Here is a 72,089-nt window from a genome sequence, read left to right on the forward strand (position 1 = left end):
AGTGTCTACTCCTTTACATGCTTCAGGGCACTGTTATGGATCCAGGATGGCCCTCTCCTTTCCTTGTCTGCTATAGCTATTAGGCCTCTAATTTTGCTCTAAAAGGTCTTCAATTGTAGGGCCGTATTAGCTCTTCAATTCGCTCTCTGTCTTCTTCCTGATCTTCCAAGCTACTGAGAGGAACGGCCCAGCTGAGTCACCAGTTGAAAGCCAGTGCCTGGCAGTCACAGTACTGACCATCATGGGAACTGTGCAACAGGGCCAGCAGGGTTATGGCGTATATGCTCCCTCCAGAAGCAGCAGCCAGTGGGACCCAGGAATGGGCGAATTCAACTGCGTCCGATCTGTTGGAGGCTCGCCCCGCTGCCTGCCCCCGCTTGTCGGGCCACATGAGCTTCCTGTGAGGCTTGGTGATGCTCAATGAGCACTTGGCTGCAATCCACCCTTGCTCTGGAAATTATTGATTGCCCCCAGTCACGTAAATGGCAGCTATAAATGCTCCATTTATGTAATGGGCATTTCTGCAAAAATGCACAATTTGCGGAACCTCCATTGTGGCACACAATGGCTCTGGATAAGGGTGGACAGCTGCCAAGTGTGACTGGATCAGGGGGTGGTGGACACGGGGGTCTGTTGGCCTCCCGGAATTAGTCGGGCACTCACAATATCCCTACTCTAGACCACACCTAGGAGAAGGATCCCTCCTCCCAACTAGGTCTCTGCAATGGGATGCGCCTGGTGAATATTTGAATTTGAATAATGTTATGTCTCCTCTCAGTCTTGTTTTCTCCAGGTTAGACGTACCTTTCCTCACAAGATTTGTTTTCCATACCTCTGAACCTGTTCTAATTTGTCTACAATTTTATTAAAGTGTGGTGCCTAGAACTGGACACAGTACTCCAGATGAGGTCTGACTGATGAAGTGACAGAATGAGGGAAAACACCCAACAAGGAGGGGTAAAGAAAGGAATGGCTGGGGGGTGGGGATGAAAACCAGGTGGGAACAGGCAGAGGGAGGAAGAGACAAATAGGGTTAAAAAGTCTAGATGGAACCATCTCATTATCTAGATAGATAATTTCCTAGTTCACACTGAGAAGTTATTTTAAAATGGCGCTAGGGAGAGAAGGGACAGTTTCCTAATAGACATCAATAGAGAAATCAAAGTTTTTAATGTAGGTGGGATTTGGTACAAGTGTGTCCAATCAAATTAAGCAAGGTGAAAATGCAAGGTGAAAAAGAGGACGGGGCTCCTTCACATTTAATAGATATGTAGAACAGAGAATGTCAGCATTTGTCACTTGTCAAGGACGAGCTATGTCTTCTTTTTTACCTGTCCACCCTAATCCCACATCATACAGTCCCATTTCTTCTTTTACAGACCCCCTTTAAACTCAAGTTATGCAGAATATCCTTTTATTATTATTTATTCATTTAAAAGATCTGCATAACACCCTTTATTTCCAAATTGCAAGGTGGTGTGCAAAATTCATTAAAACAACCTTTAAAATGAAATGCAAAGATACTTTTAAAAACCTAATAAGCTAAGAATTTAAATCAGCAAATGCCTGGGTAAACAGATGAGTTTTTAAAAGGCACAGGAACTCTCCAACAAGGTTGGTGCCTGTTGCACTGTTTGGGGGAGAGAACTGCAAAGTGAGGTGCCGTAACTGAAAAGGCCATCCCCCCCGGGAGGCGCGCGGGAGGTGGATGGCGACGTGAATGGGACCTGTGAAAATCCGTGAGTGCCTAGTAACAAGTGTGCTATGAAACACTTGGCTGATGACACTCTGAATTTCATTTTGCTGTGTTTCTGCAAGCATTGTTTACTTAGTATACTCCACTAGATGGTAGACTGATAAAGCCCAATCCATTAAATAGCATATCGGGTGTCTGGAGAGTACCTTGAGTTTCTGTTTACTTTGAATCAGGCTTAAAACCTGGAACACATATAGCAAAAAAGTAGGCATAGCTGAACTTCCAGCTGAGAAGCACTTTAACAGAATTAAGAACTATAGGTGTGCTTCTTTCAGCTCCTATGATCAGGTCCTGCTCTGAAGTACCCTTATATAGATCTAGTCCTGGAGAACTGCATAGAAAGAATTGTTCTTACTACGTGTCACTTTTCTGATCAATGGTGCCCTGCGACGGAAAAAGTTGCATCTTATGAAATTGTCCCTGCTAAGCAACTTTTAAAGGTACAAGAGACATCTTCCAGCATGGCGCTGGTGACTCTACTCAGCACCACTGTCCTGACAAAAGTCTCTTCCACATTTCAAGCTAATCCTCCATTGGCAGCAATGATTCTTCCCTTGAAATGCAAAGAGCAGGTGTGGAGATACTAGTTTTGTCCGGAGTGTGGCAAGGATAGAAGGTGGTGCGCTCCCCAACCACAAGGCCCTGATGGATGTTGCTTTCATAAAAAAGGAAGAGGCACATTAATGGCATTCACACAATTGCCATGGCGAGCGTTTTATTGCACACTTGTCCCTCCCCACTTATGGATGTTCGCGGGTCCTTTTGATGACGATGTCTGCCTCCCATGCTTCTCCTGCTCCCTCTTGCCTTCTTCCCATCACAAAATAGACCCCTTTAAATCCGATTTTTAAAAAACGGAATGTGGTACCAAAGTGGTGCGCTAAAAACGGCCCCTGAAGTACTGTGGGACAGTAGTGGGGGAAAAGTGATGGTAAGGAAATGCGACCCTATATGGCTCGGGTCCAGGTTATTTGAAAAAACGTATTCTCCCTTATGAGCCTGCCCGTGCTTTGAGGTCTAATGGAGAAGCCCTTCTTTCAGTCCCACCATCTTCATAGGCGCGCTTGGTGGGAACATGGGGGAGGGCCTTCTCGGTGGCTGCTCCAGTGCTCTGGAACTCTCTTCCCGGGGAAGCTAGGCTGGCTCCTTCCTTGATGGGCTTTCAGAAGCAGGCTAAAACTTTTTTGTTCCAGCAGGCCTTTGGAGAATAATCTGGCCCTCCATCTATGTTAATGACTTATAATTTTGTCGTGTATTTTAAACGTTTATGGTTTTGTTCCCCCCCCCCCGCCAATGTATGTTTTAAACTTTGTAAGGCTGCCTTGAGGCCCAGCATTGGGGAAAAGGCGGGATAATAATAATAATAATAATAATAATAATAATAATAATAATAATAATAATAATTATTTTCTGATGAAGCTCAGCGTCTAGTTTGGCCCCAAGTCTTACGTTGTGTGAACATTCATTTTCAGAGTTTTTATAACAGAAGGTAGGTAATTTAAAATAAACAAAGTTTAGCTAATGAAATCAGTCAGAATTGATTGAAAGCCCCCAAGTGATGGTGTTTTCTCAGAACATTTCATTTAATATTTAATCACATTTATTAGCAAAAGTAATGAAATCAATGTGGACAAGTAATTAAAATCTGTTTAGTCTGAAATGTGTGGGTCTCTAATTGCGGAAAAAAAGAGTATTGAAGGCTGCGGTAAAGATTAATCAGAATCTGAATCACAGATTAATAGAGAGATGTCATCCTGGCTTGTTGCAAGAAATCCAGATCTCACTGAGGAGGGAGCTAACAGAGCTCTCAAACCCACAAGAGATGGCAAATTAGCCTCTGCTTGAAGACCTCTGGTGAGGAAGAGCCAACCAACCCCTCTCTGGGTAATTACGTCCATTGTTGAACTGCTCTTACTGAGCTCCATGACACCTACTTCTTTTTTCCTGGTACACACCTGCAATTTTGACCTCCGTTTCATTAGCGGGGCAAGAACTGGTCCCTTTCACGATCATTGCTATACCGGGAGACTCTCTTTTCACTTGTTTGCTCTCCCACTATTACGCCCACCCTACCCCGCCCTTTCTCCTTCCCCCTCCAGTTCATTGGTTCTTGTCGGGTGATGGACGTGGGTACCTCCACTTGGGACCTGATCTATTTATTTATACAAAGTATTCCCAACATCAGAGTGATCACAATGGTTAAAGTTTTGGGGTGGTGGTCACAGGCAGGATTTCCTTATGTCGCAGAAGTCCACAAAGTGTTTGGGAAGTGCTGGGTGGGGAGCGAGGAGGACTTTAAGCCAGGCACAGAGTCCTCCTGACAGCACAAGGGTGACTTTCCTCACTATCTCTTTGCTTAATGTCAAGTCAGCTTCCCAACTTCCACACACACTTTCCCACAAGCCTTGTTGGAAAAGCATCGCCAAGGCTGCCTTTGCCCCTTCTTTGGCGTTTAAAGATCTCAGCATATCCCCCGTTTTCATGCTCCACACCCCAGTTATTTTATCCCCCCTCTCCCAATCAGTAACACTGAACAACATAGGATCACAACACTTGTTCTTCCCAGCCAAAGTCCTAATGAAACAATCAACAGCTTTGTAGGTAACCAGAAAATCCCAGACCCATCAGCCAATGTGATGGATGCAACCAAAATGCTTACAGCTCCCTCATTTTTAAAGATAAAGAGATGAAACTTGGCACAATGATAGCTCTTAAGGGCTTTAGGACTGCAAAGTTTGAATGAGATCCCTTCATTGGATGATTTTTAAATGATTTTAGAAAAAATTCTCCTCAAACCATTCAACCGCATAAATACACACATACACCCCTCTCTGATTCTTCATTAACTCACCCCTGCACATTTATGGAGGGAGCTTTTATCCTCCATAAATGTGCAGGATGGATTAATGAAGAATCAGAGGGGTGTGTGTGTGTGCGTGTTTATGTGGGTGAATGGTTTTGGGAGGGAATTTTAAAAAATGTAAAAAATCAGTCAATGTAGGGATCTTGTTCAAATTTGGCAGCCTAAAGCCCTACTTAAGAGCTATGACGCTGCCAAGTTTCATCTCTTTATCTTTAAAAATGAGAGACCTGTAAGCATTTTGGTTAATTTCCAATGACTGTAATTTCGTGGTGGAGAAGACTCACTCTGCACACCCCTATGTCTAGTTTTACAACGTTTCATCAGCTGGGTGCCATTTCTGTGTGTAATGAGGGTGGGGTTGGAGCAGTGAAAGCCCTTTCAACCGACTCAACACAAGCCAACGTGCTGGAGAAGGAGATCTGCCCCCCTTTCATCAGCAAGACCTCCCTTCAAAGCACTCCCCCAACAAAGGACATGGTGTGACAACGGCAATACACAGGGGCAGAAGAGTGTTTTAATCCCGCATGGAGGAAATAAACTGGACTTTCCCCGTTCTAGGAAAACATGAAAAATGGAGGGGTAGAGGTAGGGCGACTGCAGGACAGGCACAACGTCATGTGAGTACCGCACTGCAAAACAGCAAAACAGGCAGGACGAGAGTGCAATAAAATGCTGGTGTGTTGGAGCCCACTGTTAAAAAACATTTTTCCTAATGTTCAACCAAAATCTACCCTCCTAGACTGAAGCCCATTATATCTTGTCCTGCCCTCTGGGGTGGCTACAGAGAGCACGTCTTTGCCCTCTTCTGTCTGTCTGACATCCTTTCAGGGATTTGAAGCATGGCATCACATGTCCCCTCCCCTCAGTCTTCTCTTCCAGCTCCTTCAATGTATCCACCAGCAACTTCTTCCTTTTCTCATCGAACTTGCTTTCCATCCCACTTTCTATCATTGCCCCCTGCTGAACCCATTCCAGTCTGAATACTGCTTAAATTGCACTATCCACTGGAACCACACTGCCAACCTTATCTTCTATCTACCTATAGATTTTACTAAGCTTGTGCGTTGTGTTCTGCTTAGATCAAAATCATGAGGCATGAGTGGGTATGTTTTTCCTGTCAATGAATCAAGCAACAGAAGCACTGTGAGTTTAGAACCAATGTGCCTTCTGCAATCTGGTATGCCCCAGTGGGGAGGGTAAGGTTGCAAGCCTACGCATGTTAGACAGGAAAAGTCTAATATAAAATAAAGAGACTCCATTATGTTCTAATATAAAATAAAGAGACTTCATTTTTCTATAAAGAAGTATTATTTACGGACTCTAATCATATTAATTAATTTCAGCATCGCGATCATATCCCAAACCCTCATACACCAATCATCAGTTGCTGGAGAATGAAGTCACTTCCACCCATGGCTTGCTGCCATACAGGCAGCCATGAGTAAGTGAATAGTCATTTCCACATCATCAAGTGGAACTATATCTTTAACATATCAAAATAAGAAATATTAATGGGTCCAAAAGGTAAGTCAACACCTGCATTTTTCATAATTTCATCCTTAGCCATCCTGCAATTTTTTTACTATACTGGGGCAGGAACAAAAATATTTGCTCCACGGCAACCACATCTCCAACACTTATCCTCTGTCTGCCTATAAATTTTACTAAGCCTGCTCATTGTGTTGTGCTTAGATCAAAATCATGAGGCATGAGTGGGTATGTTTTTCCTCTTGATGAATCAAGCGACAGAAGCACTGTGTGTTTTGAACCAATATGCCTTCTGCAATCTGGCATGCCCCAGAGGGAGAGTAAGGTCACGATCTTATGCATGCATAGACAGAAAAACATCCTACAACTCCCAGCATTCCCCAGCCAGCCATGCTAAGTTCCTAATAGCATGTATATTTCTTTAGTGGGATACTGGAGCTATCTTTGACCCTGTTCAAACAACACGCTAAGCCACAGTGTTTAAGCATTTTGTGCTAAGCATTTTGGCATAGTGTGTTGTGTGAACCATTCCTAACCATGGTGGCTACATAACCACGGTTTAAACGTGCCCACTAGCCATTTGCTGCAAAAGGGTTAGTGGGCTAACCATGGTTTAGTGTGTTGTCTGAACAGGTCCTTTACTGCAGTCAAACATGTAAAATAAAACCGGAAAATGTAATTTTAGTTCCCTTCCAATAAACCCGGAAGAGCCTGTTGTGATTTTGACTTCCTTCATTAGAGGTGAGTGACTAGGGACCTGGTAAGAGAACTTTAATATTCCTTCCTGCCTGGGGTTTGCTGTCCAAATGAGCAATTTACCTGCAGCAGGAATGTGGTCTTTGGGGTAGGTTGAGAAGAGCCCACTTGGAGTTTAAGTGGACAGAGATGCAGGGAGGCAGAGGGTGCCTAGCTGGGTTAAGAGAATTCTTTTAATGGACAGATATTCTGCAAAGTGGGGTTTCTGTCCATGTCTTCTCTTACACAAAAAATTGTGTCATGTTTTTCCCAGATGAAATGGGCATTGGTTATGAAGCCCATCTATATTTTCCAACCCAGCATGCATATGCAATGCGTTATACGTGGGGCTGCCTTTGAAAACGGTCTGGAAACTTCTGCTGGTACAAAACAGGGCAGCCCGTTTACTAACAGGGACTTGCTGGTGAGATCACATCATGCCAGTCCTCTTCCAGCTTCATTGGCTGCCAGTCCAGGTCCAGGCAGGATTCAAAGTGCTGGTATTAACATTCAAAGCCCTAAACGCTTGGGACAAGGTTATTTGAAGGAACGCCTCCTTCCATATGTACCTGCCCAGACATTAAGATCATCCACAGGAGCCCTTCTCTGTGAGCCCCTGCCAAAGGAAGTGAGGCAGGTGGCTACTAGCAGGAGGGCTTTCTCCGCTGTGGCACCACGGCTGTGGAATGAGCTCCCCAGAGAGGTCCGCCTGGCGCCTACACTGTACTCCTTTCATCGCCAGCTGAAGACCTTTTTATTTTTTCAGTATTTTAACACCGAAATTTAAACTTTGCTGTTTTAATTCTGGATTTTAATCCTTTTATGAACTGGCTATTGGGCGGTATAGAAATGTAATAAATAAAAATAAATAAATATATCAATTTCTGCTGTGTGGTTTTATCCTGGTTGTGCTTTTTATATTGTGTTTTGTATTTGGGTTTTTAGATTGTTGGATGTTTTATTATGTTCTTAATGGTTTTAATTTTTGTGAACTGCCCAGAGAGCTCTGGCTATTGGGCAGTATAAAAAAGTAATAAATAAATAAATCCAGGTAAGCCAATATTGGTTTTGTTCCTTGATCATAGCAGATTGTTTCAACTTGGAAATGTGTTTAAAAAATAAAAATAAAAATGGAAACTATCTAGAGTTAAAGATAATAGATAATATGTGCCAGGCTAGAAAATAGGGGAAATTGCTTGGGAAAATAAAACAATTATTCCTTCACACAAATTATTAATATTGGATACCCAGGGAGCTTCGGCTGTTGGGTGGTATAAAAATGCAATAAATAATAATAATAATAATAATAATAATAATAATAATAATAATACCATGAAGATGGCAAGACAGTAAAGGTTTCCAAATGATCTGTAACCTCCTCCCTGTATTTGTATTGCAATTTGTTCTGCACATATCCATCCCCTGGCATGAATGCTGGCAGCCCATAATGTCAGCAATACAAACTCTTGTTCTCATCTCTAAGCACCAAGCAGCTACGCAGAAATGCTGTAGCGAAGAGGGACTATTTAGTTGCCGCCCACCACCACCAAATGGTGACGGAGGGAAGGATAGGTTCACACAGTGCAAGCATTGCCTTATTGCACTTGGCTGGCATCGACCCAGAAGAGTATTTTATTGATTTAAATCATTTATCCAATTGATGACTCACCCTACAGCTGAAGATCTCAGGGTGACGCGCAGAATAAAAACAAATACAATAAAAGAATGACGAAACACATTAAAAGAATGTTTTTCTTACTATTTGTGAAATTCAATACAAATATAGGGGGTCCTTTCAGGCAAAACATCTGAGGTATTTCAAAGGGGAGCTCAAAGCCCCAAAGGATTTTGACAAAACTGATGAGGTTCCTCAGATTTTGCCTAAAGCAAACTTCAAAGTGAATCAATGAGCTACCTTATGCCAAGACAGACAGCTGATCCATCTAGATCAATCAATATTGTTTACACTGACTGACACGGCTAAAGTTTCAACGGCATGTTGTGACAAAACAGTTATTTTATTATTTAGCTGCATCTGTGAATGTTTATTTGCATGCCTGATGTACCTTAACATATCATTTCTCCTAAAGGCAATGGTAAGTAGGCGAGAGGGGGGGCGTTAGAATGTTTAGTTCTTGAATGGTGTCTCCTGGTTGGCTGGTTGATTTTTCAGTTGGGAGGGAGAGAAGAAATAACAGCATCTTTGAGCGTCATCAGACGAGCATTTATAGCACTCACGGATTTTCACGGGTCCTATTCACAACGCTGTCTGCCTCCGGCGCGTCTCCCACTCCTTCTGATCATTTTCTGTCTCAAAAAAGACTCGCGAAAATCTGTTCCCCCACCTCCGTCGTGAAATGTGTTGCCATTTCCTGTTGTGTGCAGGAAAAGCAGCACAAAAACCAAAGCAAAACGCCCACTGAATGGACCATGTGGCCTTTGTTTACTTCCTCTTTCTTCAGTGTCTGAAGAAAGAGGAAACTGCTTGTCCCTATTGTGGGACAGAAGCACGATTCAAAGCGACAGGAGGGAAACGTGATTTCCCCCCATAGAATCATAGAATAGCAGAGTTGGAAGGGGCCTACAAGGCCATCGAGTCCAACCCCCTGCTCAATGCAGGAATCCACCCTAAAGCATCCCTGACAGATGGTTGTCCAGTTGCCTCTTGAAGGCCTCTAGTGTGGGAGAGCCCACAACCTCCCTAGGTTACTGATTCCATTGTCATACTGCTCTACAGTCAGGAAGTTTTTCCTGATGTCCAGCTGGAATCTGGCTTCCTCTCAGGCACACAGCCCGTGCGTGTGACATCTAGCCCTTCACTCATGCAGGAATCAAGCTCAGGAGAAGCAAGTGTGCAGGTGGAGTCACACCCAGGCAATCTTTCCAAGGAGCTCTTTTTTCAATGGTCATGCAAGAATCAGGCAGGGCTACAGACACACAACTAATGTATGGTATGCAGAAGTGGGAAGTGGATGTTCTATACTAGGTCCACCTATTAGAAAATAGCCTGGGAGAACATAATGTTGGGACATTCTGGCTTGGTTTTAGGATTTGTGAAAGATGTGATTGGTATGGAATATGGTGACCAAAATAGAACCTCCCCTGACTCAATTGCACTTTTGGTGCATAAATCGGAATGTGGCAACCATCCAGAGCATCTATGCAATGGGGCAGGAAGATGAGGATGGCATTACAGTTTCTTTCTATGCCCCCCCCCAAACAGGGTCTCAATCAGGTCACACGTATGCACCCCATAGCCCTGTGGAGATATGCTTTCCAACTCTCCAGATCATCCTCTTTCCCAAAGAACTGCACCCCTCAAACGACTGCACCAAATAAGGAGCCCTACCTTTCTGGGCTCTCCCAGGAAAACTTTTTCTGAGTAGGACTAGTTCAATGGCCAGGCATACCTCCACAACTATGCTACCTCCAGAAGACTCGAAGTGGTTTGTGACCTCACGGTAGGTCTTAAGATTGGATAGCCACCAAAACACTTTGGAGACTCACTTATGTGGCAGGAGCGGCTCTCTCATGATCGTCCTCTGTCTCACAAGGTGTGGTTTCAACTGCTCTGCAAGTACAAATAGGGTTGCCCTGGGCATGCGAAGTTATGCTGCCTCCTCTTATCATCCCAAACACCGAGGATGAAGTCATCATACCACTGTTCTGACTTTGAGTAAATCCACCATCTACGTAGATGTATTTTCCTTCCACAGAGAGCAATCAAAGCAGCAACCTGTGCCCGTCATACTGCTTGTTGCCTGTGGAGTCTTCGTGTGCAATCGCAGGCAAGCCCACGGACACATTCCTAGCAACACCCACACCACTTCCCCCTTCTTGACTGTCTCCTCTTCAGCTCCCTTCTTCCTCCCAATGCTACTGATACCAGTGGCAGAGGTTGATTATGTTCTGCACAACCACCCCTAGCAACAGCAAGTGCATCCTGAGCAGAAGAATTATTTCTGGACATCCGTGATGGTATGCCTTGGATAAAGATGGGCAGAATTGTGGAAGGACCCTCCACAGAGTGGAAGGGCAGAGATCCAGATGGGTGGAACACCATTGGAATATGGATGGCCTGTGTTTGGCTTGGGAGGAGCAAGTGTTCTCCGTGGCTCTACCCCTACCTCACCTGTGTCCCTCTACCATGTCACCACTGGGAACAACCCAAACATCTTTCCTAAGTAATTCTTTGAGAATAGAGAGAAAGGCAGGACCTAGGAAAAAGAAAACAAATGCACAGTTACAAGATGGGGGATTCTTGGCTCAGCAATACTATAAACGAAAAGGATCTTTTAAACTGTTGTAGATCACAAGTTGAATATGAGCAAATAGTGTGATGTGCATTAATAGAAGTATAGCTTCTAAATTGCATGAGGTACAGGTTTCCCTGTATTTAGCACTGGTTAGGCCTCATCTTGGTATTGCATCCAGTTCTGGGCGCCACACTTCAAGAAGGATGCAGACAAGCTGGAGGGAATTCAGAGGAGAGCAACGAAGATGATCAAGGGTCTGGAAACAAAGCTCTATGAGGAGAGACTGAAAGAACTGGGCATGTTTCACCTGGAGAAGAGAAGGCTGAGGGAATACATGATAGCACTCTTCAAATACTTGAAAGGTTGTCACACAGAGGAGGGCCAGGATCTCTTCTCGATCATCCCAGAATGCAGGACACAGAATAATGGGCTCAAGTTACAGGAAACCAGGTTCCGGCTGAGCATCAGGAAAAACTTCCTGACTGTTAGAGCAGTACCACAATGGAACCAATGACCTAGGGAGATAAGTAGGCTCTCCCACACTAGAGGCCTTCAAGAGGCAGCTGGACAGCGATCTGTCAGGGATGCTTTAATGTGGATTCCTGCATTAATCAGGGAGCTAGATTTGATGACTTATAGGCCCCTTCCAACTCTATTATTATTATTATTATTATTATTATTATTATTATTATTTGTATTTTTATACCGCCCAATAGCCGAAGCTCCCTGGGTGGTTCACAAAAACTAAAACAATTCAAAGTATAAAACAAACAGTATAAAAACATGATATAAAATACACATTAAAACGAATTAAAACATATCATACATGATTAAAACATCCTGAAAACATCCTGAAAACATTCTAAAATTTCACTGGATGGGCCTGCTGGAATAGATCAGTCTTTATTGCTTTTTTATTACTATTCTATGACTTTCTCAGGAAAGAATGTACCACTACATCCTGTACCTTTGAGGGAATGCAGAAGTACTAGGCAAGGCAGCACTTTCTATATAGGGCTGCACTTTTTCGGTTCACATAAAATAAGACCCAGTCCAGGCAACACCTTGGTGCAAATTTATGAGAGCAAGGACGGGCAGAAATTGTTTGGGAAAACAAGACTAGAACGCAGTACCAAGTGTATCGTACTGTAATGACTGCTGGCCCTTAAGAGAGAGCATCTTTTTTTGAAGGATCAAATTCAAGGAAGGAGTCATGAAAGCAAGAGAGGAGAAAAGGAGGATTCTTTAGCGATTTACACGCATGTTCATTGCCTCTACCCATCTTTCTCTATTGGAAACCCCCTGGATGTAGTAACTTAACTTTATGAAATATACTAACCTGTCCACAGGAAGAAGTGGTGCTGAACTTTATTTAACATAATAACAGAAATACAGTGGGGAAAAGTGCTTGATTTGTCAACAAAGGAACACAGGAATAAACTCACAACCAAAAACCCGTGCTGCTTCACTTAATGAAACGTAATAACCAAGCAACAGACAACAGTACTGCTGAACTTAATTGAACGTAATAACCAAACAACAGAAAACAGTGCTTCTTAACTTAATTTAGCATTGTAAACTAACGACAGAAGACGTGGGAAGGGGATATGGTGGCAGAGCCATGCCCAGCCTAATGGTGGGGCTGCAGTGCATGTGAGGACGGACGACGCGGGCACTGCGCTGAACCCCCCCCCCCAATTAAGGCAGGGTTGAGTCCCTTCCTTTACAATGAAGTTTCCTCCTTTGAGTGCAGGAGCATTGCAGGTGTAGCCTTCAATGGAGATGCGGGGGTGGGTGGGCAGAGGGCAGAGATGCTGCTGGTGCTCCCCCCACCCCAGGGCTCTCTATTAATGTCTCGGAGTCTGAACTGTCGACACTTCAGGTTCTTCTGAAGGCAGAATTTCCTCGCTGAACCCTGAGGGTGACACAGAGAGAAGACACTGAGCATTATGTGTGGTATTAGTTTGAAAATCCTCCTGCCCAGTGGACAGCCGCCGGCCCGTGAAAATGCTCTTCCGCACAACCTCCCCTCCCCTCCCCGGCCGCATGCTGTGCAGTGTAGCCTGGTCCACAGAATGGGCAAGAGAGGCTGCGCTCATCTCCCACTCAAGTCAAGCGACAAATTTGCACGGCACTTTGAAGATAAAGTCGCTCAGTTTCGTCATGAATTGGACACCACGCTTAATGCAGCTTCACTAGTAGAGGCGTTCAGAGCGCCGTCCGGTTCAGTTTTATTGGATGAGTTTCAGTTATTGAGGCCCGAGGATGTGGACAAGGTGCTTGGCCAAGTCCGGTCGACCACCTGTGTGCTTGCCCCTTGCCCCTCGTGGCTCATTACATCAAATAAGGAGGGGATCGCCGGCTGGGTCCAGGAGGTTGTAAATGCCTCCTTGAGAGAGGGAGTGGTGCTGGCCTCTTTAAAAGAGGCGGTAATTAGACCACTCCTGAAGAAGCCTAACCTGGACCCGGAAGATGTTAACAACTACAGGCTGGTGGCTAATATCCCTTTCCTGGGTAAGGTGCTTGAGCGGGTGGTTGCAGGACAATTCCAGGCACTCTTGAATGAAATGGATTATCTAGATCCATTTCAATCGGGTTTCAGGCCTGGTTTTGGAACGGAAACTGCCTTGGTTGCCCTGTGGGATGACCTCTGTTGGGAGAGAGACAGGGGGAGTGCGACCCTGTTGGTTCTCCTGGACCTCTCAGCGGCTTTCGATACCATTGACCATGGTATCCTTCTGGATAGGTTGTCTGAGCTGGGAGTGGGAGGTACTGCATTGCAGTGTTCCGCTCCTACTTGGATGGCTGATTCCAGAAGGTGGTGCTGGGGGATTATTGCTCTGTGCTGTGGCATCTAAGCCATGGGGTTCCACAGGGCTCTATTTTATCCCCTATGCTGTTTAACATATACATGAAGCCGCTGGGGGAGGTTATCCGGAGATGTGGACTGAGGTGTCATCAATATGCGGATGATACCAAGCTCTACCTCTCCTTTTCATCAAACCCAGGTGAGGCAGTGGCTGTTCTGAACCAGTGCCTGGGCACGGTAATGGACTGGATGAGGGCTAACAAACTGAGACTCAATCCAGACAAGATGGAGGTACTGTTAGCAGGTGGTTCATCTGTCCGGCAAGGTGATGTTTGCCCCGTCCTGGACGGGGTTGCACTCTTCCTAAAGGTTCGGATCCGTAGTCTGGGGGTGCTCTTGGATCCAGAACTGTCACTTGAGGCACAGGTGAACTCAGTGGCAAAGAGCATCTTTTATCAGCTTAGGCTGATATACCAACTGCACCCTTATCTGGACAGAGATAGCCTAGCTACAGTTATCCATGCTCTAATAACCTCTCGTTTGGATTACTGCAATGCGTTATATGTGGGGCTGCCTTTGAAAATGGTCCGGAAACTTCAACTGGTACAAAACAGGGCAGCCCGTTTACTAACAGGGACTGGCCGACGAGACCACATCACGCCAGTCCTTTTCCAGCTTCATTGGCTGCCAGTCCAGGTCCGGGCCCGATTCAAAGTTCTGGTTTTAACATTTAAAGCCCTAAACAGCTTGGGGCCAGGCTATCTGAAGGAACGCCTCCTCCCGTATGTACCTGCCCGGACCCTAAGGTCATCCTCAGGGGTCCTTCTCCGTGAGCCCCTGCCAATGGAAGTGAGGCAGGTGGCTACCAGGAGGAGGGCCTTCTCTGCTGTGGCACCCCGGCTGTGGAACGAGCTCCCTAAGGAGGTTCACTTGGGACCTACGTTATATACCTTTAGACGCCAGGTGAAGACCTTTTTATTCTCCCAGCATTTTAACAGTCTATACATAAATTTTAACTTGGTGTTTTAAATTTGTAATTTTGCATTGCTGCTGTTTTTATCTGGTTGAGCTTTTATGTTGTATTTTATATTATGGTTTTATACTGTTGTTTTATACTTTGAATGTTTTTAATTTTTGTGAACCGCCCAGAGAGCTCTGGCTATTGGGCGGTATAGAAATGTAATTAATTAATAAATAAAATAAATAAAATATAAATAAGTGCACGAGCACCGCTCCAGCATTGTCCCACCTGCAATGCGGATCCAAGCAACAGGGGTGTGTGTGTGGGAGGAAGGGGAGAAAGCACAAAAACCCGCCCGTCTGAAGAGTCTCATTCCCTCAAGGAGGAGGTTAATGGAGACAGAATTTGTACCTGGTTGTATATAAATATTAAAGTGGAGTGGTGATGATAAAATAATCACTTGAGGGGAATACATCCTATGTGTCTTCTATGGTGGGTAGCAAAGTATAGTGCAAATGTATTTGTCCACAGGCAAAGAGGATTCCAACTGCTCAATAAATATTATGACCACCTGAGCAATGACCCACAACATTACATCTGACCTCTGTGTCATGGTTCAGCACTCAAAAACATGGATGATTGCACAGCTTTTTTCAGAGATTCTATTTTTATACATTAATCATGGCTTATAACTACGGCCTTTAGACCAGAGTCTCTCTCTGCTTTGCTTGATGTTAGTTTCCAATTAATGTTTCTCTTGTCTCATCGCAAGCTATTTTTATGACCAAACAAGCTTTGGCATAACAAACAAATGTTGTATTTCTCTCTGTTGAAGACCACAAGAGATCTAGTACAACAGAAGCAATTTGTCTGAAATAGTGAAGAAACGCAAAATATAATAATGCTAGATGTGACCTTCAGATAATTTATTAATTTACTTTATATTTGCTGAAATCTAATAAAATACCGTAGCTTCAGTGCTGTCTCCTCTTAATATATCTTCCTTGGGAAAAGTGCTCAGTGTACATTCATTTACCTCAGCTTTCCACAACCTGAAGTCCTCCAGATGTGGTGGGCTACAACTCCCACCAAAGTAACAGCCTATCCCTATCGGGCCCCAGCATCTGGTACATGTGGGCAAGGCACCTCTGGCTGTGGAGGCTGAGTTGCCGCAGATAGCCATGGTTCTCCATAATTTAGTTTAAGCCCCTCCTAAAGTAAATACTGTGAGCTTCATCACACAGGGGGAAATCGTGTTTGCTTACCGTTGCTTCTCCACCTGTGTGTTTGTCCCTCATTACTTCCTCTTTTGAAAGAGGAAGTAAACTACGTGCACGTGGCCCATTCAGTGGGCCGTTTTGATCCCGCTGCTTCTCCTGCACACAGCAGGAGATAGCGGCTACTTACGTCTTTAAAAATAAGTCAGACTTACTGGGGTGTTTTTTTTGTCCTGCAAAGAAGGGGTGAAGGCGCGTGAGAGGCAATTGTTGTTGTGAGAGGGACCCGCGAAAATCCGTGAGTGCCCAGTAACAAGCGTGCAATAAAACGCTCCTCTGATGGAGGTCCGCATCTTGTGGCACTGAATTCCATAAGGTTGAAAAAAGGTTTATTCTTCCACAATAGTTTGTTTACATTTGGGGGGCATATTCACAATTTTCTAATTGTGAGGAGGAGCAGTCTGGTGAGGAGTTTAGTGGGTTTTGGCCCCTCTGCTGGGCTGGAAGTTACTGGCAGTTATTTTTCTTGGAACTTCCATCGACGGCCGCAGTTCCGAGAAACGTTGCTATTATTATTATTATTATTATTATTATTATTATTATTATTATTATTATTATTACATTTATTTGTATCCCGCCTTTTGCCCAATGCTGGGCCTCAAGGCGGCCTTACAAAGTTTAAAACATACATGTTGGGGGATGACGACGACAAGATGGGTAGATGCCACCAGAGGGCAAAACCCAGAAGTGGCTTGGAGGAGCCCTCTGGCCTTCTGTCTTGGAACTTCCCTAGATGGCAGTTATTTTTCTTGGAACTTCCCTAGAAGGCCCTGTGAGCTCAGAATTTTTAAACATGCAAATAGGAGAGAATGCAGAGACAGTGGATTGGCCTATAAGTGCAAATAGGAGAGAACATGCAAATAGGAGAGAAGGCAGAGGCAGTGGATTGGCCTACTGGTTGGTGATGCCAATCCACTGCCGCTGCCTTCTCTCCTATTTGCATAAGTGGCTTGGAGGAGTCCTCTGGGCTTTTATATATATATAGATAATAAGTTTATTGTACTAGCCAAATGACAAATTCATAAAAAAAATACAAGACTACAGACATTTCAAACATTACAAGATAATACTGATAAACTATAAATGATCATAGGTAAACACAGCTTCAACTTAACTCTCTGAATCTCCAAGGGAGAATCTACACTTGTGCTACTATTTCTAAAAATATAGTCCTGAGATTGTTAGGAATCTTGACTGCATTTTGACATGCTGGGGCACACACTTTGCCCGTTCTTTCCTTTCATTTATGTCGTTTACTCCATTCACACGGGTTTGTCCTACCGCCACAGTGGGGTGGTTCTTACCACAGCAAAAGGGTGGCCTTTCAACTGTTCGGTCCTCTCAATCATTCTTTCCTGCCGAAACAGTCCTTGCCTTTCTCCACCCACCTTTTTCTTTTTTTGAGACCAGATGCACATATCTGCATATGTGTGGACGTTCGAATCCGGAGGGCGGTTTCCAGGGTCATCTGTCCTCTCTGAACATCTGTTCCTGCATTGTTCAGCCATTTATCAATCATGGAAATTCAGCGAAGTAGTCACACTCTAGTGGATTACATGTGATTAAAAGCTCTGATGATCAGTGTTTTCACCACAGCTGTTTGGTCATTGACTCATTGACTGTTCTCTCTCTTCTCTATGCTGCTGGTCATGTCCATGAGGGCTCTCATCTCCTTCCTTCTGATTCTGCTGGTATGTCAGAATGGTAGAAGAGGGCCTGAAAGTTAAGAGAAGCAGGTGCCCCTTGTTAACTAATAACGGTGTAATGAAGGGAGCAGAGGGACTGGAGGGCATTCTGGGAGGTCTCTGTGAGAACTCGGGTGCCTGTAGACAATGCACTGAGGACCCCATCATGTATGTCTGACTAGAGTTGGGCTGGCTTGCTGCTGTCAGCACTGCCCGCAGACACAACCACTTTGCTCAGGCTGTCAGGACAAAAGGGCACAAACTGGATCTACACCACTGCTTTATAAGGGTTTTCACAACAGTTGGGGGCCATGACAAGCTCCATATACAGTTTTCAAATGGTTTTCAAAATGGTCTATCCTACTTGATGTAGATCTGGCCCAGTAGAGGTTGTTCTGTGATTCCCCCCCCCCATTAGGAGGGTCATCAGACGGGGTGGGGGGGAGGGATTGCATTTCCCTACCGTCGCTTTGCCTCCTGCTTCTGTCCCACAATAGGGATGAGCAGTCTCCTCTTTCTAGACACAGGGAAGAAAGAGGAAGCAGCGATAACCACGCAGCCCATTCAGTGGGTATTTTTATCATGCTGCTTTTCCTGCACACAGCAGGAAATGGCAGCAAGTTTCACTAGAGCCCCCCACATCAAATTTTCTCTGTCTTATTTTGTGACGGAAAAAAGACCAGAAGGAGAGGGAGACATGCGGGAGGCTGATGTTGTAGTCAAAAGGACCCGCAAGAAAAGTGAGTGGCTGGTGATGCGCATGCGCTAAGACACTTGTCTGATGATGGTCTAGGTTTACGGAACTCAAGTCAGTGGGATTCTGAAAAAAAAGAGTTGGCAGCAATGGAGCAGTGCCAATGTTGATGTTGTGCCCTCCATATGTGAGCGATGGCAATGTCGATGTCCCCCCTCCCCTTTAAATGGCCCCACCATTTTGTCAGGAAATAAGCTGCTGTTCCTCTGATAGCTGAAATACTTTTCAGCGGGGGCAGAGCGAAGCGGCCCGATCCGCAAATCGCGGATCTGGAAGAGATGCGGAGCGGGGGGTCCGTGCACACTCCTATTGTTTACTTCCTCTTTCGAAAGAGGAAGTAATGAGGGACAAACGTGTGGGCGGAGAAGCGATGGTAAGCAAACGCGACTTCCCCCTGTGTGATTTTGCTCTAAGTCATTTGAGCCTTTCATTCCCCAATCAATGCTCCTTTCCAGCTATCTGCCAATTTCCCCAGCCAGGGCCTTTCTCCTCCTCCAGCTCCTGTTCCTGTTCCTCCACCTCATTCAGGCTGGTTCCCTATCACACGAGTGGGCAGGGACAGCCAACAAATCAACTGCAGATTCCTGAGGCAAAACCCTGTATGTGTGTGAATACCGGAAGATTGAGAAGAAGGAGAGGAAGCTACTGAAAGGGACTCGTCCATCACCTGGAGAGCTATGCAACAGGATCAAACACCCCTGCTGCTAGTTGCACCCAGCTCTCGCTCCTCTGAGGCTTTAACAGGCACTGGAAAGAAGTAGCCAAACATCTTCTACTGGCTCCCTGAGCAGGCTGCTAGCAGAGCACTTGGCAGGCGCTAGCTGTATCGCAGAGCCTTGTACTCCTCAGATGCAGCTTTGCCTCCAGCAGGGAGAGGGGAGGGGAGCGCCGTGGACAGCGCAGGCTTTGATCTTTCCCTTCTGAGCAGTTCGCTTAATGCTTTGAGTGTTGGGAACAACGCACCAGCCAGCAGGAATTGAAGGGGAATTTCTATTTGGAGAAGAGTATTGTGTGTTTTCGAAGAAATCAGTGGGAAAGGCAATGAAGCAGGCAAACGCGGCAGAAGAGCCAGAAGGCAGATGGTAAGGCGATGGAGTAAACCAGGAACTTTTGGCTAGAGAAACAGTTGCATCTCAAGCTTCCCTGGAAAAAGTCTGGGAGCCGTCAAAGAGTGGAGCAGGCAGGGCGTGCGCTGAAAGGACGTTGGCTGTTGTTCATGAGAGAAGATTGCAGAAGGGGAATCGCTCCAGATCCGCTTGCTCCAGCCAGTAGAGAAGGCGTGCCTTCCAGGTGCACTCTCTAGCTGAGATTCTTCACAGCCATGAGCAGGCATCTGTGGTTGCCTTCCCAATACATCTCCAAGCCCTTCCACTGGGCAGTGGGACACAATGGCACCTACTCCTTGCCTGGCCCCTATGCCTTCCACAACCGGTCCTCCTTCTTTGACGAGGATTTGGATGTGGACAACATGGGCGATTTCGGCACACGTTACGAAGGGGAGTCCCAGAGCCGGACGGTGAAGGCGCTGCTCATTGTGGCTTACTCGGTCATCATCTGCATCTCCCTCTTTGGGAACGTGGTGGTGTGCCACGTGGTCATCAAGAACAAGAGGATGCACTCAGCCACCAGCCTCTTCATTGTCAACCTGGCCGTGGCTGATATCATGATCACCATCCTGAATACGCCATTCACACTGGTAAGCAATTATGGAAGTCATTCCCATAATTGATTCCTTAACTTGCACACTCTCCCAAAGCATTGGAAGACCTACCTTTGCGGGCTGGTATTTGGGGCTCGGGGTTAAGTTGAGAGAAGATGGGGGAAATGGCCATGGGTCTCTTGTAATATTTCTTTCTTTCTTCTAAATAAAAATAAATTAGTAACAGCTGCATCACCAGGGTGTAAAGCCTGAACCGAGGTACATCAGCTCTCAAATATGTTTGGTATGTGCCAGGGCTCAACCCTAGAACAGGAGAAGCAATAAGAGGCAAGAATTTCTCTGGCAATATGCAAAGTGTTGTTATCAAGTGGCTGCTTTGAATTGCATAGTGAATTTCCATGTCAAAAAAATCCACGAAATATGAGGCATCTAAGTTCAAAGCCATATCTATCTCTATCTATCTATCTATCTATCTATCTATCTATCTATCTATCTAATCTTCTATCGATCTTTCTCCAATTTATATCCCATAAATAACATCCATGTATTTATTTACTACAAATAAATACATCAAAAAGTCTTGTGGAATCTTAAAGACCAACCATTTGATTATGGCATAAGCTTTCATGGACTAGAGTACACTTTATCAGAAAGCTTATGCCAGAATGAATTTGTCTTTAAGGCACCACAATTGCTGTTGTTGATTCTGCTGAAGCAAACTAACACAGCATATAACCCTAAATAGGCAGGAATAAATTTCTGTTGGGGCTCACTGACATCTGTCTGAAAGCCATGACCCAGTTTCTTAGGCTAGAGAGGAACTGGCTGTGGTCAGAGCCCATCTCCAGGGACTTATGTGAAGCTATGGGTACAGCTCACATTTTCTTGTTTTGTGTACAGATATTGGTACGTACTGGATTTGTACTTAATATTGACTGTCACAATTTCTGTCTGCTCAGCGACTGAATCTTACCCAATTTCTGGTGTGTAGTGACATTTTATACATCCCTACTTGGGGAGGAAGATGTACAGTCATGTGCTTTCAAGGAACAGGGAAGGGGGATATATATTTTGAAATAAATATTTCCAGTATTTGGTGGTTTGCACCCAAGTTAAGCCAGCTTGCTCTACTGTACCACCAGCTCCTTCCCCATAATGTAAAAAAGTTAAAATGTGAGTCTAGTTGTCTCTTTGAAATGTTGGAGGAAAAGAGGACCTGCGTCAGACTCCCTGAAACTGGTACCCTGCAGATGTTTTGGACTATAACTATCATCATCTCCATTCAGAATAGCCATTAGTTGTTTCCCAGTACATCTGGATACTACCAGGTTGGGGAAGGCTCAACACCCTACACTTTGTGGCATGCCCCCTCTAACTGGTTCTTAGAAAATGTTCATTTTATAAACCTTATGAGGAACATTCCTTGGTACAAAAACGTTCTCTTCCAATTTTACGTTAGAGGAGAGAGATAAAGAGAGAGAGAGAGAGAGAGAGAGAAGCTCAAGATTACTCATAGCTGAGTGGGATTTGAACTCAGGTCTCTCAAGCCTTAGACCAACACTCTAACCAACACTACACAAACTGGTTCTCTGTATAAGCATCCTGTTAGGCAAATAATAATAATAATAATAATAATAATAATAATAATAATAATAATAATATTTCTTACCCGCCTCTCCATTTTGATCGAGGCGAGGAACAACAGTATCAAATACATAAAATACTAATTAAAAACATAGTATACATTGTTAAAACTTTATCATTTATTGTAGTTCCCCACCTCGATCAGAATGGAGAGGCGGGTAAGAAATATTTATGATGATAATGATGATGATGATGATGATAATGAAAAAACATCCTAAAAGCATACTAAAAGCATCCTAAAATTCCACTGGATAGGCCTGCCAGAAGAGATCAGTCTTTGTAGGCAAGGGTGCATAACCTATGGTGCATGGGCCATGTGAGCCCCCAGTCCTTAACTGTGGCCCGTGTGGGTGCCCTGACCACCAATGATGAATCCCGCCAATGATGAATTCCTTCCTGCCAAAATTATGGAATTGGGCTGCTACACACACACACACACACACACACACACACACACATCCCAGCAGTCCTGATACAGTCCACGCTTTCCTTGCTGTTAGCAGCAGCAGCAGGGATAGCGCAACCTCTATAAGGATTGTTGTGGGAGGGAGCGGAGCCGAACCTCTTGACTTATGCTGTTTTGACATAAAAACCTTCATTGCCAGCTATTTACTACTCTACATTCTGTAAAGATTTGTGAACCGCCCAGAGAGCTTTGGCTATTGGGCGGTATAAAATGTAATAAATAAATAAATAAATAAATAAATAAACAAGATGTTTCCAAGAATGTTAAGCATCACAACCAGGTTCCTATGGGACTGTATTGGAGAGATGTTTATTTTGGCCTAAGGGGCTCAGCTGTGAGGGGAGTTAGCTGCAGGGGCAAAATCATGAAATCTTAATGTAGAATAACCTTTGATGCATTTGATCAAGGAATCTCCTAGGCAGCAGTCCTATGCATGCTCAGGCACGGCTGGGGATGCTGGGGATTGTAGGGCTTTTTTCTGTCTAAACATGCGTCGGATTGTGCCCCTAACTGCTTAGCTAGGGCAAACTGAGCAGTATGAAGCCCAATATTTGCCACAGGATGGATGAATGTTTTCTGCCGTGCTACATAAACCATTCAAAGAGGAGTTCAGTTGTGCATTCGTACCCTAATATGGAGGTTAACATTTCCACCCAAATTTTTCGTGTGTAGAAGCGGGCGTAGGTGCACATGGACCATGCCAGGTCATTGCAAAGCCGTTGGGAGACTTGGACCAAGCATTATCTCCTCCTAGTCTATTTTACAAAGTTGTTGTAAGGATAAAATGGAAGGGAACCATAAAAAAAACAAAAACAGGGAAGGGAACCATATCACTGCCTTGCTCTTCTTGGAGAAAAGTGGGATAGAAATGCAATAAAGAGATAGATGCATGAATTTAATCCTCATTTGGCATGACTTCATGCACTGTCCAATATTCCTTTCCAGGTGCGGTTCGTCAGTAGTACCTGGATTTTTGGAAAGCTGATGTGCCACATAAGTCGCTTTGTCCAGTATTGTTCTGTCCACGTGTCTGTGTTGACCCTGGCTGCTATTGCTCTAGACCGCCATCAGGTAAGGACATTCCCAGGCTCGTGCTCTGTGGCATTCATGTAAAGAAACCTTGGAGAACACAAATTCTGCACCAGGTGAATGCAAATTCTGCCATCAGAATTATTTATGCTGGTTCAAAGCTTAGTGAAACAGGAAGGCTGTCATGTCTAGCCCTGCTCCCCTTAGGTTGGGGGAAGGAGTTTCAGGCGAAGCAGAAGAGACGGCTCCAGAAACAGCCTATACCAGTGGGGGAGACGGCTCTCATGGGCTCTTCGCCAGCTGGGAATGAAGCTTCTCCAGAGCTTATATCCTTCCCCCAAAAGTGTAAACAACACCCACTCAGTGGGAAATCAGTATTCCAAGGGGGAGGGCACTGAGGGGCTAGCCAATCCTAGAGTACGCTGCAGACTAAAATGGGCGGAGCTAAACGAAGGTCAGAGACAGGTGGCCCGGCTAGCATCTCGTCGGAAGCTGCATCAGGACCGGTATCCCTGAAGTCAACGCATTCTAGAAAAAGGCTTTCCGTTCTTCTTGAAAGGACAATTGTCTCGCTTAGTTTGCATAGTTTTGCCTAGAGGAAAGTTCCTAGAGATTAGACTTTCTTCAGGTGGGAAGAGATGTTTATTACTTGAATAAAGCTTTGTGGATTACTTGGGAGACCTCTTTATTGTCTCCCAATAAGGCGGGGTTTCTTGGGAAACGCAACAAAGGCTTATAATGTCAGGTGTGGGTAAACATGGAGAGGCAGTGGGGAGAGGCTGTTCCCCAAGGCTGGAGTGACAGCTGAGAAGGACCTGCCCTAATAAGAGTACAAAAGCCATTGTCATGTGTCACTGTCAAATTACTGTTCAATCTGGAATTCGAAGGCAGCAGTGTCTGGAATGGACATCTGGTTTTAAAGTGGCCCTCAGATTTGGCCATGAGACATTATACAAACAAAGGCAATTCAAAGTGAGGGCAAGGACGTTCTGCCCACATTCTGAATAGCAAGCATTTGTGTTGTTTGCAGGCACCTCCCCCCTCAACTTGGTTTTCAGGTCAGCCCTGCTTATTATACGTGAGTGAGTCCCTCTGATGTGAACACGCCTTCATTTCCGGTATATGTGGGTCAGGATCTATGTGAAGACTTAATTCTGCGACTTCTTTAGGTCATCATGCACCCTCTGAAGCCCCGAATGTCCATTGCGAAAGGAGGGATTTGCATCATTATCATATGGGTGATGGCGAGCTGTTTCTCTCTACCCCACGCAATCTACCAGAAGCTTATATGGTATCCTTATCGGTAAGTGGAGTAAAGAACCACATTATTAAGGAGGACACTCTTTGTACTACTTGTTGCTGGGAACATTACAAGCAGTGCGTCAGGAGATGGGAAGGTGGCAGAAAGGCATTTTATTCGAACTGTTCAGCTGCTGCGGTGGTGGCTGATGGCAGCTGCTCGAGGGTCCTGTGCAATGCTTGGTGTTCCTCAGAATTGCTTCTCTCTGTACAACCACTCCCGGAATACATTGGTTCCTACTATCAGAGTAATTAATTTTTTAAAAAAATACAGTGTGTGTGTGTGTTTGTGTGTGTGTGTGTGTGTGTGTAAATGCTCTATGTGGAAAGGGAGAGAAATAAAAAGGCAAATGCCAGTGTTGGAATTAAAGTCAATCAGAACTCCATGAAACAAATGCAGCAAGTAAACTTAAAACTAAGGCTTAAAACTAAGACCAGCGGGGAAGGGGAACTGCATAAGGGGATTGCCCTAGCTGGCTGGCTGCAATGTCCCCCTGGCGTCCCAAGCCTGAGCCTGAGCCTGAGCCATCTGAGTTGATAGTGCTATTTCTTGCCAGTGAAATACCGATGGCACGGACTTTCACTTTTCAGTCAGCAACCCAGCCTTGTGAGTGCTCATCTTCTGGGTACCTTCCTACGTTCCTGATTCTAGGCACTTTCACTACTTTAGAGGAGCCTATGCCACATCCACCCTGGCCCACCTGTCAGAGTTGTCACAAATACAAGAATTAAAACATAAGCCAGAGGTGGGCTTGTTGGATTTACTTTATTTTTACTAGAAATCTCACCGTGGGGGAGCAGGGAGACCGATCTTGCTACCCCTCACTAGTGGATCCAGCCCAACTAGAGGGGTGGAAGGGCGTCGCTTTCCAACCCTGCCTCATTGCCATACGTTGCAGCCAATTCATGACTCTGTCGGTTGTCTTCCAGCCAGGTATTGATGCCTTTGGCCTGCTCTGGGCTTGCACAAGGCACCGTATGGCCTTATTCATCTTCCATCTGGCCACCTTGACTGTCCGGGTCTTTGACCACCTTCAAACGTGTCTCTCAGGAGCTCAATCCGAGACCCATCCATTCCTGAAAGCCTTTATCCTAGCTAGTGCATGATGCCGTGCCCAGAAACCCATGCGGAGAGGTATTTCTTGCTGTGCAGCTATAGACAGATGAAATTAGTGATGAGCGGCCCTTTGTAGTTGGTGGGTGATTTAATGGTGGATGATTTCCCACAGCCAATTAATTTTTAACCTGGTGCCTTTTCTCACTTTAAAGTATCGTGTGAAATACACAATATTGAGGTTGAAGAAATGCATCAGTTATCTAAGTGAACGCTTATACTGGTGTTTGAGTGTTTATTTTGTTTTTTGCATCCACAGGCATTGCTGACATTATTTTACATAAGTAGCAGTGCAATCCTCACCCCGCCCCAAATCTTAGCCACTAATCTCCGTGCCTTGAAATCTCATAGGCACCCAGAAGGGCAGCTGTGTCACCTGATGCAAACATTCTCATGGCTCCTGCTACGCCAGCAGAGGAAATGTTCCAGGCCTCCCCCATTGGGCGTTCCAGGCCTCCCCAATGGCATTCTGGTGTTATAGGAGAGGGAGAAAGTGCCTCCCGGTCAACTTTCTCCACGCCACGCATGTCATGTCTCCCCCACTCGTCTTTTTTCAGACCTAAAAGCCCAAAAGAGTTGAAACCTTTCCTCATCAGGGAGTTACTGCTTCAGCCTCTTGATCTTTGTAGTTGCTCTTTTCTGAGCTTTTCCTAACTCCGCCATATCTGTTTTTGTCTGTTTGTTGGACTGGTTGGGTTTTTATGTGGTTACCAGAATTGCACATCGTATTCTGTGTGGTCACACCACAGACTTGCATAAGAGCAGTTTAAGCTTTTCAGTTTTTTGTTGCTGCTGCTGCTTTTAATTCCTTATCTAAACTGCCTAATGTTTAGATGCCTACATATTATGCGTGTCTGTGGGGGGGATGATTCGATCCTGGGTCCTGCTACATGCAACGCAGATGCTAAACCCTGTTGTCATTATTCTTATGCACACCCCTCTCCCAGAATGTTTGGTGCTTGGGGTCAGTCTAAATTACCTCCTGCGGTCTCTTAGTGTTTCTGAGGACAGGTGATTGAAGATATCCCTCCAACTCTGGGAGGCCGGGGTGGGTGGGGGTTGGAGGATGTGAAGCTGGGGGAAGGGTGAATCTAAGCCGCCAGAAACTCACTAGGCCGCTGATGGGAAGCAGGGATTGATTTGACTGGCGATGCTATGGGCCCTCATCTACAGCCAGTGTAAATAAACCTTTTTTAAGGAACTAGCTGATATACCCCGGCGTTGCTCGAATCCCCTGAGATCTCTGAGATGCCTACACCTCCCAACTTGCCTTGGCCAGAGTGGCCATCTAACCTTCGAAAACGATCAGGAGACACAGCAATGTTTCTAGCAGCTAAAAAAGATGCAAACCTAAAAATACGTTTTCAAAATATACCCGGCCCCTGTCTATACGACAACGGGATTGCTCCTCATTAAATATAAACTCGAATTTTTGTTGATTCAAATCTAGGTAAAGCGCGTCACACTGCAGCAGTAACAGTGATTTATCTCCTGAATTTTTTATAGTGCAGTTATTAATGCACATATGCACACATACGTACATTCACACATACGAGGCTATGGATTATAGATGAGGCAAGCTATAAATTTTATCTGCAGAGCTCTGCAGATTCATAGAAGAGGAAAAGCGAGTGGGGAAATGAACGGTGCAGAAGACGAGGATGCGAGTGAGGGACTGAACATGTCTCCTGTCTCTCGCTGCCCGTTCACCCCCCCCCTTTGTTTTCATTTCAAAAGCTCCATCTTAATTCAACTTGAAAACGGTGGGAAGGAACTAGGCAGCCAGAGGGCGCGATAGGTAGGAAGGCAGGAAATCAGCCAATCACTTAGTCCTGCCCTCAAAGTTATGCCCACATGTCAAAATGTGATTTAACTCCCCCAAGGACACATAACTATGATGCGGTGCAAACTCCAACGTTGAGCAAAAGTCGCGGTAAATTGCAAATGCGAATATGTGCATGATCGCATTAAAAACCCGGCGCTGCGGCGAATGGATGGCTGCGTCATCTGTCCTAAAATGCGAATCTGCACATTTACGTTGGGGTACAGAAGCCGTATAGTACAGAAGTCCCCAGTGTTGCCCAGTAGGGAAGCGGATCTCAGTGGATGCAGGGAACTGTTGTACGCATTTGCTCTCACATCCCTAGCATTATGATTATGATTATTAAAAAGGGAGTTAAAGAGGAGGCCAGGGTGGTACAGTCCCCTCCCTTCCCTTCCCTGCATGCTATGTAACAGACCAGGCGCTTGCGTGCCTGGCAACACCAAACCTTGCAGGGGGAGGGAGGGGACCCCCCGTCCCTCAGCTCCCATGCCATGAAACCTCACCAGGCAGCTTTGCACCCCGCTTCTTCCGCTCTCCACCCCGCCTTCTTCCGCCGAGCTCTCCGACCCGGCCGGCGAGGAGGTAGGTGGGTGGCGGCGGCGGTGGCAAGGACGCCTCTTCCTCGTCTCTTCAAAAGGCAAGCTACACGATCGCTGGAAAGGAGATGCTGCCACTGCTGCAGCTGTGCAACTGCTTATCACCAGCCTTTCCCCCTTTGCTGCCAGCTGGCGCACCTCTGCCATTCACTGCTCCCTGTTAAGAGAGAAACTCGGCTTTTTAAAAGAAACAGTTGGAGACCAGAAGCAAAGGAGAACTGTCCTCCTTCAATATTGTTAGACACAGGAATTTCAGCAGGCACATTTTTTCACAGTACTGCACGGCAAGTTGCCTTGACTAAATTTCATCAGATGTGCAAGTATTAATAGCCCAGGAACACTTTCATCCTCCCTTATATCTGGTTGCCCTAGAGACTAAAGCAGGGAGATGACCAGAAAAGGTTGAAAAACGTTAAGGTGCTATCCTATGCATGTTTAGACAGGAAACATCCTACAACTCCCAGAATTCCCCAGTCATCATGGCTGGCTGGTACATGCTGGGAGTTGTAGGACGTTTTCTGTCTAAATATGCATGGGACTGTGATAGGGTAGTTAAAGCAGGATCTGAGACCTGACGGTTTTTAAGATGTCCGTCCAATTCTCTTTATCCTGATATCATAGAATCATAGAATAGTAGAGTTGGAAGGGGCCTATAAGGCCATCGAGTCCAACCCCCTGCTCAATGCAGGAATCCACCCTAAAGCATCCCTGACAGATAGTTGTCCAGATGCCTCTTGAAGGCCTCTAGTGTGGGAGAGCCCACAACATCCCTAGGTACTGCTTTAACAGTCAGGAAGTTTTTCCTGATGTCCAGCCGGAATCTGGCTTCCTGTAACTTGAGCCCATTATTCCGTGTCCTGCACTCTGGGAGGATCGAGAAGAGATCCTGGCCCTCCTCTGTGTGACAACCTTTGAAGAGTGCTATCATGTTTCCCCTTAGTCTTCACTTCTCCAGGCAAAACGTGCCCAATTGTTTCAGTCTCTCCTTATAGGGCTGGTCTCATGTCTGTCTATGGGAATAACTCTTCTTTTATGTTCCAGAAACAGGACAAATCGCATGGCGTGTCTCCCGAGCTTCCCTCCTCCGAAAGATCTTTTTTGGAAGTACCTGGATTTGACTACCTTTGTCCTTCTCTATGTTCTGCCTTTGTTGGTGATCTCCATCACATACACAGTAGTTGCCAAGAAGCTCTGGATGAGGAATGCGATTGGTGATGTGACCATGGAGCAGTACTTTGCCCATCGACGGAAGAAGAAGATGACCCTCAAGATGCTGATGGTGGTCGTGGTGGTCTTTGCTGTCTGCTGGTTCCCATTAAATTGCTACTTGGTTCTCATGTCCAGCAAGGCTATCCACAGCAACAACGCCCTGTACTTTGCTTTCCACTGGTTTGCCATGAGCAGCACCTGTTACAACCCCTTTATTTACTGCTGGCTCAACGAGAGCTTTCGCTCAGAGCTCAAGTCCCTGCTGGGCGTGTGCTGGAGGAAGGACGTCTCCAGGAATCATGCCCTGCAGTCCATATCACTCCCTTTCAGGCATGCCTGGGATGAGAATTACCCCTGCAAACCAGACCTCGGCTCTCAGCAGACGAAGGACACATCCCACAGGAACTCTGCCCGGACAGACATCTCTGTTGTCCAGCCAGTCGTAACGGGTAGCTAATCTGCTGGATGAACCCACAGAGTGAGTGAGCGTGACTTTGGGATGGCTGCAATTCCATATTCGGATGCACAGATGACCCAGGCATGTGAGAAATGAGGACGTGGTGAGGCCTTTCAACCAAAACACATCAAAGCAGTCTTGCACAAGTCAGCCATGGCTTTAGGTTGCTGCTTTTTCTAGGAAGCACGCAGTGTCTTGAACGCACAGGATCAAAGCCCCAAAGATAGTTTGGGCTCTACTAGTGGGACTCAGATCTTCATTGGGCTCCCCGTCCCCACTTTGCCTCCACATTTTTTACCTCCGATGTATAAGCGCGTCAAGCTTACGGTGCCTTCCACCTGAATACGCTGCTCTTTCGCTTGTTCGCTCTTCCACTCCACCCCGCCCCTTCTCTTTGTCCCTGCAGTTCATTGGTTGCTCCTCCCCCTTTAACAAGGCATATACAAGCGGGTCCTGTCAGATGAGTACTTCAACCAGACCACCTTTCTGTCCAGCAAAAATGGAACAACCCTTTAGTCTGGCTCTTTGGGGGCATCAAGGGAGTATAATCCTGTCTCTGCAGAGATTAGGGCATTGTACGATTTTTTAAAAAAATGCTTTTGAGCCTGGGATGCAAGGTTTGGGATTTCTATTGAGGCTTGGAGCCAGCTGCTGGGAGAGATCGCTTTTCGCTTCCAAGACCTGATGCAATACATTCAAGCCAACAGCAAGACTCCCGTCACAGCACATGCCCCCAACAAAGGAAAATGCGAGAGTACAGCACTACACGGAGGCTTAAGGGTGCATTAAACATACTTAGGAGAAATAATCAAGACTTCAGGCATTCTAGGAAAAGACGGAAAGGGCTGGGGAAGAAGCGGGGTGTCAGCAGGACAGCCACGGTGTCATGTGAGTACCGTGCTGCAAATCCACACACCAGGCATGGCGAGAGTGCACTAAATTGCTGGTGAAAAGCAGCCCAGGACGTTACTGCCACAAAGAGATAGCGTTTCTCCCCCCATCTACCCACACTTGTTCTGAAAAGGAATCCACTGGTTTGGATACAGTCTACAACTGGCAAGCAGGAGGGGGAGACTCTTTCAACATTGAAAAAGTGTGTGTGTGTGTGTGTGTGTAGGGGTTCCCCCTCCCCCTCCAGACAACTCAGTTCTGCATTGTAAATCTTTGACCTGGGTTTAAATGGTGAGCATCTATTTAAATAGGCCCAAGAGGGTGAACAGATTGACGTGTTGGTCAAGACAATAGAAATTATGTGAATGTTTCTATAGATCAGAATACACCTGTGCATGTTCAGGAGCCTGAACACTGCATGGCTCCATCTTCACAAAGCTATAGCAGAGATCGGCTGTGGAATGGGGTACTGGGGCGTGTGTGTGGGGGGGCTAAATGTGCCAGCAGGTTCTTTCCCATTAACAAACGTTAAGCACAATTAGTAGTTCTGAAAGAGACCTCGATAACTTGGTAGCTGAATTGTTTAGGTGGGGTGTGAGAAACCGCGCACCCTACCCCTATCACCCAGGGTTCTTCAGCCAGCCAGAGATCCATGCGTATGCACACCCTGCCCATGCTTTGGGGACCCGAGGGATCCCTTTCTGAACCCAAACGCTTTCCTCACATGACAAGATTCATTTGGAGAATTTGCTCTGCGTCACGCAGTAGTAACTTTTGCTAACTGACATTCTTTCCTAAATAAGATTATTTCTTTCCTAAATAAGATTAAAGTAATTTCAGATTAAGAAATAATAATAACTGTTGTTGTTTTTATTTCATCAGTCCAGCTGAAAGAGCTATTGCTTGACGTTCAACATCACTTTCTGTCATCAATGTTACATTCAGTACAGGAAACTCAGCAGTGCTACCACACTGACAGCTTTTGTGATCTGAAGGACTTGACAGAAAAATCCTTTATAACTTAAATTAGGAACTAAAAATTGAATTAGTTATGATTCGTAAAATTTCATGCCTGGCTTGAAAATATATAGATTATTTTAGTTACATAAATACATTTTCAAATATAGTAAAAGATATAAAAGTGTTCAACCAAAACATGATTCATTCACAATAATAAGGCAGAAATTCGTAGCTGAGAGATTAGGATGTCCATTGGTACTTGTTCTTCTTGCTCCAATAGAACACAAAAATGATTCCAGTTTAATAGAAAGTAATGTAATTTGGAGCCTGCTTCATGGTGCTACTTTGTCAATTATTCCCCTGAAATTGTTGCTGTAGAGTGTGGGCAGAAAATCCCGTCAGGAGGGAGTACAGGGTTTTCTGATGGTCATCCGGGTACTTGAGCCCACCCCCTGGCTTCTGGTGACCAATCAGCAGTCACCATCCACCCTGGAATGCCCATGGTTTGATGCCAAAGTGAAGTCACAGGGCGGAAAGGCCGTGGTGACCTCGCTTCAAAGGAAAAAGTCAGGGTAAGTCCAAAAAGGAGGACAACATGCCCGCCCCCAAGTGGGTGTGCCCACCAACAGGTCCAGCCCCCAAGGGGGCGTGCCCATTGCAACATGGCCTTGGTTACAAGTCTGATTTCACAGCACACAAGGCAAACCTGTTCTGCATAACATCTTAATGTTAAAATCACTGAAATAAAGAACAAGTGAGACATTAAATGTATCTGAAATTAACTTCACTCTCTCCTAGTTCTGTAGCTTTTGCTGTACCTTGAAGCTTTTGCTATACTCTGTGTGATACAGTCTCCCCTTTCCTCAAATAACTTTTCTGGCTTCAAATCCTTCATTGGTCTCACCTTTCCTAACATTTAACGCTCACCTTTCCTAACATTTAACGCTCTTTCCCCAGCATCTTTCTGATATCCATACTCACAGATCCAGCATACCACTGAACAAATGAAGGAGTTGACAAGTGCAGAAAAATTTAGTACAACAAATGAGCAACCTAGCATTCAGAAAGAATATAAAATATGATTGCTCTGCAAACATTAGCCATGGAAGAAAATGGACTAAAGGCTTGTTGCAGTCACTTCTCACCAGCACCTCTTAGCTTGTATCAATGGGAAACTAATCTAAAAAAATGTCATTATACCTCTGGTTCATTAGCCGTGTAAACAAGATCATGGTCAGTAGCAATACAAAGAAAGGCCAAAACAGATGCCCATTATCACGATGCTAGACAAGGTTCTTTCCCTCCTTTTATCCAAATATCTCCTGAATTTATACTGCTTCAGTGTGCAGAGAACAGAAATCCCAATCAGAGGCTCAAAGAAAACTGTCCAAAGAAACCTCAGAAATAAGTCTTGTTGATTTCAATAAAGCTGTCTCCCAGATAAATGAATATAGGATTGTAGCCCCTTCACATCGGTTCACCTTACTCCAGCAAGTGCAAGCCCCTCCTCTCAAGGACAACTATGCACTCACCAGAACTTGCCCTTTGGGATAATGCAACCAGCAGGTGCTTTCCATGAAGATGCTTTCAGAGCCTAGGAGATCCAGATACACTCAGACAAGTCAAGACAAGCCACAATATGAACTTATATATTGGGCTCCATCACACCAGTGATTTATCGCACACTCCCCATGCCTGGTATGCAATTTTGCAGCCTGGTACCCACATGACATCATCCACGTCCTGCACTCATTTTGCCTCTTATCCTCCATGTTTCATTTCTTTTTGGTGCACAGAAAGTCTGGGTTATTTTCCCTTTCCGTGAAATAAATGCTCTTCTTCCTCCTATGTATTTCTGTGGTTGCATTCTATCGACCATCCCGTTCTTTGTTGGGGACGTGTGTGTCTAAGGGAGGTCTCGCTAACAAAAGAGGAGGTCAGTGCAATTCTCCACTCAACTGTGAAGGCGGAGGGAGAGAGGTCCCATTTAACTCTGTTCTTACTCCTGAGTAGGCATGACCAGAGGTACATTTTCACCTTAAAAGAAATGTGGAAAATGACCCTCCTTGCCCACAGCTCCCTCATTTTTAAAGATAAAGACATCAAAATTGGCACAGTGATAGCTCTTAAGTAGAGTTTTCAGCATGCAAAGTTTGAATGAGATTGCTCTACCCCTTGATTTTTTAGGATTTTTAAAAATCCCCTCTTAAATTCTTTTCACTTTTCCTTTCCTTAGAAAGCCTGTCTCTGTTCAATGGGGTTTGATCAAAGGTAAACATGCATTGGATTTTAGTATGAATTGGATGTAAATGCAGTTGAAATCAATGGGATTTACACAATGCTGCAACCCTCGCCAGTTCACGCTCCAAAGCCTCCAGGCAGGGTGAGGGGAATGGGCATAGCCTAGGCAACAGGGAATAACCACAGAGAGACAGAGTTTTCCCAAAGTGAGTTCAGTAACAAGAGAAGCTACTTCCTAGGAATCATAGAATCATAGAATAGCAGAGTTGGAAGGGGCCTACAAGGCCATCTAGTCCAACCCCCTGCACAATGCAGGAATCCACCCTAAAGCATCCCTGACAGATGGTTGTGAAAGACCAGGACTGCTCCATGTCAATTACTAGGGAGGGTGAAGTGTCCAGCTACCACCAACCAATGAACTGTTGGGGGCAGGTACAAAGGAGATCTGAGAGTGCATCTCAATGGAACAACAGTGATACACTGGTGCGCAGGAGAGGTGTAAAGATGAATGAAACGTAAAAGTGCAAAGGTGTAAGTGCTCAGGCTTTCATACGCTATGGAAACGAAGGCGGCTAATTCGAGGGCAAACCAGGGCAAATATGTAGGTGTGATGGAGTTCCTAGAAATTGGTTGCTGTAATGCTAAAGGCCTTATTCCAAACAATCATGGACTGGATCTCCAAAGTCTTTGGCATCACCAGGAGGGTATCAGAAACCAAAGAGGCAGGTAAGGGGGTTAGGCAATCTCTTAAGTGTCTTTGGACATCATCGGACTGGGGGGAAATCGCATTTCCCTGCCGTCGCTTTGCCGCCTGCTCCTGTCCCACAGTAGGGATGAGCAGCTTCCTCTTTCTTCACACGGGAAAGAAAGAGGAAGCAAGCAACAGCCACGTGGCCCATTTAGTGGGTGTTGCTTTTTTAAAAAAATCATGCTGCTTCTCCAGCAGGAAATGGCAGCAAGTTTCGTTACAGCCAAAAGAATAGGATTTTCTGGGTCTTTTTTTGTTGGAAAAATGACCAGAAGGTGCGGGAGGCGCATGGAAGGCAGATGGCACCATGAAAAGGACTCTCGAAAATCCGTGAACGGCCAGTAACGAGTGTGTGATAAAACACTCATTTGATGATGCTCCTGCTCCTGAGTGGTTTAGGAATTTTATTGAGGTACCAATGCATGAACCACAGTGGTTCAGCTATCCCTATCCAGGAATGGTTGTAGATGTCTAACCTACAGGGCTGGTAAAATGCCCTGCTAGCCGTCAAAGACACATCTGCCTCCAGTGATGACGCTGGATCAAGGAGCACCCCTAGATCACACACCTGCCCCTCCTGGGAGTGTGCAGCCCTGTCCAGAACAGGCAAACGCCCACACATTGAGCCCTTGCAGGCCCAGAATGGCATTGTGGGGGTCAATGTCAGCCACGGCGATTGGCAAGCAGCATGAAGCCTTTGGATATTTATCTATTTCAATGTATATTCTGCCTTTCAAGATACAAATCCTTCCAAGGTGGCTTACAGTTAACGTCTTTAATAAAAGCACAATAAACTATTATTATTTTTACAAAAAACCAAGGTGCTCAGGATCCTTCTCACAGGGCAGGTGCTGATAGGTGGCTCTGTGGGGAAAGGGGAGCAGGCCCTGAGGGAGTATTCAGTTCCCTGCCTCCCTCCAACATCTGGGGTCCTACCCATAGAGCAGTTGGTGGCAGGTGGTCTTTTGAGGCAGGGATCAGTGCAACTGGAGCAGGTGCCTGAGGTAATCTCCACCTGCCTCCCCCCCCCCCACAACTGGTGCAGATAGTAAGGGCTTGGCTTTCTGCTGCCTAAGATTGGTCAACAAGGCCACACTCTGCTGGTTTTTCTTCAGCTTCTCAACTCCAGCTGTAGCCAGAGACCTCTGGTCTTATAGCACCTTCAAGGGACTCCTGCACTGTGAGCCAACGAGGACTGAAGGGCTGAGGCTTAGTGTCATGGCCATTGGGAAAAATTCATTTTGAAGCTGGTTGTTCCTACTATGCTTTGGTTAATTATGATGGGTCATAATTATGGAGCAGGAAACAATTCACTAGCTATCAGAGCAGAGATATGCCTTAAAATAGCTGTTTAGCTGGGCTCATCTCCATCCAGAAGGCTGGGTACTGTGATTGAACAGACAACAGTAGCTGTGCTTTTTCCTGGAAGATGACTCATCTGCTCTTGTGAAAACCAACGGGCGACCTAAAATGTAAAGATATCAACGAAGGGTTTCCAAAGGTGACCAAAGAAGGGTTTCTTCTCCTTCCCAGATGCCATAGTGCACTTTTTCAGGAGGGGCATGATACCAATGCACTACATTCATTCACTTATTTCTATACTGCCCAATAACCAAAGCTAGTAGAAAACTTGCAATAGGCCTGGGTTTAGTAGTTACCATAATTGATTGGGGAAATCTGCCCCCCCCTTTTTTTTGACCCGACGGATTTCTGTGACGCGCCCAGTGTGGCTTGTATTTGTGAGTCAACTCAGAGGTTTGCTCCCAAAGTCCAGGAACATTTCCCCCCCATAAACGTGGTGTTCCGCAAATTACAGCTGTAATTTGCGCGCATTGCAGCCATAATTTGAGCACGTTTGCAAAGCAAGGTTCCCGCTGTGGCTGCTGCCTCACAATCTTCCCACCCTGTCTGCTGCTCTCCCTGCTTGGTGTTGGCATCAACAAGGCAGAAAATGGCCAGCTGGCTCAACTCGCCACGGACTGAGTCAGGCCAGCTGGTGGATGTCGAACTAGAGTCTGGCAGGCCGAGCCGATGAAAGCTCACTGAGCTCCGCCCCCCAAATGGACTCCTCCGACATCCGTAGCCACAGGCCAGGAGCCACCACCCAAGGAAGCTCCCCAATGATGGCTTGCGGCCACCATCTCGTTCAGCTTTTTGCACCTTCTCCAGCCTTGCTCCCATGGCTACACAACCTCAGCAGAGCTCCTCCTGCTCCCAGCCCCTGGAATGCTGTGCACGGCCCAGAGTAAGAGGGCTCCAGCACTTACCTGTGGTGGCTCCTCCTTCTCACGTAGGCAAAGGAGGAAGGGCAGGCAGGGACCAAGGCTGGAGGAAAAGGCAGAAAAAGAAAGAAAGTGAGGGCAAAAGGGGCTGGTCAAAAGTGAAGGAACACGAGCAGCTTATGGTCTGCAGAACACGTTACCCCGGGGGAGGAGAGGAGAGTGGGAGTGTTAGTCCAAGGACAAAGTAGCTGCCATTAGTAGTCGCTTGTTCTACAGGAGATGTGTTGGATTGTGTTTTGCCAAATGCAAAAAGAGTTCTTTTATACTTTCAGAGGCAATAGCAATACAAGCGGTAGAAGTTTACAGATTTATTGTTGAACAGGTCAAAGATTCTGGCTACAATATAGCTAAGCAATGCTGTACGATATATCTTACATCCACGTTGCCGTCAGAAGTCCTAGAAAAGCACCAGCAGAGCGTCTCCGGGCAGTCGATTTCTCTACAGTCAAAGCAGCAGCTCCAACCTCTCTCAGCCCCTGGCTGCCTTTCACTGTAGCTAGGAGTCTTGGGAAGGGTTTTTATACATAACTTCCCCTGGACTACGTGCAGCCTTGTACAACGCCTTAATTGATGGCACCTGTGGCCTCAGTCTCATGATGGTCACCTTTTCCCATTAGCCAGTTCAACGTAGCAGTGTCTTAATGGATCCTACCTGTGGTGTGACGATCTTACCTCGCTCAGACCGAATGGCTAGCTGCCAAGCTGATGCAATAGGAGACCCTCCTGTATTCCAAGGCCATCTCATCCCAAGTACAGGTATAGCCTTGAGACATCAATTATTCAGCATATTGAAGGCTTTTAACCCTTGTGAGACCTGATTCTGAAAGCCAGAGAGCAAAGAGGCACTAGAGGCACAGAAGAAGCAGTGATATTACGTCATTATCTCCTCGAGATACAATAGTCATCCGCATTTCCAATACAGACTACATAACTTCTCATCCTCAGCCAGCGTGGCCATGATGGTTGGGATTATTGCAATCCAGTCCATCTGGAGGGCCCCGGGTTGGAGAAGGCTGTTATTTTTATTTATTTATATAGCACCATCAATGTACATGGTACTGTACATAGTAAAAGAATAAAAACAGCAACATCCTGCCGCATAGGCTTACTTTCTAATAAAATCGTAAGAAAACAATAGGAAAGGGAAGAGAATGCACCGAATAGGCACAGGGGACAATAAAACTAACAGTGTGAAAGTAAGAACAAAGTCAAGTTCTAAAAGCTGTAGAAAAAAGAAAAGTTTTCGATTGAGCTTTAAAAACAGTAATTGAACTTGTGATCCTCAAATACTCTGGAAGAGAATTCCAGGCATAAGAGGGAGCAAGAGAAAATGGACGAAGCCGAGCAAGAGAAGTAGAGACTCTTGGGCGGGTGAGGAACATGGCATTCGACGAGCGAAGAGCACGAGCGGGGCAATAATGTGAGATGGGAGAAGAAAGATAGGAAGGAACTGGACTGTGGCAAGCTCTGAAAGTCAACAGGAGAAGCTTTTATTGGATTCTGAGGCGAACTGGAAGCCGATGGAGGTATTTCAGGAGTGGAGTAACATGATCAGAGCGAAGAGCCAAGAAGATGATCTTAGCAGCAGGGTGGTGAATAGAAACCAACGAACTGATGTGAGAAGAAGGAAGGCCAGTCAGGAGAAGGCTACAATAGTCCAGCTGAGAAATAACCAAAGTGGGAACGAGAGTCTTGGCAGAAGAATCAGACAAAAACAATCTCATTCTAAAACTGAACAGGGGAAACTTGCCAGCAATGGCTTCCATTTCCAGTGTTGCCTCAGGTGTGGGATGCTCTCCCCAGAGAAGCTCACTGGGGCCCCAGGCTGGAGCATTCTCAGCACCAAGTGAGGACCTTTTCTATTTTCCTGGGCTTTGTAGTCCCCCCTCCCCTCACATGCGTCAGAGCATTATAGATCACCATGGCTGTCCTCTGTTGTTGGTTTTACTCAGGTTTTAATTCTGTGGCAGTTTTAAATCAGGAATATGTTTTATTCTTATATTTTATAGTTTTAACCTCTGCTTTGTAAACCATCCAGACAGCTTCAGGTTATTGAGTGGTGTGGAAAGTGTGTAAGCAAGCAAGTACTGGACAGGTGCTCAGTAGAAGAGGCCCTGCTTTGGTGCAGGAGGCCCCAGGTTCAATCCCTGCACGTCTGGGGGCATCAAGGGAACATATTTGTGATGTTCTGCTCGCGAGATCCTCCCCTTTGTCCACACGTGTGCGCAACATCCCGGGAGGAAGGAGGGATGTGGCACCTGCCATTTTTTAAAACAGAAGATGAGCGCACTTACCCTCCAACAAAAGTGTGAGTACAAAAAAACCCAACCAGCTCCCGCTCCCAGCCCCAATGGGCATGGAGCACCTGAAGGGCTCCGTGCCCCATGCCCGTTTCCTGCCTCCTCGTGTTTACTTGTGAGGAGGTGGGACGAAGCTGGGGCGGGCGCCCACACGGCTCCAGTGGTCTTGGGATGATCCCAAGACTATGGGAAGGATAGAGTTTTCCCAGGGATTATTTATCCCTGGGAAAACCCATGCTCGTCCCCCCCTTGCCCCCGGGAACCCCTGTGTGTCATTTGGACATGCCGTGACCAGCCCGCATTTTCGGGCTGGTGCAGAAACAGCCTCAGTATATGGCAGGTGGTGATGGTCACTGCAAGATTGTGAGCTGGCTACCCTAAGGGGCCCACAAAGGAACCAGGAAAAACAGTGTGTGGGGCAGGTGGGGGGGGAGCGCGTTTAAACCCGCAAAAACTTGGGAGGATGAAGTGCAGGTAAGGCTGTGGAATTTTTCCGTAATGTAGTGAAGCCCACTGAATGGGTGGCCAGTGGGCACGTGGGTGGAAGGGGACCATGCTCTCCCATGTGGATCTGCAATCCCCTCATGTATGCATTTTGGGTCTGGGAGGGTTTGTTTGAACTCCCCTAATCTCTTTGCTGGAACGTTCCTAAATGGCGTGAGAATCCGAACGCGAGATGGGAATGTCCGCACTGCCTGTTTCTTTGTTTCTCTTTTCTCTCCTGCCTTTTCTGTCTTGCGCAATTCCGAGACCTTCGTCTCCGCTGCGTCGAGTCTCCGTGTATCTGGGGAGAGTGTTTGATTGGTTTGGTTTTCACGATGACTCGTGGCAGCGCCGGGCTGGATTCTGCAGAAACACGCTGGACCCTGATGGGAAAGGGAAATGCATTTTAGTTTAGACATGACTTAGCTTAACTTCCTACAGTAAGATGTGGTTGAATTATTCATAAATAAACTGTTTTACTCTGTACAGCACCATGTACATTGATGGTGCTATATAAATAAATAATAATAATAATAATAAACTATAAATGCGGGCCCATTTCTTCAGCAATTTTGCAAGTGGATCACTGGTGAATATTCACTTGCAAAGGCTCTTTAAAAATTCATCCACCATAGCAATCAAATTGACAGCTGTTTTGCAAAAGGAGAGAGGCGGGGACATATCACATAGCAGAAGGATGCGAGGGCGGATGACATCAAGAGACGTTTTACTGCTAAGCCAGTGTCCAAAACGTTTCCAACATGAGCAGTTTTCTTCTGGGGGAAATTGGCATGCACAAGCAAAACTATGATCTGATTCACTGGTAAGAACAGCCTATCCTGTATGGGATTGCGGTTCCATAGCATGGGATTGTCAGAGAAGCTAGAACAACAATCGGCAACCTGGTGCCCTCCAGATGTTTTAGATTACAACAGTGGAGGTTGGTGGCTCTGATGTCAGTGGGGCAGAGAATCCGCTCCAGGTTTCAGTCCAAAGCAGTCTATAGCTCCTTTAGAGTTCTGCCTGCTTCAAGCTGAAACTCGGAGCGGATTTATCACCTCACTGATTCAGCCACCAGCCTCCACTGGATTGCAACTCCCATCAACCCCAGGCAACATGGCCAATGGTCTGGGACTATGGAAGTTGCAGCTCAAGTTGCAGCATCTTCTGAATGAGAATGTTGCTCACAGAGAAGCGAGAGCGAGGGAGGGTCACCTCCTCCAGCCAAAGACCTGAATGCCATTTTGAAGGTTGTCCCGGGAGTCACACTCCAGTGGTTTGTGGGCCAAAGGCCGAAATACCCCAAATACCAGTACATGTTGGCTTAGAACTCTTGGTGGGAGGCCGTGCAGGGGTGGACATTTGTCTGGCCTCGCCACCCGACCTGAAAGCATGGGCGGCATTCCCCTAGGAGGTGGGCGCTGGCTGTCACGGGCAGCGTATGGGATGGAGTGGAATGGAATATTTGGAGCAGGGCATGGCAGCCTGACAGGGACAGTGAACAGAAGCACTCCACGCTGCAATGCTTTGTTGTAGAAGCCACTTCTCATCCTCTCCGACATTGTGCAGAGAAGAGCACCAGCAGTTTCTGTACAGGATGCATTTTTATTTTTAATGGTAATGTTTAGATGGCTTCTTCTTTCTTCCTTTTCTTTTTTTAAAGAAAGAAACCTGCGTCATTTTTTTTTGCAGGACTGAAACAACAGTTTCGTCAAGAGCTTTTAGATGGCCTCTCAAAAAGGAACGTTAGAAATGGCTTCCTTTCAATGCAATGGTTTAGAGTGCCTAGGGAAAATACAAAAGGAGCATGATCGAATGCACCTGACCAGTGGGGCGGGGGATCACATGAGAAAAGAAACACAATAGTGTGAGCCCATTAACTAGTTGGCCTTCTTACTGATAGGAGACCCTTAAGGGTGAATTTCTCTTCTGATTGGAGGCAGACTGAACTGCCTTCTGTCCTCCCAGCGAGACAGAGCCCCCGTTTTGAAGGTGGTGGTCTTGTGCCACGAGGCCCCTTGCTCCTGCACTTGCGTTCCTTCCTGGCATCTGCCCGGGAAGGAACGCAAGTGCGAACTTTCCGGCTCTGGAAAAACAAAAACAAAATAGGGGGGATGAGGAGAGGCACGGGGCCATTCCTCTCTCCATTTTTATTTTATTGCCTGTAATAATAATAATAAAAAAAACAGGGGGGGGGAGGAACGAGGCAGCCAGAGGAGGACGTGAGGAGAGGGACTGGGCCAACCACATCTCCTCCCTCCGGCTGCCCATTCCTCCCCATCCCACCCATTTCTTTTTATTTTTATTATCTGTATCCACGCAGCTGACAATATTTTTTTGAAAAGAATGGGGGGAGGAACTGCCTTATTCCTCTCCTCTCCCCCGTTTTTTTTTTTTTTTTTTTACTTTTGCAGAGGCCAGGGCCACCCATGGCGACCAATCAGGGGGCACCATGGACTCCACTGCCCAAAAGTGCCTGACCTTCTTGGAGCGGAGTTTCCAGGCTTTGCCCCCGGATGGCTTCGCAACGGCGGCTGCGTCATGTAGATGATGTGCCGCTACTGCGAAGCCACCCCGGGGCAAACCCTTCGTGTAGACATGCCCGGACTTATATCAGCTTTTGGAGATCTAAGAATCCTTTCCTTCAGCTAGCTGCCATGGACTAGCTAGCAGGGCTTTGAAACACATGGTGTGTGCGTCCCCCAGATGGGGCATCCCAAACTGATAGGCTTTTCCATAGCCTCCATAATTACATTTCCTCCCTTAAACCCTTTTCCTGGTACGCAAAGGATCTTAGGAGCGCTGCCGCCCGGGGTGTGATTTAGCTAACAACAACGACAGCTTTACGCTTCAGGGGATAATTCGAGGGAAACAGGTATGTGGGATGAAGTCTTGAATCGCCAGGCTGACTGTCCCCTGGAAGCCCCAATGCTTTCTCTGTAGAGAGATTAACTGCTGCCACCCTGCAGCAGAGAAAGGGTGAGGTTTCTTTAAACGTGGCAGTGAGCCACTGCCATAGAGGCCACACTAGCGTCACAGCCATAAATGGGCGCTGGGATCATGGAGCTGGAATGGGTTACGTGCTGCTAGTATCATGTAGGCTTTTGATTACATCTAGGACTGTTGAGACAAATAAACATGCAATGGCTGATTTCCCCAATTTCGGAAATGTAAAATCCAGTTGTTACTCTGATTTGACACCAACGTTACCACAACACACAGATTCCTTAGTAGGCAGAGAACATACCTGGACAGGCTCCTATAGCCTTTTCCTTTTCCTTTTTTCTTTTTGGTAATATACCCTCTGCAGCGCCCCAATGTAACTTCCAACTGTGCTAATACGAAAACAGCGATGTTTCACTTAATCTATGAGCAGCTTGCCTGGGGCTTGGAACTTTATTAAATGTGTATGTCAAATTTATGTCAGCAGGCCACTGGGAACAGACGTGCAACAAACTCACAGCTAGAGGAAGCGTTTCTTTCTTGTAATGCGGTCTCTTCCTGCATCACTGTGTTTACTCAGGGTTCTTGTGGTATTACAGGGGAGCAGATATTGAAACAGATCCTTCTGTGGTAACAGCATGAAGGTGGGGGTGGGAGGTGGGTTTTCCTGCTCCACAAGACAGGCCATTTTTAACAGCCAAGTTAACTCACACCCTGCATAGCAAAGCCCCATTCAGAAGTCTCTCTGCCCCCCCCGCCCCCCAGAGACAATTAGAATTGCATGAGCCTGTTGGTCTCTCCCTCCCCATTGCATTCTTGTTGCCATCTATGCAACCCTCCGCACATCAGGGCTGAGCAAGGCTGTATACTTGTGCTATGCCTACTTTCGGTATCCAGAACGTTTTCACCCCATCCTGCCAGAAAGAATTCACAGCTCTAACAGACAGTTGCCTGTACTTCAGGCTCTGCCTCCTCATTCACTAGCAGAGAGCCAAAGAACACTGGGAGGCTGAGCCCGCCTTCCGCCCCCCCCTGCATCTCCCATGAATAACATCAAAACAAGGTGGAAACCGCCTCAGCCCCATCCATCAGCCAGGGAAAGCACAGCTTCAGGGAGCTTGTTTCGCCTTTCCCTGCCAGGAGGAACTCCTGTAAGAACTTTGAAATGAAAAAAATGGTGCCTGCGTTGTTCTTTTTCCCTCTTCCCTCCCAATTCCTTTTCCTTTTGTGTCACGTCTTTCAGCATGTAAGTGTCTGAGGATAGGGACTGGCTTATTATTAATCTCTTCTCTAGGAGCCTGCTTTTGGCTGAAGAGCGGGATAAAACGCTGTGAATGAATAAATCTGCAATGGAGAGCAAACGCTACCTTTGTAGGCTCCTCACTCAATCTGGAACCCTGGGAGGGGGGGAATCATAAATTTGCAAGGAGGCTAGATGAACGGGAAAAGCCCCCTTTCCATGTCCCCAATGCATGGAAGGCTGCGGGGATGGGCAAAGGGGTCACAAAGAAGGGGCCCCGGGACACTCTCCCCCTCACACCATCCTAATTGCTGAAAGGTGAACATCTAGAACTTTGATTTGCTCAAAGAGATGTTATCAGCTAGCAGAGTAACTACTTAGCAAAGTGCCACTTGCAGAGGTTAGACATTGCTGAGGACAGTGATTCAAACTTAGGTGGGGGAGGGGGGTGATGACAACACACCGCTTTATTGATTGATTGATTGATTGATTGATTGATTGCATTTATATCCCGCCTTTTTCCCTCCAAGGAACCCAAGTCAGCATACAAAATCTTCCTCCGCTTCTCCATTTTATCCTCACAACAACAACCTTGTGAGGTAGGCTGGGCTGAGAGTGGCCCAAAGTCACACAGTGGGTTTCCATGGCTGAGTGGGCACTAGAACCCAGATCTCCCGACTCCCAGTCCAACACTTTAGCCACTACACCACACTGGCGTACTTGTGTGTCTTTAACAGAAGCTTAATATGGGGAAGTCAGCAGGTGAAGCTTTTCACAACATGGAGACAAATGACTATCACCTACTGAAGTCACGTTATTTTGGATATTATGGAGCTGGAAAAAGTGCAGAAAAGGGCAACTAAAATGACCCAGGGGCTGGAGCATCTCCCCTATGAGGGAAGGTTACAACGGCTGGGATTGTTTAGCTTGGAAAAAAGGAGGCTGGAGGGAGACATGATAGAGGTGTACAAAACTATGCCTGGTATGTAGAATGTGGATAGGGAGACATTTTTGTCCCTCTCTCAAAATACTAGAACCCGGGGTCATCCCATGAAGTTGATTTGTTGGAAATTCAGGACAAATAAAAGGAAGTGCTTCTTCACACAGCCCATAGTTAATTTATGGGATTCACTACCACTAGATGTAGTGATGGCCACCAATTTGGATGGCTTTAAAAGGGGGTGGGATAAATTCCTGTAGGTGTGCTATCTCCAATATTTGAGGCAATAAACCTGTGTGAACCAGTCGCTGGGGAACATGGGTGGGAGGGTGCTGTTGCACCCTGTCCTGCTTGTCCATCCCTGGTCAACAGCTGGCTGGCCACTGTGTGAACAGAGTGCTGGACTAGATAGACCCTTGGTCTGATCCAGCAGGGCACTTCTGATGTTCTTAAGTTGCTGTTGATGGCACAGCTACAATGGCCAATTGGAAGGCCGTCAGCCATAACCATGATCATGATCAGATGTATTCAGACTCACCCAATTGGTCAGCTAAAGCAATGCTGTCCTTTTGGGCTTGCACCTGGAATTGCTCGAAGGCAGTACAGAAGCATGAGTGGGCTGAAGCTTTGCTTTGGCAACAGAACGGAAACAGATGCCTGGCTGACCAATGGGTCTTCCGGGCCCCTGCGCATGCTGAAGGGCCCCGGTTCAGCTCCCACAGTGGGGCCCACTGACGCAGACAAGACTAGCCAGGCCTGCCCTCTTCCGCCTTTAGCAGTGGCTTGATCTATGGAGATCAACAGGTGAAGCTTTTCATAGCAGGGATATCAAGAACCGCACCGCTCGCCTTCTGCAGATCAAGCTGTTGCTAAAGGAACAGGCACTACCGTGGCTTTTTGAACGGCTCATTTGTTTTCAGGCAGCTTCCTGAAAATAAACATGTTGCATCCTGAAAACATGTTTCTCTTCTTTCTGCCTTGCTGTGGATGCTTTACCACCTTCTGGTTTTTTGTTTTTGTTTTGTTTTTTTGTTAAACAGCTGGCAACATTATGGGCCAAATGTCGTGGTGAACTGGTTATATCAGTCAGATCTATTCACTATAAACGGGATCAGGAAAAAGCAGAAGTTTTGAACAGATTTTGACCCTGAGAGTCTTGACTAGGGAGAGATATGGAGAAACATATCCGAAAGGTAGTAAAGGGAAAGAACGTTCCTGCTTTCCAGCAACATCCATTCACAAGATTTTAGCAGGAGTGTGCTCTTATGGCACTAGGTATAAAATCTGTGCATGGAAGTGCTCCAGCTTGCAGGTGTAGGGGTGTGTGTGTGTGTGTGAGAGAGAGAGAGAGAGAGAGAGAAGTGGATATTCCCATTGGAACAGCCACTCCCCCCCCCCGAAATCCCCATGGAATTGATGCTACATCATCCTAGAGTGTCATTCCCTAGAGGCATTTGCAGTAGCTTTTCAAAGCAATGTAGACTAAGAGTCAATGTACTTTATAACACACCAGCGTTATACTGTGCAATCACTGCGAACTGCGTCCAAAGGACTCTGAAGTTTTCCAGCTTATATTCTGTTTTGACTGTGAAGTACTCCCATGCATCCTGCTTTAACTGAGCTATAAAGCCAAAAGACCCGACCTATTTTGCTACTAGTTTTGGAGCAAATCATTTGTTGTTTTCCGAGCGGCCACTGGGGGTGCAGGAGCAGGATTTGATACTTTTTAAACAAATGCTTATATCTGCGTAAGTTTTTAAAATAAATACATCAAAATTGGCACAGTAATAGATATTAAGGAGAGCTTTAAGCATACCAAATTCAAATCGGATTGGGTCATCCATTGATTTGTTATTATTATTATTTTTTACATTTCCCTCCTTAAACCCTTTTCCTGGTATGCAAAGGATCTTAGGAGGGCTGCCGCCTGGGGTGTGATTTAGCTAACAACAGCAACAACAACTTAGCACTGTAGGGGATAATTCAAGGGAAACAATTGCATGGGATGAAGCTATGAAATAGACCCCCATCCCAGCATCCCCGCAGGGTGGCCTCAAGAACTACAGGAGCTGCCCATCTTTATTCTGCTAGGATAAGACGTAGGAAAAGTTAAAACTCTCGAAAGGAACTCTAACCCTAATAAAAGACAATTGGTGGTAGGAGAGAGATGCTTCCTGATATCAAGATTGGTTTTCTAACGCTTGTGGTACAGAGACGCAAAGCGCAGCAAGGGATAAATAGTAAGACAAATTTTATGCCTCCAATTTCCATTTGAAAATTGAGCTCTCAGAGTAGAGCGAGAGGAATGGAGGCTTATTTTGCCATCTGATTTTGTTAGTCAAAGAAAACCTGCTGCTTATTAAGGAGGTAAATAGATACATCTATTTGAATTTGTTGTCCAGATTAGTTCACATTCTACTGACCAGAATAGCAGCTGCCTGAGAATGAGCACAATATGATTAACACTGGCTGTATGGGGAGATTTAGAGAAGGAGAGAGGAACCCACCAAGGGGCTGGCCATAGGTCTTCTTTGCCCCACAGTGGCTGCAGGGTGGTGCTGCGTCAGTTATACAACGCAGCCGCCGACTCACAGCCACTGAAGGGCTTTTCCCTAAAGCTGCTCCTTAAAAAAGTTGGGGACTTTTCCTACTTTTTCCTTGACGTGAGGTCACCACGGCCTTTCCGCCATGTGACTAATTTATTCTTGTCCCTTCACCAAACGAACTCACCTAAGAGCTGCCCATGCAGACATCAGCCATGAAATAAATAACATGCAACTTCCTCTGCGTCTGGCTGTTTCCTGGCCTCAGTAAGACAGGAGGCTTTGGCTGAAACCCCGAGTTGCACTGGGGAAGCTAGGCAAAGGCGGGGAAAAGTGAGGAGGATCTCAGTTAAAAGACTTGCAAACGGAAGCACCTTGTTCCTGACCCTGGGCATAGACCGAAGCTCACCTTTTCCCCACAGAGCAACAGCACACATTTTTGAGGCGTGCAATCCGTGTCCTTGTTCCAACTGTCCAGATGGCAACCGGTTGGCAATGGGGACAGAAAGAACGGCATGGCAGTGGCACTGCAGCTCAGGCGCCCCTTCTGTGGCCATATTTCACCCCTGAGATATATTTGTTGACACAGGGATTGCGTTGAAAATGGCTCTCCTACTGAGCGAGACACACAATACCCCCTCTTTTTGTTTCTTAAATGGAAAACAGGCATAAACTGCCTCACTGGTGCAAGTGACAGTTTGCCCCCGTGTATTAAATGCAGCTAGACAAGAGCACGAACAGAAGGTATTTTGGAAGCTAGTGGTAATTTTGACATATCACGTGGGCAGCAATTTTGCCCTGACTTCCCCAAACATCCTTATATTACATGACATACACGTAAGAGCTTATTTCCTACATGCACACAGTCTGGAGAGGATGAAGTCTGAAATACCTCACTATTTCACGCCAAAGGAATTGGAGTTCTAATCCTAGTTTTTCAGTTTCCGTAGGACTCTGTCCTGAGGAAGTTAATGGTATGGGGTCTAGGCATGAGCATCCCAGTGTGAAGCTGGTGTGCAAAATAGTTCTATTGGTAGCGTGGGCTGACCTGCTGACTGGCAACAGTTGAGTTCTTGGGTCTGTGCACATAATGAGCTTAAACGGCAACAGCAACATGTCTGAAAACAGCTTTTTATGTAGAAGCTGCTGCAGAAGCTGTACTGTGCACGGGGGAAGCTTCATCGTTGGTCGTGCAATATGCCGTGGGCATTGATAGACCAGGAGCCCGTCTACACTTGTCTAGATGAAACGTAACAAGTTGGCAGAGATGACGTCAGCAGTCACGTGATGCTGTTGTTGTTACGTTTCTCCTGACTTTTAAAACCGTTCCACTTTCTGTTAAAATCGTTTTAAAACTAACAATGTGCCCCAACCTTTCGTTGTATTCAATGCCGTCTTTCAAAGTCATGTCTTGTGACCATGGTCTTTGCTTCCTGATTAGGACAAGTGAGGGCTTTTCTAGGGGAGGGAGAGCTGGCACAACGCGATGAGGGGGAGGGGGAGGGGGAGGGGGAGGGAGGGCGGTGAAAGAGGGGACAGAGGCTTAATTTTTTTTAAAAACCGCTTATCTTTCGGGGCGCACGTGGCCCCTTTAAGACGCTGCAGGGCTTCCCTCGTCCCTACGCGTCGCCCCGCCTCCCTGCCAGCTTATCCCGGCAGGTCTAGCTCAGAGTCACCGGAAGAAGGAGGTTTACTTCAGAGCCGGTATGAGCATAATGAAGAACGTTCTAAAGAAGAGTGTGCCCGGGTAAAACGATAGAAGAAAAGGTATTTCGATTGACTCGGCTCAAGTTGCATTTTGTAATGTAGCAAGGGAGGACTCAACAATGCACTTAAACAACGGTGTAATGAGTAGTGTAGATCCTGCCTTGGAGCTGATGAAAGTTGCATCCAAAGCCACTGATGCAAGCTGTCTTGAACAGAAATAAAAGACATGGTGAGTTCCAACTCAGAAGCCATGAATCCGCAAGGTTATTGCCTATCTGTGGGCAATAATAATGGCCTCCCTTACACGGTTGTTGTCAGATTCATAGGATGATCCTTACTATGGAACTTTGAACATCCAGAGGGTTAGATAAATACCTACCATATATACTAATAGCAAGCTAAATTCTCTGAGTGCTAATCCTTACGGCACCGGTCACATGCAAGATGGAAGTATCAGCAGCTATGGTTAAGCTAGTGCAAAATAAAATGGAACTATTTCTTCTAGCAACTCAGAAACCATGGTTCTATTAATGCAGCCTAAAATTGTGTTAGCCATTTTTGAGCCTTGTCACGTTGCTGATTCATGTTCAGCTGGTGATTGACGCCAGTCACAGGATTCTTTTTGCATGTACTGCTACCAAGCCAGGTATCCCCCATCATATACCTGTGCATTTTATTTATTTATTTATTTATTTATTTGCCTAAATGTATAACTTTGCATTTGTCTCTGTTGAATTGCATATTCCTGGTTCTGGCCCAATTTCCCATTCTGTTGATATCATTCTGAGTTGTATTCTGATCTTCTGAAATAATCACTATCCCAGTTTTGTGTCATCCATAAATTCCCTCCACCTATACCTTTAAGTTATTGTTAAAACTGTGGAAGACTATGTGTTGAAAAATATATCTTTTGGCCCACTGGCATAAGTGGCAAGAAGCTCAAACCCCAATCAGCTCATGGTAAGTTCCAGGACCTTCATCAGAGGCTGCTGGGAGGTTATGCAAATGAGCTGGTACTTCAGCCCTTTGAAAGGATGACTCCTTCCAGAATCAACTGTGCCCACCATTGGGTTCTCTGGGCCGATGGATGAAGGGCAGGGAGAGAGAAGTGGCTGGGTGGGAAGGTTTAATCCCACTACCAGTACATTGGGGTGGGTGGGTGTTTCCTAATCCCAATCAGGGCCCCACGCACTTACATGGAAGTAACAGAAAAAGTGAAGATCACCCATAGCCAGCTCATGGCAAACCATGTTGTTTTCCTTGAACATACAAAAGACACATTTCCAAAGGGAAAAATTCCATCTGCTAATAGCTGCCCTGCCCTGCTTAATAGCTTAAAAGAAAATTGCCTTGCCAGTATTATGCAATTTTCAAATTTCTAATGCTCAGTCAACGTACATGAAAATCACTGTGCACATTTTGCCCTCCACAAAGCATGTCATTGATGAAGCAAGTAGTTGCATTAATTCAGATGCTTTTGTTATCTACCATAATATGATGGATTGCCTCATAGACAATTTAGATTTGAGGGACGCTATGAATTTCAAGCCTCTTTGACAGTTTCTTGGGTAAAATAAAAACCCATTATATATTCTATCCCATTTATGTCTCCATTCATAGAGAGAAAGGAAGTGCGAAATGTCCTTGAAATCTTTGTTTGGCTAGGAATGGTTGGAAACGATGATTAACGAAAGAGGGACTTCAAAGTGAGGACGGGAAGACTGGACATGTATTATGCAAGCCGACCGGAGACCTTTGGTTGTTACGGCACAATCCTATCCCCATTACATTCCGTGGGGATTTCTCCCAGGTTAGTTGTGTATAGGATTGCAGCCTAACACTGCGATCCTATACATGTCTATTCAGATCAAAGCACTATTCTGATCAATGAGGAGGGGTGTCGTTCAGTGGTCAAACAGCTGCTTTGCATGCAGAAGGTCTCAGGTTCAACCCAGGGAGGGCTGGGAAAGAACCCGGCTCGAAACCCCGGAGAGCCATTTCCAGTCCCTGTTGATAACACTGGGCTAGACGGAGCCTGCTATGTTGCTGTGTTACCAGGCCGTCGTCTATAAGACAGCAGGACTGCTCCTCATTCAATAAAAACCCAATTTTGTTGAATGTAGGGAAAGAGCGTCACACACTGCAGCAGCAACAGCGATTTATTTCCTGTTTTTTTAAAAAAAGTGAGTTATTAATGCGCACGTGCGCATTAGCTCATTATCCCATATACGATGATAAAGAGTAGAAGCCAACAAAGCTATAAATCTTATCTGCAGAGCTCCGCAGACTAATATAACACACAAACCGAGCGGGAGCAAGGTTTTAAGAAGCTTCTTTGTTTTAAGAAGCTTTCTCTGTGGAGCTCCTGAGAGACTTCAAACTAAAATCGGCGCGAATGAAGGAGGCAGGGCATTGGTGCAAAATCGAGAAAAGGGCCTATCATGTTATCCTAGCCTCAAAGCTCCACCCACATGTCAAAATCTGACATAACTCCCCCAAAGACACACAGCCATAACGCGGTGCAAACTTGGACCTGATCTAAAAGTCGCTGTAAATCGCGAATGCATATATGCGCATTATTACAGTTAAAACCCAGCACTGAGGCAAATGAACGGCTGCGTCATGTAACCTAAAACGTGAATATGTGCATTTAAGTCCGGGTAAAGAAGCCATATAGACAAGCCCCAGGTTACTGCCTATAGGATGGCAGCCTTCCTGTATGAACAGTGTACCATGGGATGACCCAGGATGACATCACTGCTAAGCCCATAGAGACACCTGTGCAGCTGATGGTACCACAATGAGCTTGCAGGCTAGATCTAATGGCATAGCAGCAGATCTGGGATGCTCAATCAACCTGTGGACTTGTACTATTGCAGGTAGACTTGTACTCTTGTGACCATCTCAGTTCAGTCAATGGGATGGGTGGGCATGCCATTCTATGAATTTTATGTACAATTTAAATGCATGATTTATGCCTGTCTCATGTGAAGATCAACTTGCATGCATGGATCTAATCACAACCCATTACAATCACAAACACTGTTAAATTGGCACAGTGTGATGGATTAATTTTTGTCTAGGGATTTTATAAGATAGGTTTTCTTTATTTAGCTTGATTGGGATCACACAAGTAGGCCAGTGTGGTGTAGTGGCTAAAGTGTCAGACTGGGAGTTGGGAGATCCGGGTTCTAGTCCCCACTCGGCCATGGAAACCCACTGGGTGACTTTGGGCCAGCCACGGACTCTCAGCCCAACCCACCTCACAGGGTTGTTGTTGTGAGGATAAAGTGGAGAGGAGGATTATGTATGCCGACTTGGGTTACTTGGAGGAAAAAAGGTGGGATATAAATGCAATAATGAATAAATAAATAAATAAATAAATAAATAAATAAACTTGCCATTTCCCCAGAACAATTGGTCACTATAGACATTGTAGGTTTACAAAAGTCCTAACAAAATTAATTAGCAGGACACTGAGATCATGAATGTCTTTGTAACTTTTACTTCAAAATCTTAAATAGTTTTTATATCATTCAAATTTGATATAAGAGCAGAGAACATACAAAATACAAAGTGGTTGCAAGCAAAACACATTTCAAAAAGCTTTCTAAGAATCATTTTGGGAGTCTGCCTTTCTTACCCAATAACATTTCTGAGCTGAGACAAAAGAAGATGAGAATTCAATGAGGACTGGCAATATTTTCCTCCTGAGGATAGGTGATATCGTCTGACATTCTTGTGGTTTGCTTCTTATATTTATGATTTCTTATGAACTGCTTATGTATATTTCACAATGAATGGAAAATTCAGAGCAGCACACTCTAATAATCAGTTATTCTGTTTTCCGAAATTCCCAGCAATGATTTAGAGTGAGCACACATCTCCATCAGTTTCCAAAATAGGATACCATCTGGTTCTCTTTCGTACATCTTCTTCCCAAAACATATCATCCCACCAGCCTTATATTGTGCTGTTGCAGCAAAATCTATGCAAAAGACTCAAATGACGCTAACGTTATAGTCTGTGTTAAGTGCAAAGGACTCAGATGACGTCGACTATGTCCTTCTGTAATTGTGGTTCTTCCCTCCCTTAAAGTGAAATATTTTGCTGCAGAGAAAGTCTGCTTCTTCCAGGCATGTGAAAACACATCGCTGAAATTTCAACATGTGTTTTCATCCATCATTTCCAATGCGCTGTACTGTGGGCATGTTTTCAAGGGGCGGTGTTGCTGATGAAGGAGAGGGGGTGTGCAAATTCAAATCCTTTCCTCCTGCTGCTTCTGAACTCCCCCACTCCTTCCTGGCAGGGAAACAGGAGCAGCTAAATCTCCCAGTTGAACTAGCAAAAAGCAGCGAGGGAGGAAAGGAAGGGTGTGTGTGTGTGGGGGGGGGAGAGACTCTTTAGATCTCTGTGTGTTTTTAACTGCAAAGGAACACTTAGGTGCAGAAGAGTGCTCTTCAAAGGCTGGTCAGTTTCACACAAAATGTCTTGTCAGTTTCAAGCGAAGTCCTTTGGCTGCTTCTGAATCTCTCTCTCTCTCTCTCTCTCTCTCTCTCTCTCTCTCTCTCTCTGTGTGTGTGTGTGTGTGTGTGTGTGTGTGTGTGTGTGTCCATCCTTTTCCATCCTACTTTGTGTTCCTCTTGTTCTTATTTGAAAGGGAGCTGGTGGGGGAAGGACACAGATCTTCCATTCCTTTGAGCATGTGAAGCTGAGTGGGGGATGGCAGGAGACGGGGGAAGCAGAGATGGAAATGTTCTCCATGGGGGGGGGGGAATCCTGCATCTCCCCACCTTTTTCTCTTTCTTTTTTTTTAACAATGGGTTCCCCCCCCCCAGTTTTTATTGGAAGCCCCCACATGGGAAAGGATGGCTTAATCCTCTCATTAACTCCCCCCCCCAGTCACCCACCCCATTCCTCCCCCTTTTAAAGTTGCATTTGCCTTTCTTGCAGCCATATCGCACTGTTGGCTCATATTCAGCTTGCGATCTACAACATCTTGCGATCTACAACATCCAAAACATCTGGAGGGCACCAGGTTATTGACAACTGCTCTGGGCAGGACATCCACTTTGCATCCTGTTGTTAACTACTTCAGCAGTAATAACTGACAAATATATTAATTGGGTGATGCAACCATTCCGAATAGTTGATTTGATTTCTGAACATGGCTCTCAGGAGTTTAAATGACAGTGACTCAGCAGCATAGATCAGATTATAGCACATCACAGGGCTTGTACACGGGCTTGTTCTCTTTGCTTTGCTAACGCAGCCTTGAGAAGTTTCTGATCTAAGACATTGTTCATACTTGTTTAGATGTTCTGTTCAATCTTAGTACTGCCAATATTCCCCCCCTCTTCAATAACTGCTGCACAGAATAGATTCAAAACCACAAGAGAAAGCTAGCTATTTAAGTATAAATATAAGATGGTTCGAAAAACACCTCAGAACTGTTGAAAGCACACAGGTGCAGTAGGATTTCACAGATCACTACAGGGGTGTCTACAGGACATTGCGTTGGAAGGTGATTAGCTCAAAAGCCTGCAGCATCGCTGCTGTAAGGTGAAACCAAAAAAGCTAGATGGGGCAGGAGGGAGTCTGGGCTATCCGGACAGGAAAACGCACAGTGCCGGCAGCCATTCCCTTGTCAAGCCCCCCCGCCCCTTGCCCCCCTCGCATTCCTGCGCTTTCTCAGAGCTACGTCTGCTGGATAACCCGTGGTGACCTTGGAGCAAAGGCAAAACTTGTGGTAAATCAAGAGTTTGAAAATGCACAGTTTCGGGGCGGGGGTGTCCCCCCCCCCCGATTTGGATGCAAGTTTGTGGCTGCGTCTATGCAGCACCACCGCAAGGCCTTTCATTTGTTTGTTTTTTAGATTATGTCAATATCATTTTTACTGAACAGGCCAAGTTAAAACCACTATATGGAAACATCATCTCCTGATGACTCATCCATCTCAAAAATGGTTGTGCAAAATAGGAGTTTTGTAAGACATGACATTATGCAGCCACAGAGAAATATTGTTGGCCACCAATCTGGAAGAAACATGGCAGGGACGTTGTTTTGTTGTCACTGCTGTTGTTTTTACAAGATTAATGTGGCCCCCCAACACAAGGAAATGGATGTCTTTTTAAAAATCAACTTGCATGGTGTGGAGAAAGGGGATAGGGAGACATTTCTCTCTCAAAATACTAGAACCCAATGGGGTCATCCCATTATGCTGATTAGTGGGAGATCCAGGACAAATAAAAGGAAATACTTCTTCCCACAGCACAATAGTTAAATTATGGAATTCACTATCACAATATGTGATACCTATTTGGATGGCTTTAAAAGGGGGTTGGATAAATTCCTGGAGGTGAAGGCTATCCATGGCTACTAGCCCTGATGGTTATGTGCTACCTCCAGTATCCGAGGCAGTAAGCCTGTGTGCACCAGTTGCTGGGGAACATGGGTGGGAGGGTGCTGTTGCACCATGTCCTGCTTGTTCATCCCTTCTTATGTTTTTATGAGAGTCAAATGGTGCTTTTCCCACCACACAATCACTCCAGCCTGGTTCAATTGCCTTCCTTGCCTTGCCTAGCAGACATCTAATAACTACGGAAGATGCAACAGGCCAGTCAGCCCTCCATTTTCCAATAGTTGCCTGGTTCAGTTGTCTTGCCAACCCATAGTCCAACAGTTTCTGGTATTGTTTGTTTGTTTGTTTGTTTTTTGTTTGTTTATTTACTGTGTTGCCTCAGCACCAGTTATTTTGGTACACAAGCTGAGAATTATTCTGACTCATTGGCAAAAAGAGGGGGGGGGGGTGTTTTTTAGATGCTACTTCTCAAAGTGTGCCCACGCAGTTGTAGCTAACATCCCTACAAGCTGCAAAATGTGAATAACAAACTGTACATTTAAAAAAACAAATGAACTACCCAAACTGTACCTACACCGCTGTATGCAACTATGTCATAATGTCTTTGAGGTAGGTACCCCCTCCCCTTCTCCCTTTCATCCCCTTCCCTAAAAAAGAACCTACTAGAAACAATGCAATTATTAGAAGTAAGCCAATGATGCAAACTCCCAGGTAAAGGGATGTTTATTTATTTTATTGTTCAAATTATATACTGCTTTCCACAAAGCAATGAACATAAAATGCAATGGCATAGAAAGAAGAAGCAATAAAACAATTCAGCGATATGTAAATTGGCACACTCTAGTGTGTCCTACACAAACCACACCTAGCTGAGACACTTCAGGGAAAGCCCGTGTAAAGAGATATCGGCCCTGTTCAGAAGACACTTCAAACCATGGCTTTAAAGATGGTTTGCCTTAGCCACCATGGTTAAAGCTGTGGTTTAAGATGTCTTTTGAAATGGGCCAATATAGAGCTTCATCCCAAGTACCTGCTTCCCTCAGATTATCACCGTAGCGCTAAGCTTTCACCGTTGTTGTTATTTTGGCTACTGGGTGACAGTGATCTTTGGCATACCAGGAAGTCAGTTTAAGGGGGGAAATGTAAAAAATCATTAAAAAATCAACGGATGACCTAATTCAATTCAAATTTGGTATGCTTAAAGCTCTCCCTAATACCTATTACCGTACCAATTTTGGTGTCTTTAACTTTAAAGCTTACACAGATGTAAGCATTTCTTTAAAATCCTGCTCCTGCACCCCAGCAGCGGCTCGGAAGACACACTCAAGAAGTAGGGGCTAAATACGGCGAATCTTTTTGCTTTATTGCACAATTAAGGCAGGATGCAATGTGAGTACTTCACAATCAAAGCAGATTATAAGGTGGAAAACTTCTGAGTCCTTTGCATGCAATTTGCAGTGATTGCACAGTATGACGCTGGTGAGATCAAGCTCATAACCTCTCTCTCTTTACCCTGATGGTGGGGGCCGTAGCTGCTAAGACTCTAAGGGGTTCATCAGATGAGTGTTTTATCACACGCTTGGTCCTGCCCACTCATGGTTTTTCACTCATCCTTTAGACCCACACTAGAGGCCTTCAAGAGGCAGCTGGATAGCCATCTTTCAGGGATGCTTTAATGTGGATTCCTGCATTGAGCCTTATAGCCCCCTTCCAACTCTACTATTCTATGATTCTATGACCATACTGTCTCCTCCTAACTGCCTCCTGCATCTTCTTGCCTTTTTTCCATTACAAAATGGACCTTTAAACTTTTTTTGGGGGGGGGGAACGGCATGTGCCGCCATTTGCTGCGTGCAGGAAAAGCGGCACAATAAAAATGGCCGCCAAGTGGGCCAGGTGTTCTTTGTTTAGTTCCTCTTTCTTCTCCAGGAAGAAAGAAGAAGTAATGTGGGGCAGGACCAGGGGTGGAGAAGTAACGGCAGGGAACCAGGATGTCCCCCACCCCCATCGGATGATGCTCAAGGTTAGGAACAAGTGCTTTTTATCCTGCCCCTCATGACCATGCGCCCTCTTCTCTCCCTCACAGCTCTTCCACGAGATCCATTTCTGCTCGCGTTGCTGCCACCATTGCTGCCTATAGTTGATGGCTCTGCTGACCCATGGATCCCATTTTTTTAAAAAAATTAAAGCAGCCGTATATAAAGAGACAAAGCAAACGAGAAAGAGATAGGCATTGATAAAGGGGAAGCAACTTGACACTGAGCAAGGACTGAGTTGACGACTCAATCACCAGCAGCAGAGACATGAATACAAATACATAGATCTCAAGGTTTGCGGGAGTACAAAAAAAAAAAAGACCTTAGAAAAAGATATAAAGGGAGCGCAGAGCCTTAATACAACCCAATGGGAATGGACTGTGCTCACTGGCACTGAATGGGGTGGGGGGATAGAAAAAATGGTTGGGGTGGTGGTAAAATTGACTATCCTGCAAGAAGCCATGGCTGGCTGGCTGCCACACTGAACAGCAGCACCTCTCACCGCAACATTTTGTTGGAGGTCCCACTTGTATGCACTAGTTGGGCTGAGCTATGATGCCTTTGTAGCCAGTGTGGTGTAGTGGCTAAAGTATCAGACTGGGAGTCGGGAGATCCAGGTTCTAGTCCCCACTCAGCCATGGAAACCCACTGGGTGACTTTGGGCCAGTCACAGACTCTCAGCCCAACCCACCTCACAGGGTTGTTGTGAGGATAAAATGGAGAGGAGGAGGAGGATTATGTATGCTGCCTGGGGTTCCTTGGAGGGAAAAAGGTGGGATATAAATGCAATAATAAATAAATAAATAAAATGGGATTACTGAGCGTCAGGAGGGACGTGTCAGCAGGCACAGGGTCCTCAAGGGTCTCATTTCCTAAGATTGCTAATTCCCTTTTCCAAAGCAGCTTCAAAAGTACAAGAGCTTTTGCCCTCTTTTGTTCTGGGCTCCCTGCAGTGTTTATCATAGCTTCAAAGTGGAGATTGGCCAAGTGGAGATCATTCCCCTCAGCTGATGTAACCTCTCAGCAGGAGCCATTACTTTAAAGAGCGACATCCATGAAGTGCCTGATGGACAGAGGGCCATTGAAGAAAAATGTCAGTTATCAGCATGCACCAAATGAATCTTTTCTCTCCCTGCTAATTTTCAGATAATGCTCAGCAGGAGATGTTCAGAACTATGAAAGGGATTTCCCCCCCCAAAAGAAGTCATCATCAGAAGAGATGCATTTTCACTTTAAAATGAAAATTGCAGAGCAAAAGTTAGATCAAATGGAGCAAATGGAAAGAACTGTTTTCCACGTCAAGTTCTTTGTACGCTTTCTTAAACACCTACAGTACTGTCCTCCAGCTATTTGAACCAAATTAACCGCATTTTCCTCAGTCAATACTTTACTACTGTTGTTAAAGCTAAATAGTTCTGAAACTTCCAGCACTTCCAGAAACTTCCAGCACTGAGATTGTGCCCTGGTTAGTCTGCTCAGGTTGAAACAGTTGAATATGTTTTATTGGAATGTAATGTAGTTCTTATAACGATATTAGGGGCCATTTTATAACTTCATTACTTGTCCTGCTGTCTCGAAGGACAGTTGGATTTTATGTTTCATATTTGTTGGCAGGCATAAATAAGGTAGTAATAGAGCAAATGGTCAAATATATTGCTGGTGTTGTTAAGAAGAGATCGTTATGGTTGTTAGTAATGTTAGTTAGTAATGATACTAACATTACTTGTTAGTAATGATACCAGCAATATATTGCTGGTATCTTTCCCAAAGGGAAAGATAAGGGGGGGCAAACTTCTCCAGAATGCCGAGGGATTACTAATTCAAATCCATACTTCACATGGATAATGATACCATGAAGTCCAAGAGGTCTTCAGCATGGTTAAGGAGCAGTGTTGAGGAAGTTATTAGGGGAAGGACGGCATCCTTCAGAAAATGGAAGACCTGCCCAAATGAAGCGAACAAAAAGGAACACAAACTTTCACAAGTAGACAATAAGGGATGCAAAAGAAGAGAAAAGAAAAGAACAGAAATATTTTGTGGAGCATATCTTTACATTAAAGACCAAGAATAAACAATAATTTAAATACATTGGGTGGATCCAGATTTAAGCTGGATTAACTGTGCTGGCAGAAGTGGGCTTCCCCACTCACTCTTTGCCACACCAGCCTTAAATGTTAAATTGTAGATGTTCTAAGAGAGCAATCCTATGGTCCCTGGGCAAGCATCCCAGGCACCAAAGTATAATTTGGATCCTTCCTTCCTTCCAAGGTTGAAAGCAGTACTCCAACCGCAGAAGACGGAGTCAGAGATCCACCCTTTAAAATTAATATTTGTTCAAGGTAAACTGTGAATCAGCGAAGAGTCCCCCCCTCCCTCATTTGGGTGATACAGATTTATTAAACCAATGTAATTTGATTGGGCTGAGCTTAGGGATGTGTGATGCAGGGAAATCTCAGGTGTTGTTTCAGTGTTGGCAGAGGGGCAGACATTATTGAGGAGGGAGACAGCAATATTGCAAGGACCGGACCGGCTTTTTGCTACTCTTGCCAGGTGGCTCTGTAGCTTTCCCCCTTTTCACAGCAGCTGCCCACTGAATCAACACTTTCATCAAGCTATCCAACGAGGTCAGGAACAGAGAGGATGGGGAAGAGAGGTGTTCGGGGCGGCAGCTTTCATGCTCAACCCTGCCTTTATCGCCCCCATGTGTGCAGGCTGAATGCCTGCAAAGGGCTCCTGAGTCGCCCTTCCTTTATTTTTCCCAGCTTTATGACAAGCTGTCAGTATTATCATTGTAACTGTACACAGTGTTCTACATGTGGATGCATCATGCATTTATATTTATTTCCCCCCTTCATAAAAGAATACGCTGAACCCTAGGAAGACAAGAAGTGATCAGACGAAGCCCTCTAACTCCATTTAGAAGATTCGCTGACTAGGTACACAGTAGATTTAGGCAAATGTTAACTAGTGGTGCTATGAATACATTATGTTTTTCATATTTCAGTGCTGCTCTGGAGGTCTTTTTAAATTACTGTTGAGTAGGGTGGCCACCTATGAATTGTCAAAAAAGAGGATCACCAAAACAGAGTGCTGATTGGCATAAAATTGGCATATGCTAATTTATACGTATAGATTAAAATTGGTTGTAATTTAAATAGAAATGCAACCCATCTTGCCACAGTGTTGAACATGGTGACCAGGTGATGAGCGTGCCTTGCTCAGTCGCTGAAGATGTACCGTTGTTGGGCAATAAAACGCTCGTCTGATGGACTTGAGAAGGTTTTCCCAGGAAAAGCGGAACTCTCCGCTTGCAGTGCCATGTCCATCCGGGCAGGCTCCTGAAACTCCATGGATACCCAGTAACCCACACAGAATTTGTGAAAAATGCAGTTCATAAAGGGCCTGAGGAAATCTGTTGGCAAAATTCCCTCTTTCTCAAGGAGGGCAGCATTCTAGTTATTGATGTGAAGTGACTGTGTAATTATCAATTTAACTGGTAGATTAAAGCCATTTAAATCAATCTATTTAAAGCCTTGAGGTGTTGTACCCCCCCCCACTTGCTTACCTATGTGGGGTACTGGCCTGGCAGGCCTAGCTGTGGAAGTGGAGTGGAAGTTCTTTGGATGTAGGGGAGCACTAAAGCAAAGCACGCACACGCACACACACACACACACACTGCATGGCAGAGCTCTTCTTCTTTAGTCAGTTCCACAAAAGCCCTTGAAGCTTCCCTTCCATTCTCATGTACCGAGGCTTCGTCTACACATGCAGAAGGACAAGGGGGAGATGTGGAAAGGGGTCATTGCACTGCAGGTAAGGATGCTCCTCCCTCCACCTAGAGATGTAAAACCAGCTCAGCAAAGAGACAGGCTGCCGGATCCAAACCTAGAGCTCCATCACACGAGTGTTTTATTGCACATTCATTGCTGGGCACTGACGGATTTTCGTGGGCCCTCTCACGACGTCGGCTGCCTCCCACGTGCCTCCCACCCCTTCTAGCCTTCTTCGCACGACAAAAAACCGCCCCGGTAAGTCTGACTTATTTTTAAAGACGGAAGTTGCTGCTACCTCCTGCTGTGTGCAGGCCATGGGCACGCTGTTGACTTCCCTTAATACCACAAATCGTAAAGATACTCAGGATCCTAAAGAGACTTAAACATGCGTACATAACAAAGACCAGCAAGTAACTTGATATTATAAATAGCGTCCATACCATTTATCTCCCAGAGACCATTACTAACAACCATAACAATCTCTTCTTAACAACACCAGCAATATATTTGACCATTTGCTCTATTACTACCTTATTTATGCCTGCCAACAAATATGAAACATAAAATCCAACTGTCCTTCGAGACAGCAGGACAAGTAATGAAGTTATAAAATGGCCCCTAATATCGTTATAAGAACTACATTACATTCCAATAAAACATATTCAACTGTTTCAACCTGACCAGACTAACAAGGGCACAATCTCAGTTTAAATGGATTTTTTTTAAAAAGTCCCTCCATAATTGCAGATTGAAGACAATTAAGTTGAGCTGCTAACTATAGATAGAAACTGGAAGTAATTAGCCAATGAACAGCCTGACCTTAGCTTTATACCCCACTATAATGGTAAACAAACACAATTTGCCTCTGACTGTGCCTCCTGAAAACCAATCATCTATTTAACCTCGATATAATCATATCTGTTTAAATGGATTAATGACAATGTTAACTCACATCTGACCCAAAGCTCTTCTTTTTTCTTTTTTCTTTTTTGGTGCGGTCAGGCATGGAGCCCTTTGCCAATAGACACCCAAACATGCAGAAGAGAAGACGGGGGCTCGTCCACACGGGCGCTTTGCCCCTGGATTGCTTCGGAGTGGCGGCAGGTGATGCAATGGGGAGGGGGGATTGCGCAATTTCCAGAGCCTCCATAAATTGTGGACTTCCTCCCGCTGCATCAATGGCTGCAGTAAAGGCCCTGTTTATGCAAACAGCAGGGTAAGTGTGCAACTTTGGTGCGAAGGGGCAGGTGGCTGCTGAGCACTCACCAGGGCCACCTGAGCTTCAGATGAGGCTCACATGGCCTGGCAGGCAGGGCCAGATGGCGGTGGTAAGGGGGCGAGCGCCAGCTGAGGTGTGCACGGGGGCATTCTCCCACCCCTGGTTGCAGCCAATGGGAGACATGGCATCCTCACTGGTGTGGCCTTTCTTGTTCATTGCGCGTTCCTACCAGTAACATTCTTACACTCAGATGATGAAAAATATGTTTATTCAGAGCTTCTGAAGAGCATAATGGGGTTGACTGTTGCTTAGATGGCAAAGTGGTGGCTGAGTACAAATTAAGTTCAGTCAATTAAGTTCTAGGCCTCTTGCAGTGCTCTCGTAATAAGAGCACATTAATGTTTTATGTTCAAACTGACAAATCGTTGAAAGGGCAAATCAAATGTTTGTTCACAGATGCACAAACCTTTGGCTGCCAATTAGTTTCCGGGCGAAGTATAAAGTGTTGGTTATCACCTTTAAAGCCCTACATGGTTTGGGTCCAGGTTACCTGCGGGATCGCCTTCTCTCGTACAATCCGCCCCGCACACTCAGGTCCTCTGGGGAGAATTTCCTTCAGCCAGCGAAAACTAGGCTGACAGGTATTACCCAGAGGACCGTCTCTTCTGCTGCTCCCAGACTATGGAATGGCCTTCCGGAGGAGATTCATCAACTTAACAGTCTTTTAGCATTCAAGAAAGTTATCAAGACTCTCTTCCAGCAGGCCTATCCAGTGGAATTTTAGGATGTTTTTAGGATGTTTTAATAATGTATACTATGTTTTTAATTCAGTTTTATCTATTTTATACTTATTGTTGGTCCCCTCCTCAATCCAAACGGAGAGAAATAAATTTATTATTATTATTATTATTATTATTATTATTATTATTATTTGCTAATTTTGGTGTACGTTTTTGGGGAGTTACTTTAAGTAGTAGTTTATTACAGTCACAGGACCAGCAAAGTAAAATAGCACTGTGAATACAATGAAATAAAAGCAACAAGGGTTAATTAAAAAAATTAAAAGAAGTAAAATTGAATAAACAGATTTAAGAAAATCAATTGCACATGTCCCACTCAGAGTAATACAAGATTTAGCAAGTTAAAACATTGTCAGACATGTAACGTCACATGCTGACAAGCAAAAACAAGGTAAAACCAATTCTGCCCCTGGCCTGGACGGCCTTGGTAGGTGTTTCTACAAACATTTTAAAAAGTGGCCAGGTAAACTGCTTTCAGCTCTATAATCAGTATTTAGCTCAGGATAGAAAGAGTGAATCTTTCAACAAAGGCACACTGATATTCTTTCCTAAGCGTGGGGATTTAACCATCCCCACAAAATGGAGGCCTGTAGTTATTACAAATGTAGACTATAGGATATAAGCTAAAATTCTGAACCATCATTCAGCAGCTTTTGTCAATTATATTAAGCTCATCCATAGGAACATTGCGATAGTACCACAAGTCTATAGCCACAGGGGAGGTAAAATTCCAATAAAATCTGGAGCTGTCCAGATAGCCCGCTATTGCACACCCTCTGCTTAGGTACAGCATTATTCAAATTAGAGATGGGTAATAGATAATGGATATAAGCTTCCCTTTGATAAAAATGTAAGATGGGTAATAGATAATGGGTATCTCTTTGCCTTTGGCTTTTCTGGCATCTCTGTTGGGTTATCCATTTTTGGCCTTCATTTTCTGTGGTTTTACCACTATGGGTGGGACAATACACTCAGCTTTTTTAGTGAATATATTGAAAAACTGTTGGAGAGACCATCCAATTTCTTTTCCAGTCCCACAGACTCTAAAAATTTATGGGATGAGATGATAGCAATGGAGAAGAAAAGGATTAGGATGGAATTACATGCCTCCACATTGATAGCTTATTGCAAGATCAAACAAATATCAAGAGGTTTGTGAGTGAATAAGGAACCTGGGATGTTTAACTCTAAGGAACTTTTTGATTTTTGTCAATAAGTGGTGTGCTATATTGAATATGTATTCTTTGGACTTTATGATTTTGATAATAGAAATGTCTGAAAGAGAGGTTAAAGAACTGAAAGTAAAACAGATACATATATGACTGAAATAAAAGATCATTATTTTCTAGCAAAGTTTAAGAAAGAGCTTGTGCAGTACCAGGAAGAAATGAAGAATCAGAAATATTTAAGAAGAGTTCTAAGAGACAAAAAGGACGATGAAGAAAACAGAGTATATACATGGGCAGGAACTACACTACTGCTTTAAAGTGCTTTATAACAGTTTTGATAACTGTTGGGGCCCAGGACACACGCCATAGACAGTTGTCAAAACTGTTATAAAGCACTTTAAAGCAGTAGTGTAGATCCAGCCCATGGTTAGTAAAGAGAGAAAGAAAAAGACCCAAACATGTATCCTTCAGTGACTGAAGGGGCACAGAGGATACAGAGGGAGATCCATTTGAAGACAGCCAAGAGACTTTTTTAAACAAACCGAAATGAAACAGAAACAAGAGCATCCTGATAACAAAGATACACAGACACTTACAAGAGGGCATGGATAATCGCCCACAAAGGAGAAGGAAAACCTAATTGTAAATCTGTCCTGTAAAGTACTCACATAGCATGAATGTAATGTTTTGAATAAGGGGTTGTCTTTTGTTCTAACACAAAAGTATGGACTGTTAGCTACCAGACTAGAACTGTAAAGACTTATAAGAAATAAAATAATATTGCAAGGATACTGGTAAACAGGGATGTTGTCCTAATAAGCCCTTTCATCCTAAATCTAAATTTGTTCCTCAAGGGAACATGAAACCTTGTATTAAAGTCTTTGAGGATTTGATAACGAAGACTCTACAGACCTTAGAGAAGCCACAGAAAAATCAGTGGGTGAATTTGAAAGACACCGAGACAGGCATTAGATAAAGTGGCCAGGGATAATACTATAATTATTAAACCAGCTTGCGCAAAGATGGGAGGATATTGCACCAGGTACAGAATCACAAAAAAAGTTCTATGGACCACGAAAACACAGTGCAAGGAAAAGGGGTTGAGCTCAGTATAAGAAAGTACCAAGGGAATTTTGGAAGGTGTCCTGGGCAATGGTATGTTTAATAAATCATTATGTGTTGTTATATGTCAACGGCAAAGAGAGATGAAAGCTCAGAAAGGACGCAGTGCTTCAGTTTTATTAAAGCAAGTTAGAGAAATATGTAATTATGCAAAATAACGGCTTCCTTCACATAAGCGGAGGCGTTTATGGCCTTGAAAGATGGAAATGGCATCGCCAATTACTCAATAGCAGTTACAGGAACGTAAGTATTTTTTACGTATCTTTAGTGTTAGAATGAAAATGTATTAGAAATTAGGGAGGTAGGGAAAATTAGTTGGAGAATGAAAATGAAGAGCCATAGGCGTTTACATTTGGATGTATATTTGAAGACATAATAAGTAACTTATTAATAAAAAAACCCTCATTCCTTAAAAAGAAACCTCATCCCTAACCCCTAACCTTAACGCCATTAGAGTGGAGGGAGAAAATATGGGATTTCCCCAGCCTTGAGGAAATTGCATGTTTTTCTCACCCCCTTTCCACCGTCAATGGGGGCCTAAAAAGTCTTATTAACACTGTAAAGGTGTTGGCCTATATCTATAATTGTAGCATACAAATCAAAGGAACACAGAAGCTTGGGTGTACCAGCAACTGAACCCATTATCTATTCAATTTTTTAAAGTTCAAATTCCGTTTCTTGGGGCTACATGGAATTTTAAACCACCAATCAGAAGGAAGCCATGTACCAGGCATGTGCAACGGCCTTTGGTAATAGATGAAGAGACAAATTATTGAGAAAGTTTTGGTGAGAACAGGAAACCACAAAATATAGGGTAATAAGATAATTGAAAAGACAAGGCCCCGAATTTTTAGAAGAGCTATATGGGGAAGTGAAACCATATTTTTCAAAGTGGCTGAAGAGATACAAAACATGCAAGAATATGTTATACATGTGAAAGAGAAACTTTATTTTCATATTACAGAAGGCCTTGTGCTATCAAGATGATGTGAAAAAACAATAGCAGTCACTGTCGCTTTACCTTAGGGAGCCACAGTACCCTCTTCCGACTTCCACTGATAAAAGTCTACTGTATCACTTATGGGAAATCCAATGGAGAGCGTACCATCAGGTTTTACACGTAAACGTGGCTAATCCATGGTTTTTAAAAATGGAACAATTTTGTCAGAGGCTCGAATGCAGAAAGTGACTCACTTTTGCAGACCAACTCCGTAAAGAGACAATAGAACATTTTGTAAAGCAATGTCTGCCAGCCAGGAAAACATGGGAACAAGTATCAGCGATGCTACAACGGCCTGCCCTGAGAGACCAACACGGAGAAACGACAGTGTCTGTCCTCTCTCCTTCAAATGCCATCAAGGGCCCTGCAAAATTTATTTCAGGGAAGAGAGGAGTAGGTTGCTGGAATGTTCTGTGGACAAGAGTAAGGTGAATTAACTTCATTGTGCTCCTTGCCTTTTCTGTACAAAGAACGAACGAACAAAAAAGTCAAAGAGCGAAATGTACAACACACAATAGGGTTTATTCTAAACAAAACGGACACTTTAGCTATGGTAGAAAGGAAAAGCATAAGTGGTACATACAGTGGCAAAAATTCTGGTCCTGGAAAACAGGGACTAAACCAGTGACCTGGTAAAGGTTAACATAGACAATAGAAGACAAGAAGGGTTGAATATTAGTTCAACAAATTGTATTCTGTATTCTGTAAATACGTAAATTTGTAAATTGTAAAATAAAAGATACATTACTGAGGTTCCAGTTAGGATAAAAGTTAAAGTAACAGTTAAAGTTAAAATGAAGTTGACGTAAAAGTTGGCAAACGTTTCTGTACAATTTGTGTATAACTGTGTAAGAATTTTGAATTTGATGCAGTATATTTATGTAAGTATGATTTATAGAAAGTGTTTGTTTGAAGTTTATGTGTGTTGTGCGTAATTTTGTAATATGATGTACTAGTATGATTTTTCAAAATATTTTTTTTCCTAAAAAGAATCCCCCCCCTCAACCCCTAACCCTATCATACCCTACTCAGAGTTTGGAGGGAGAAAGGCATGTTTGCTGTGTAATTAATTACACATAAGATGGTAAAGAGGATTTATTTGTGTGTTCAATATAAGCTCTGAAACGTAAGAAGTGCCCTGATGCTGGATCAGACCAAAGGTCCATCTAGTCCATGTTTGCTGTGACCTTCTGCATAAGGAAAACTAAAACCTCAACAAACATGGGAGGTGGGGAGGAATGTAGGAAGCCAGATTCCACATTTTGGAAGTGCTGGTACTAGTGCAGAGGAACAAGAGGAACCAAGTTGGGACTAAATGCGAGCAAAATGAAGAATTTAGAAGCTAAAGAAGAAGAAGAAAAGAGCACAGAGGTCTTAGTCCTGCACCCAGCAGAGAGAGCTGAGGTGAGCTTAGATCTCCCTCTGGCAACAGGGAAACCGCTCACTTCAGGGACTCCCAAAGAAGGGAAATAGGATCTCCAGGGGATCCCCAAGTCACCCCCAGAATCTCTGGCAAAAGGGTATGACTGGAAAAGTAAAAAGTTTAGGTCGGCAGATTGGAAAATCCCAAGCACAGAGGAAAGGTTGATCTAGACCTCGTTTACATGTGAGAACTGTCCTTGCATGTGAGCAACGATCGCATATAGCAGCCAAATTTTTAAAATACCAGATCAATTGTTGTCTTTTGTTCTGGGGTCCAAGCCTTTGCTGCCTTCTGGGCTGCACCCTCCAACTGCCCCAATATCATTATTTTTCCTTACTGGTCTCTTTATGTGTATCATCATGTGTATCAAAAGCCTCATTAGCATTTGCTCCAGTCCAGCTGTCTTAATTCTTGTGCCCAATTCAGCCAGCTTCTTTAATTGATTTCAAATGCTGTGCCACATCCCCCCTCCCGCGGTTCTGTTTGAGCTCCTTCATTTGATTTCTTGGCTGCAGCCGCCATCTTGTGGGCACTTCCTTCCTTCTCCTGCACTCTAGCTTCTTCCTTCCCCATAAGCTTTAAAAAGTCCAAATTGGTTAGATTATTACTTTCATTATTGTCCTTCAACATGCCCTGTCAAAACCTCCAGCGTTGTGAGGAGGATTTCTAAAATATAGACCTGGAGAGAGCAAGGATCTCAGGGTGGCGACTGGTAAAATCATGCAAACAATATAAAATATAAATATACACAGCTAAAGACAAATTAAACCATTGCTAAGATAAAACCAGTATAGAATTTAAAAACAGTAAAACCAATTAAAACAATTAAAACTATGTACAGGCTTGGTGAATATTAGCCATCAAAGTAGGGTGACCAACTGTCAGGATTTCCCCGGATTTGTCCTGGTTTTTGTTCTTTCCATGGTGTCAGGGGGGATTTTCTATAATTTTCAGTAATGTCCTGGAATGACACACCTTCCCGTTTAAGGCTGCCATTAGCATGGCAGGAGGGAGTGACATGCTTTCTTGAGGCATGTCATTCCCCCACCCCGAGCTCCAATTGAGGTCTTGAAGGGGAAAGTGGGTCATTCGTGGACATTATAGAAAAGGCCCCAATTGGAGTGGATGGTGGTGGTGCAGAATGAAATCCTTTCCCCCCCTCCACTCCAATCGGGTTCTTTAAGGTAGCGGGGGAATAACGTACTTTCTGCAGGACTCAGAAAGCTGCTTCCCCACACACACACTAGGTGTCCTCTTTTTTGGTTTCCCAAATATGGTCACCCTAAATAAAGACTGTTGAGTTTTAAGAAGAGGCTTGCATTTATCTGGCTGAGAAGGGACTATATAGAAGTATAAATTACAAATCATCTCTCCAAAATGTATTCTTACAAAGCAGGAGCCTAGAAAAGACAAGACAAGAAAGAATGAGCGGAAAATGAAAAAAGAGGTCAACAAACACTCTTTCAATTTGGATTAAGTACGGCTTCAAAAAGATTTTCATTGAACTCGCCTATAGAATTGGAGCAAGAAGAAGCTTTTGGAATCCTCATTCCCAAACAAGGAGCAGTTGATTATCATGCACAGTATTCTGATGAAGGGGCAGACACAGAAAATGAAAGTGTTTTATTGTGGTTTTAATTTTTGTGAACCGCCCAGAGAGCTTCGGCTATTGGGCGGTATAAAAACGTAATAAATAAATAAATAAAATAAATATATAAAATGGAAAACAGAAAGAAACAGACATAAAGATGCATGTGGAAGTGAATTTAGAAGATGACAGGAGTAATCATAATGTAGGCCTTGATATTGGATGTCAAGCGAATTAAGAATTATTTAAGGTCTACAATGTCTCAGGAACGTCTTATGGATTTGGCCATGCAAAGTATTCAATCAAACATTGCCAGAACAATTAATTTTCATGCTGTGATAAGATTTTTTTTCACAAAAAAAGGCCAGGAAAGTAAATAGCAAGTTTATTTACTTTTTTTTTTTTTTACTAATACTTATGTCTTCTGATGATCTGATCTGCATTGCAATATAAAAGGATGTTTCAATGTGAATTCTTTCTCTTTCCAGTGGCTGGGCTCTTTCCAGTGCTTTGGCTTATAGTGCTTGGTGAGCTCAAATGATCTTTCTATGTGTTATTTCCAAATCCAGGAAGGTGATAGCCACTCTGTTAGAAACTGGATTATGTTTTTGCCTTCTGCATTTTCTTTAACCTAGCAAATTCTAATATTGTTTCTCCTACTGTTGTTATCCAGGGATTCAACCTCCATCATGCTTTTTAATGGTTTTCTTTTTTTCCTGATCAAATCATAATTCATTGCTTTGTCAGCTCTCTGCTTAGCTGCTACTTCATCTACAGACTCTTTGAGCAGTTGAATTGCATTGTTCCAATGTCCTATCGAGTAGCAAATTGTGTGGTGCCCATGAGCCGTTGCAGAACTCAAAACCCCACCAATTGAACTTGTGTGTCGTCTTGCGTCGGCTAAACTAAAACTAAAAATTGAATTCCAGCGGGGATCCTGTGTTCCCCAACCTGCTTCCCTTGAGGTACAACTCCCAGAATCCCGCAGCCAGCTCTACAGGTAGACTAATCGAAACCTAAATGTTGTAAATAAATAAATATACGGTGTCCGAACTGGCCAAAAGATGGTGGCAGAGATGGCACCTCGCTCTGTGGAGGTGCAAACAAACGCGTGACACACACACACACACCCTTCCCACACGTGCATCCCCTCGAGTTTTATTTCTTTTGCGCTTCGAGATATATACTTTGAGAAGTATGTATCCTTTAGAACTGCCAAATTCCTTGTCAGTGCTCTACAAATACGTGCCACGAAGTCAAAAAGCTGTATGGAAAACTACCCAACTCTTAATGGTTTGTTGGTGGAGTTCTAAATTGTATAGTGTTTTATTCTGTGTTTGTGTATAATGGCAATTTGCTAAGACACAATAAAGAACTTCTGTGTGTGATGTTATGAAGAATAGAAATTTTCAAGCTTTATAGTAGTGCAATGCTGAACAATCACACGCCTCTAGCTGCATAATGAAGACATTGTCTCCTACAAAGAAATGGAAGGCAGAAATTTCCTGTTCAACTTCCTTTTGTGAACTGTCAAGGAAGCAGTTTCCAAAACCTGCATGAGCAGCTGAACCACAGTGGAATTCATTCAACACAGTTTCACTGATGCGGTATTATTTAGAAAGTGTTAGTGTACTTAATTTAGTTACATGGCAAAAAATAACCAGAATTTGTTTAATTGCAGTTGCTAACAGCTTGCATTTTGCAAGATGCTAGTAGAATTCAACCATTGTTAGCAACTGGAATTAAACTTTTTTTAAAAAAGGAAAGAAATCAATTTCCAATTCCAATTCCTTCCAATTACAAGTTATTGGTCTATTAAACAAAGAAAAATAAAGAGACCTTTGCTTCAACTGAAATTAAGTTGAAGTCTTTGCTGTTTACAAGAAAAATTTCTCCCTCTCTCCCTCTCATTGGTTGGTTGTTCCAGAGTAAAACTGAAACCAAACCCATCTGTCATCAAATTGTTGCCTTGGGATTGGAGGGTGTGGAGGTAGCTTCTGTTACTCTGTAAAGTGCCCGATATATTGGTGGCACTATATAAATAAACACACTATAAAGTTCTCTGAATCTACCAGGCAAATAGTATTTACAAGTTTTATTACTTTGTTGTACACCACTCTGAGGATTTTAACTGAAGACTGGCAGAGGCATTTTATAAGCAAACAAGTATCAGAAAAACTTGGGCTGAATGCTGACCCTTCCTGCTCCCAGCTTCCCTTTCAATATAGGGATCTGTAGAGTCAGAGGTAGGTGTAGCCACTTCATTTCAAATAGGGTCTTATTAGCCACCCTCATGTATGATTGGGTCTGGGGGAAATCTGTACAGGGCAAGCCAACTGTGAAAAAACAAATACAATTGAGAATCTTGCACACAACACTGCGTGCCTTTCCCTTAAGTGCTCAAGTAGATGAAAGAATGGAGATCTCCTCTCTCTTA

At 44.6% G+C, this 72,089-nt stretch overlaps 1 protein-coding gene across 1 annotated transcript; it reads left to right on the plus strand.

Moving 5' to 3' along the window:
- Positions 1-19,905: 19,905 nt before the first annotated feature.
- On the plus strand, positions 19,906-29,883 carry LOC134409196 (G-protein coupled receptor 83-like). The gene is made up of 4 exons (XM_063141804.1): positions 19,906-20,280; positions 23,300-23,425; positions 24,553-24,686; positions 29,259-29,883. The coding sequence occupies exons 1-4, from the start codon at positions 19,906-19,908 to the stop codon at positions 29,881-29,883; spliced, it is 1,260 nt and encodes a 419-aa protein (XP_062997874.1).
- Positions 29,884-72,089: the final 42,206 nt, after the last annotated feature.

This window comes from Elgaria multicarinata, chromosome 15, assembly GCF_023053635.1.
Source record: "Elgaria multicarinata webbii isolate HBS135686 ecotype San Diego chromosome 15, rElgMul1.1.pri, whole genome shotgun sequence".
In the NCBI taxonomy this organism is placed as follows: Eukaryota; Metazoa; Chordata; class Lepidosauria; order Squamata; family Anguidae; genus Elgaria; species Elgaria multicarinata.

Bases quoted from the DNA above. Each gene is read 5' to 3' on its own strand.
- LOC134409196 (XM_063141804.1), top strand. From the start codon at position 19,906: ATGAGCAGGCATCTGTGGTTGCCTTCCCAATACATCTCCAAGCCCTTC. The intron at 23,426-24,552 runs GTAAGGACATTC...CGACTTCTTTAG, and splicing joins TTGCTCTAGACCGCCATCAG to GTCATCATGCACCCTCTGAA. The intron at 24,687-29,258 runs GTAAGTGGAGTA...TTTATGTTCCAG, and splicing joins CTTATATGGTATCCTTATCG to AAACAGGACAAATCGCATGG.